At 31.7% G+C, this 72,089-nt stretch overlaps 2 protein-coding genes and 1 long non-coding RNA gene across 4 annotated transcripts; 1 reads left to right on the forward strand and 2 right to left on the reverse strand.

Moving 5' to 3' along the window:
• Positions 1-5,541: 5,541 nt before the first annotated feature.
• LOC114260846 (uncharacterized) lies at positions 5,542-9,100 on the reverse strand. The gene is made up of 2 exons (XR_014342765.1): positions 8,487-9,100; positions 5,542-8,309 (listed from the first exon to the last, which is right to left on the reverse strand). It is a non-coding gene; the product is annotated as an uncharacterized LOC114260846 (long non-coding RNA).
• Positions 9,101-24,666: 15,566 nt separating this feature from the next.
• Positions 24,667-33,816, forward strand: LOC114260847 (ACD11 homolog protein). Of its 2 annotated transcripts, XM_028201036.2 has the most exons (6): positions 24,667-24,909; positions 25,005-25,254; positions 30,860-31,032; positions 32,498-32,643; positions 33,315-33,342; positions 33,453-33,816. In XM_028201036.2, the coding sequence occupies exons 1-6, from the start codon at positions 24,860-24,862 to the stop codon at positions 33,508-33,510; spliced, it is 705 nt and encodes a 234-aa protein (XP_028056837.2). In that variant the 5' UTR covers positions 24,667-24,859; the 3' UTR covers positions 33,511-33,816. The 2 variants fall into 2 exon arrangements, with proteins under 2 accessions (XP_028056837.2, XP_082748743.1); XM_082892617.1 differs by having other exon boundaries at positions 33,315-33,564.
• A 628-nt stretch (positions 33,817-34,444) lies between these two features.
• On the reverse strand, positions 34,445-40,398 carry LTA2 (2-oxoacid dehydrogenases acyltransferase family protein). The gene is made up of 6 exons (XM_082892616.1): positions 39,150-40,398; positions 38,862-39,053; positions 38,659-38,746; positions 38,487-38,557; positions 38,312-38,395; positions 34,445-34,759 (listed from the first exon to the last, which is right to left on the reverse strand). The coding sequence occupies exons 1-6, from the start codon at positions 40,029-40,031 to the stop codon at positions 34,655-34,657; spliced, it is 1,422 nt and encodes a 473-aa protein (XP_082748742.1). The 5' UTR covers positions 40,032-40,398; the 3' UTR covers positions 34,445-34,654.
• Positions 40,399-72,089: the final 31,691 nt, after the last annotated feature.

Genomic DNA, 72,089 nt, shown 5'->3' on the forward strand with positions numbered 1-72,089 from the left:
ATTCAATAGAAGGTTAACCAAGATAACCAATTATAACTTGATACTGTCTCATGACACTAATGTCTATGACATGTTTAAATTCCCATTATTATCAATATGGCTCAAAACCTGGCCAAACTTACAACAGTGAACTATATATCACATTCGCATTTCTTCCAATATCAACAACACAGATGAGACTCAGGCTCATATCAAAACACTTCATACTTCCCGTTTGATACACATTTTAGTGCTGTATCAATAACATGCAAAAACACTTCAATATAATAAGCACACATAAAAGTGATGCTAATGGAGTCCATCCCCTATCTCCTTCCAAACAAAATCCGGTTTAGAGGTCCATCCCCTATCTTCCCCTAAACCGTGGAGTACATCCCCTATCTCCTCCCAAACAATATGCATATGCAATGCTCAATCAATACATGTAATTTCTGTATTAAATCAATAGTCTAAATTTATGACTTAAACAAATTGATTAGTTTCAATTTTCCCTAATCCACATGCAATGTCTACAACAAACATGACTATCCTCTACCGATAGCCTAAAACAGTTATTTCTAGACTGGAAATAAATATATCAACAATTCAATAGGCGAGTGATTTAAATTATCCAACTACACCATTTAATCAATGAATTCCTCAATTCCATGAATTTAACCAAATTCCCAAATTTACTTAAATTAATTATACAAATTAATTCATTATTACAACTAGGGTTTTTCCCAAAATTACCAAAGTATCCCCAACCTATCAAAATACCAAAACTTAGAACAAAACTTATAAGATGAAGTAGGAAATCCCTACCTTAAAGAGAAGAACTCGAATGGAGAAGATGACGAAAGTCCAAAGTGCTCCAAATCCTCTCTTTTTCAGATTAAAAGAAAGCTCTCGCAAAGCTCTACCTTTCTTCCAAAGGAACTAGAGTAGAAGACCACAAGGAATAGATCAAATCTTAGAGAGAAGGTGAGAGTAGAGAGAGAAACTCTCAAGTGGCGGTTTTTAAAGAGTTAGGGAAAAGAAGTAGGTCAAAAAGTGATCCAAAAAGTGAAATCACGGACTGATGTAGTCGACTCCCCGCTCGAGCGTCCAAACTCCCGCTCGAGCGTCGAATACGCACTCCCAGTACTTTTGCAGAACCAGGTCCCCGCTCGAGCGTCCAACTCCACGCTCGAGCGGCACTCACACATTTCCGCTCGAGCGTCCAATCCCACGCTCGAGCGTCCAATACTGCACAGGAAATACTGGATGGGTGATAATCCCGCTCGAGCACCAAAACCCCCGCTCGAGCGGACAAGCAACAAAAGAAATCCCCGCTCGAGCGTCAAACTCTTGCTCGAGCGGACAGGTCAAAATCTGGGCAACTAGTTTTGGCATCTAAACTCAACCGACCTGTAACAGACCTGCCCAACACATCCTATAACTCAGATACAAAGAGATTAAAGGACGACAACAACCAATATATAATGACAGGATCCACGGAACCTAAGTCCGGATACAATAATCTAAAGGGAAAAGACCGGGATCGCTATAAGAAGCTACTGTATTGGCTACTGTTGTTATATCTGAAGGTTCAATGGAAGACATAATAAATGTATTGTGACCATATATGCATAATTTAAATAAAATATAAAAATAATACCAACAATAATAAACTTGGCTCTGATACCAAATAAGGTGCTTGACACAGAGTTATAAGCTACGCACGTCTGTCAATGTTTTACTAGGGAATTGGCCTATACGCAATCACTGCAGCTATGGTCTTCTAACCTATACGCGACTTGGATGACATCTTACTCAACCTTACTCTATTCTACCCGTATTTAGCATAAACCCAGGAATATTATCATTTATATTATTATCATATTATATTTAAATTCCTACAAATTTTTAATTTGTTGGTTATGTTAACTGAAAAACAATAAATAAAAAATCGTATGACATGTATATTTTATGATGTGAATTTTAGGCTCATATTTTTATGAAAATTTATTTCATTTTTTTTTTTTTTACCATATAAAAGATCAATCTAAACTATAAATTTTCTTTTGAAAAATAACTAGAATTAATAGGTTTGTTTATGTTTTAAATATTCTCAATGATTGTTTATTATTTTTATTTTTTTGGTATAAATTCTTTTTTCTTTTTTTTTTTTTGGGAATAAATTTTGTAATTGTTTAAGAATTTTGAATTTGTTTTTTTTTATTTTTTATTTTCTTTGGTATAAACTTTGGCTGTTTAAGAGCCTTGAATTTATTTTATTCTTGATCATAGAAGCTTTTGTTTATTTAGTTATTTATTTTTACTATAAATTCTATAATTGTTAAGTAATATCACTCTTATTGGACAATCTTTTCAAAATTTAAACTTGAGAGCACATCTTAGGTGCCGTTTGGTAACACTTACGTTTTCAGTTTTTTGTTTATATTTACAAAAATTTTAAAAACTCAAATAAAAACTTGTTTGGTAAAATTTTTGATTTATAAATCGGTGGTCTCAGTTTATAAATTTGGCCAAAAAATGAAAGCACAAAAAATGTGTTTCCGTTTTGAGTTTTGAGTTTTTTTTTTTTTTATCACCCAACACTAGCCACCACCCGCTACCATTTTCCACCACCGTCTTCCGCCACCACCACCCACTACCCACTCCCCACCACCACCACCTGCCACCACCACTCACCACCCACCTATCACCACTAGCCACCACCCGCCACCACCAGCCACCACCCACCTGCCACCCACTCACCGCAACCACCCACCCCTCGCCGCCGCCGCCACCACCACCACCACCATCACCCACCACCCACCCGCCACCCACTTGCCACCACCACCCACCACTCACTTGCTACCACCTATCACCCGCCACCGTCACCCACCCACCCACCACCGCCACCACCCACCACCACCACCGCCACCCGCCACTCGCCATCCGTCACCCACTTGCCACCACCACCTACCACTTGCCACCACCACCACTACAACCACCCACTTGCTACCACCTGCCACCGTCACCCACCACCCACCCGCCACCACCTGCCACCACCACCACCACCCACACGTTACCACCTACCACCCACCACCCACCACCATCACCCACCTACCCACCACCACCACCCACCCGCCATCCGTCACCCGCTTGCCACCACTACCTGCCACCACTACCTGCCACCACCACCATCACCACCCACTCGCTACCAACCACCACCCGCCACCCGCCACCTGCCACCGTCACCCACCCACCCGCCACCACCACCCGCCACCACCACCCACCCGCCACCCACCATTCGCCACCCACTTGCCACCACCACCCACCACCTGCCACCACCACCGCCACAACCACCCACTTGCTACCACCTACCACCGTCACCCACTCACCTACCACCCACCCATCACCACCCGCCATCCGCCACCCACCTGCCACTACCACCACCAACCACCACCACCACCCGCTCGTTACCACCCACCACCCGCCACCGTCACCCACCCACCCACCACCACCACCCACCCGCCATCCGTCACCCACCTGCCACCACCACCCGCCACCACCACCATCACCACCCACTCGCTACCACCCACCACCCGCCACTGTCATCCACCCACCCACCACCACCACCCGCCACCTACCCATCACCCACTTGCCACCACTACCAACCACCCGTCACCACCACCACCACCACCACCCACTCGCTACTACCCACCACCCGTCACCGTCACCCACCCACCCACCACCACCACCACCACCCACCCGCTACCACCCCCCATCCGCCACCCACTTGCCACCACCACCACCAACCTCCCGCCGCCGCCACCATCACCACCACCCACTCGCTACCACCCACTTGCCACCACCACCAATCACCCGTCACCACCACCACCACCACCACCACCACCACCCACTCGCTACCACCCACCACCCGCCACCGTCACCCACCCACCCACCACCACCACCACCTACCCGCTACCACCCCCCACCACCCGCCATCTGCCACCCACCTGCCACCACCACCACCAACCTCCCGCCGCCACCACGACGACCACCACCCACTCGCTACCACCCGCCACCGTCACCCACTCACCCATCCACCCACCACCACCTACCGGCCACCACCCACCGTCACCACTTTCCACCACCGTCTTCCGCCACCACTTGCCATTTCTCACTCTTTTTTATATTTTAAATTTTTTTAAAACATTTTGTCAATTACCAAACGCGTTTGTAGTTTATGTTTTTCTAAAAATAAACAAAAAATAAACAAAAACCAGTTTATAAAATTTTTGTAAATATAAACTGAAAACGTAAACGTTACCAAACACATTAGTGATTGTTTATTTATTTATTTTTATAGTTTAATTTTGTTCACTATTATTCTAAACTATAAATTCTATTTTAAAAAAATAACTAGAATTAATAGGTTTGTTTATGTTTTAAATATTCTTAATGATTGTTTATTATTTTTATTTATTTTTGGGTATAAATTCTGTTTTGTTTTAAAATAAATTCTATAATTGTTTAAAAGTTTTGAATTTGTTTATTTTCTTTGGTATAAATTCGTTAGTTGTTTAAGAGTCTTGAATTTATTATATTTTCAATTATAGAAACTTTTGTTTATTTATTTATTTTTTTTACTATAAATTCTGTTAAGTAATATCACTTTTCTTGGCCAATCTTTCCAAAATTTGAACTTGAGAGCACATCTTAGTGATCATTTATTTATTTACATAAAACCACATCTCAGTGATTGTTTATTTTTATTTTTTTATAATTTAATTTTGCTCATTATTATTATAAAAAAAAAATTCAAGCTACTCTGCCACATCGTGCTATTGGGGACAAATTTTTTTCAACTTGCTTTACCACATAAAACCAAAATAACTACTATGTTCATCCAAAAAATGCATTCAGATTTCAAATTCAACTAAAGAAGCATAGTTCGGTAAAATTTTATATGAATGAAAAAAGAATAGCCACCCAACCTTCCTCTTTCGAGAGTCGCCCCTTACACATGGAAAAGGAAATAAAGAGAGTTTCCAACTGTCATTCAATTGTATAGAACCTTTTCAACAAAATGACTCGAATGGGAAAAGAATATAAATATTTAGGAAAGAGGAAGGCTTGAAAATGGAATTCAATTATGTGCTTTTTTAAAACTGCTATTCAATCACGCTACTTTTCCAAAAAATGGGATTCAATCATATGCACAAATGTACTAGTCAATTGGAAATACGCTAATCAAGTGTTAGAAGCTATATCGCTTCATGTGTGCATTATGTGCTAGTCAAGTCTCCAAAGTGTAGAGCACTAAAACGCAGTACAATTAAAGAAATTAGTAATGCATTCCCCATGCATGACTATTACATTTGGGGAATGACTGAATCCAATTTCTTGTGAAAGTAAGCAGGACTGACTTCTATGTAAAAAGAGACATTCCTCAACTCCATTTTCAAGTCCTCCCCCCTCTTTAACATCAATCCTCCCTAAGGAAAAAGTTAAATATTGGTATTTTAGCAACAACAACAACAAAAATTCCAATGTACTCGCACCATATGAGATTAAATATGATGGCTTTAGATTCCAAGTTCAAACTTACAAAATCCATGTTTAAAAATAATAATAATAAAAAAATAAAAAATAAAAACAGAGAGAAATATGAAAAGAAAAACAGTTTACATTTCAAATTCATTGAGGTTTTATACAGAAATATAAAGATGCCCATGAACACGTAGATGCTTGAGTGGCTTTGCTTTTCTCTCCACACGTGCATCCCCGTAACCTCCAATTGATGATGAGCTTGACTTCTTCATCTTCTTCGAATTTCCATTCCTGAACAAAGAGTTTAAAAAGCTCGCGAGCTTGCCCTCAGCCGAGATCGGCTGTTTCTCCTTCTCCGAAACACTAGTCATCTTCACTGGCTTTGGCTTCGTTGTGGTGAAACAAGCAGTCCTCGATTTCTCATGCTCGAGGAGACATGCTCGGCAGAGGCTCGCCATGTCTTCATCCATGACACTACGGCGCTGTCTCCGTGTCCATGGAATAGCAGATTTCGTCAACAGTACTGAAAGCGAATGATAGGGGTACATGTATGTATTTTTGATGACTCTATTGTTGTAAAAATTCTCGTTCCCATTATCCATGGAACGACAAATTTCGTTGAGAATACTGGTGGCAAATGATGGGTACATATATGTATTTTTGGTCATGTCCATTATATATATATATATATATATATCAGAGTTGGGGGATTGGTGTTTTTTAGAGAGAGAATACTGGTAGCAAAGACTTGGGGGATTGGTGTTTTTTACAGAGAGAGAAGAAGAAGAAGAAGAAGAAAAAAAAAAAAAAAAAAAAGAAGATTCGTGTGAGTAAGATGAAGAGAATTGGGGAGAGAGTCTAAGATAAAGGGAAAGAATTGTTGTTCAAAAAGAAAAAAAGGGCAAGGGAATGTTTCTTTTTTTCTTGATCATATAGAATCAAGAAGAAGCAGAGTAGCAGAGTCATGTGTGTGTGAGTGTACTTTGCTAACCACAAGAGGATCCAAAAAATGTTTCTTTTTTTTGTTACATACATTTCTTTCTTTTTCAAGTACTCGTAAATCAATTAAAAAACATTTAGGATAAATTATCAACTTAATTAATAATTTTTAATGACATTAAAAATGTATTTTAATTTCCATTTAGATGATTACTATATTACTATATTATTCCCTACTATATTACTACTATATTACTTTATTTTAAAATTTATTTCCTACTATATTATTCCCTTTAAAATTTATTATTATATTACTATATTACTATATTACTAAATTAAAATTTAAAATTTAATTTGGCTAATCCATTAAAGTAATAGTTTTCAAAATATTAATAATTCCATAATTTATAGTTTTCAAAAGGAAATAAAAAAAAAATCCATATCTTTCCAACTTAATCACCTCCCACTGATTTTTATTTCCTTTAAAAAAATTAAAATTTGTTTCTTACTATATTACTATATTATTCATACCATATATAATTACTTTCAAAATTTTAAAATTCATGATAAAAATTAGGAACCTTCCAAATATTTAAAGGAATTGTTGTTCAAAAGGAAAAAAAAAAAAAAAAAAAAAGGCAAGGGTCATTATTTCAGTTTGGCATTTTCAAAATCATCGGTTATTATAAAGGGAAGGAATTTTATAAAGGGAAGGATTGAAGAGCTAACGCCAGTTTGGCATTTTCCAAATTACTATATTGCTACTATATTACTATATTATTCCCTACTATATTACTACATTACTACTATATTACTACTATATTGCTATATTTAAAAATTTATTTCCTACTATATTACTATATTATTCCCTTTAAAATTTATTAATATATTATTAAATTAAAATTTAAAAATTAATTTGGCTAATCCATTAAAGTAATAGTTTTCAAAATATTAATAATTTCATAATTTATAGTTTACAGAAAGAAAGATAAAGAAAATATTCCATATCTTTCCAACCTAATCATCTCCCATTGATTTTTATTTCCTTTAAAAAAATTAAAATTTGTTTTTTTACTATATTACTATATTATTCATACCATATATAATTACTTTCAAATTTTTAAAATTCATGATAAAAATTAGGAACCTTCCAAATATTTAAAAGAGTTGTTGTTCAAAAAAAAGAAAAGAAAAGAAAAAGGCAAGGGTTATTATTTCAATTTGCCATTTTCAAAATCACCGGTTATTACAAAGGGAAGGAATTTTATAAAGGGAAAGATTGAAGAGCGAATGCCAATTTGGCATTTTCAAAATTACAATATTACTATATTACTATATTACTATGTTATTCCCTACTATATTACGACTATATTCTTCCCTACTATATTACTACTATATTACTATATTTTAAAATTTATTTCCTACTATATTACTACATTACTATATTATTCCCTTTGAAATTTATTTCTATATTACTATATTACTAAATTAAAATTTAAAATTTAATTTGGCTAATCCATTAAAGTAATAGTTTTCAAAATATTAATAATTCCATAATTTATAATTTTCAAAAGCAAAGATAAAAAAAATATTTCATATCTTTCCAACCTATACACAATCACTGCAACTATGATCTTCTAACCTATACGCGACTTGGATGACGTCCCACTCAACTTTACTCTATTCTACCCTTATTTAACACAAACCCAAGACTATTATCATTTATATTATTATTATATTAGATTTAAATTCCTACATATATGGTCCCATGGTTTTACTGTTGAGGTAGAGATCTGCCGGCAATCGTCCAGAAGCAGATCTGCTACTGGATCAGCTGTTGGATCCTGGTTATTTGTTGATTAAAAAATTCTAATTAGTTAGAAAGATACGGCTGTAAATACGGATCGTTAGCTTGAAGCTGTTGTAAATATATATTTCTACTATCAAGATAAAATTCTAAAACATTAATCAAATCAACAAGTAAATTTACAGGCATACATACTAAAGAAGAAAATACTTACAACCAGAATCTTCAAAACAACATAATTCTTCAACACTTAATTTATATATCATAAACTGGGAAATTTTACAAGGAAGAGAGAGAGAGAGAGAGAGAGAGAGAGCACTTAGATATTATACTTGAAAAGAAAACAAATTCTTGAAAGAAAACTCTAAAAACAGCACTGTCTCAACAAGGGTGAGGATATCCCTTTTATAGACAAAATAAAAGAAAAGATAAGATAAGGTGAGGATAAGTGACGTATTCTTGGTGGTTGGAGTCGATCATCCATATCCTCAAAGCTGAATGGGAATTTTCTTTTGACTCAGCATCCTTATCTTTTTGGACTAGAGTGAGACAATTATTGGTCTCTATGCTGGATGGTAGACAAGAATCTGTTTTTACAGAAAGTAGGTGTACTGTTAGTTGTTGTTTTGTGCAGACGCTCCAGATGAATTATTCTGGTGGCCGACGAGATAAAGACTCATGCTTTGCCTTTTCCTTTTTTATCTTTTTCCTTGTCAATCTTTTCAGTAATCATGTTGGTGAGTGAATCCCAAAAATCACTAAAGTTGGGTTCATCTTCTGCTGGATCCTGTGATTCGCCGACTAGAGCAGCAAATTCATTTTCATCCTGGTCTGGATCTTCCTGTTCTTGATTGCTAGTAACGGATTTCATGGAGGTGTCATCACTGGAAATAGTCTGGAGAAATTGTTCCTTCATGAAATCCATACTTTTAATGACTAATTATGTTTCTGACAAATTCAGGTATTTTTGGCGTAATTCTGTTTGAATATGTAAAAAAAGGATTTTGAATGACTGGTTGACTAGGAATTGTTTTAGGAATAGCATCCCAGCAGGCTTGGGTATGGGCCTTAATTTTCTGGACAGTTTCTGGTAAGGTGGGATTCATACCCTTATCCCACCATCTCATAAAAAAAAAAACTCTTTTGAGACGTGGAATCTTATTCTGATAATCACACTGGAAATCCCATTTCCATATCCATGGAGTACTGAAACGGATAGTAAAATGAGCCAAAGATTTGGTCATAAAAATATCCTTTTGTCCTAGTAAATGAGAATAAGCAATTTTCCATTCATTAAAAGCTTCACGGATAGATACTAGTAAAACTTCAAGTTGTAGTCCAAATTTATCCCACCAAGTGAGAAATATAAATATTAACCGTCTTATCAAAAACCTAAACAAACAATTAAAGGTAAGCAGAAATCTTACCCAAGGAAAGGATCGATCCCAAATTACTTGTTACAAGTGTGGTGCAACAGGACATTATGCTAATAAATGTGGAGCTAAATTAAAACAGAAATTAAATGAAATGCCTTTGGATGAACACCTTCAACAACAGATTTTACAAACTCTGTCTAGTGACAATAGTATAACCAGTTCAGATGATGATGATCTAACTGAAATTTATTCCTCATCTGTGTCTAATTCTGACTCAGATACTCCAGAACAATGTTTTTCTCAAACCAGTATTGCAAATTCTTTAACTGAGATTAATTATTGGATAACTATAGTTGAAATGAATGGTTTAGATTTAGGTGACCCAAGCCTTAATGTCTTAACTGATGACCAGAAATCTATGCTAGAATTAGCAGACCAGATCAAGGATCCTTAAATGAAATTAAAATTTTTAGAATTATGTTATCACAATCAGAAAACTGGAGAGGTTATTTTTTTAGAACACTACAATGTGAAAGAAGTTTTGAGTAGGATACAATCCTCCCCGATTCTTGAAAAACCAATAACTATTCAAGATCTTAAAATGGAAATTAATATTCTTAAAACAGAAGTAAAGCATGTCCAAACTGCTAACCAATCTATTTTTAATGACATCAAGCAAATCAACAGTCAACTTAAAAATAAAGAGCAAACTTCAGAACAGAAGGAAAATTAAGAAAAACCAAAAAATCAGTATTTAATGCTTATGAACCAGATTACCTTTCAGAAATGGTATATTAGAATCACTTTTATATATACGAAGACCTGCTTTTATTATCAAAGATGCCATCGCCTTAATTGGAAGCGGTGCTGATATTACCTGTATTTAAGAATGATTAATTCCTACTAAATATTTCCAGAAAACCACTCAATCATTAACCAGTGCAAGTGGTAATTCTATGAAAATTAAATACAAAGTACCAGAAGCTTTCATCTGTGATCAAGGCATATGTTTTCCCACTACTTTTGTCCTTATCAGAAATATGTCTCAAAGTATTATCTTAGGGACATCATTTTTGTGCTTGTTAATGCCTATTACAAAGATTGATTCCATAGGCATTCATACAACAATCAGTAAACAACCCCTTACTTTTGAGTTCATAACAAAACCTTATACTAAAAACTTAGATCAAATCAAAGATCTAGTTAATTTTAATGAAAAACATATCAATTTTCTTCAAACAGAAATCAATTTTCTTATTATTGAGCAGAAATTACAACAGTCATCTTTACAAAACAAAATTAAAATAATTGAAAAAGAATTCCAAATAGAAATTTGCAGTGATATTCCCAATGCTTTCTGGGAAAGAAAGAAACATATAGTTTCTCTTCCTTATGAATCGAGCTTTGATGAAAAATTCATCCTAACCAGAGCTCGTCCTAGTCAAATGGAAAAAGAATATTCAGAAATGTGCAAAACAGAAATTCAAAATCTTCTTCAAAAGAAGTTAATCAGAACTAGTCATTCTCCATGGAGTTGTACAGCATTTTATGTCAATAAAAATGCAAAAATAGAAAGAGGTGTGCCAAGATTAGTCATTAATTATAAATCTCTTAATGATGTTTTAAAGTGGATCAGATATCCAATTCCGAATAAAAAAGATTTGCTTGATCGATTACAGGATACAGTCATATTTTCTAAATTTGACTTGAAATCAAGATATTGGCAGGTATAAATAGTTGAACAGGATCGGTACAAAACTGCTTTAACAGTACCCTTTGGGCATTATGAATGGAATGCTATGCCATTTGGTTTAAAAAATGCTCCATCAGAGTTTCAGCATATAATGAATGATATATTTACTCCTCATACAGAATTTGTTATCTGTTATATTGATGATGTTCTTATTTTTTCATCATCTATTGATCAGTATATAAAGCATCTTAATATATTTAAGCATGTTATTATCAGAAACGGTTTAGTCATATCTGCACCAAAAATGAAACTTTTTCAAACCCGCTTTCTTGGTCATAATATTCATAATGGAACTATTATACCAATTGACAGAAGTATTGAGTTTGCCTTTAAATTTTCCGATGAGATAAAAAATAAAACTCAATTACAGCGGTTTCTTGGTAGTCTCAATTATATTCGAGATTACTATCATCAGTTAATCCAGGATGCTGCTATCTTTTACACTAGATTACAGAAAAATCCTTCTCCTTGGACAAAAGCTCACACTGGTACCGTACAAAAAATTAAGGCTAAAGTAAAACAACTTCCCTGTCTTGCATTACCAAATCTAGAATGACAAAAGATCGTAGAAACTGATGCCTCTAACTATGGTTATGGAGGTATTTTAAAACAGATTAATCCTACCAGTCAAAAATAAAAACTATTAAGATTTACATCAGGAAATTGGACTAAAGCTGCTCTTAATTATCCCACAATTTAAAAAGTTTAGCTATTGTTAAATGTGTTTTAAAATTTCAGGATGATTTGCTAAACTAAAAATTTCTAATTCGTGTGGATTACTCTGCAGCTAAACAGATATCTAAAAAAGATGTTCTTAATCTTGCTCATAAACAGATATTTGCAAACTGGCAAAGTGCTTTATCTGCATTTGACTTTGATATTGATTATATCAAAGGTGAACAAAATTCCTTACCCGACTTTCTAACTCGTGAATATTTGCAAGGATCATGACCAGTAGAAGTGGTCGTGGCCCGGGTCGTCAGGACCGGGGCAAGGGAAACCTTACCAAAATCCATATCTAACAAAATTTCCAGCACTACAAGCATCTAACAGTAATCCAGGGGAATCCTCTGGCCAGTCCGCCAAGGATGTTCTCCTCACTCCTGAACAATATTACTGAAGAAACAGTCCTTGACATTGAACCAGCAGATGAGAAATGGATGACAGATCCATGGGAAATTAAACATCGTTATCTTACGACCAAACAATTTACCCCATATTTTGACCAGTACTATTATATTTATGAACAGATACTCATTGAGACTGTCGCCATGGAGATCAAGCATACTTTGCATGATCCTTCCAAGACTGTCAATCCGATCCAATTCAATAACAACCATCCGTAATATTATGCCCATTGCTACATGGGGCATTCACCCGCATACTACTCGTCAACTTGACATTTGCAACAGAGAAACTCAATATAGTTATTGGAACTATATCGATGCCTTTACTTATGCATTTTATTAGCAGAATCATATCCGTAATCATTCTTGGTTTATCCGAATTTGTCCAAACGTCCTCAAAAATGATTTACCCAATTGGTTTCTCGTTTGGTGGGATAAATTTGGACTACAACTTGAAGTTTTACCAGTATCTATCCGTGAAGCTTTTAATGAATGACAAATTGATTATTCTCATTTACCAGGACAAAAAGATATTTCTATGACCAAATTTTTGGTTCATTTTACTATCCGTTTCAGTATTCCATGGATATGGGAATGGGATTTCCAGTGTGATTATCAAAATAAGATTCCATGTCTCAAGAGAGTTTTCTTTGTGTATGAATCCCACCTTACCAGAAACTGTCCAGAAAATTAAGGCCCATACTCAAGCCTGCTGGGATGTTATTCCTAAAACAATTCCCAGTCAACCAGTCATTCAAAATCCTTTTTTACAAATTCAAACAGAATTACGCCAAAAATACCTGAATTTGTCAGAAACATAATTAGTCATTAAAGCATGGATTTCATGAAGGAACAATTTCTCCAGACTATTTCCAGTGATAACACCTCCTTGAAATCCGTTACTAGCAGTCAAGACTAGGAAGATCCAGACCATGATGAAAATGAATTTGTTGCTCTAGCCGGCGAATCACAGGATCCAGCAGAAGATGAACCCAACTTTGGTGATTTTTGGGATTCACTCACCACCGTGATTGCCGAAAAGATTGACAAGGAAAAAAATAAAAAAGGAAAAGGCAAAGCATAAGTCTTTATCTTGTCTCCCACTAGAATAATTCATCTGGAGCGTCGGCATAAAACGACAACTAACAGTACACCTACTTTCTGTAAAAGCAGATTCCTTGTCTGCCATCCAGCATAGAGACCAACAATTGTCTTACTCCAGTCCAAAGAAGATAAGGATGTTGAGTCAAAAGAAAATTCCTATTCAGCTTTGAGGATATGGACGATCGACTCTAACCACTAAGGACACGCCACCTGTCCTCACCTTATCTTAACTTTTCTTTTATTTTGTCTATAAAAGGGATATCCTCACCATTGTTGAGGCAGAGTTGTTTTTAGAGTTTTCTTTCAAGAATTTGTTTTCTTTTCAAGTATAATATCTAAGTGTGCTCTCTCTCTCTCTCTCTCTCCCTCGTAAAATTTCTCAATTTATGATATATAAATTAAGTGCTGAAGAATTATGTTGTTTTGAAGATTCTGGTTGTAAGTATTTTCTTCTTTAGTATGCATGCCTGTAAATTTACTTGTTGATTTGATTAATGTTTTAGAATTTTATCTTAGTAGCAGAAATATATATTTACAACAGTTTCAAGTTAACGATCCGTATTTACAGTCGTATCTTTCAAACCAATTAGAATTTTGTAATCAACAAATAACCAGGATCCAACAGCAGATCTGCTTGTAGGCGGCTGCCGACCGGCCTCCACCTCAATAGTAAAACCATGAGACCATATATGTAGGAATTTAAATCTAATATAATAATAATAATATAAATGATAATATTCCTAGGTTTGTGCTAAATAAGGGTAGAATAGAGTAAGGTTGAGTAGGATGTCATCTAAGTCACGCATAGGTTAGAAGACCATAGTTGTAGTGATTGCGTATAGGTCAATTCCCTAGTAAAACATTGACAGACGTGCTTAGCTTTATAACCCTGTGTCAAGCACTTTATTTGGTATCAAAGCCAAGTTTATTATTGTTGGTATTATTGTCATATTCTATTTAAATTATGCATATATGGTCCCAGTACATTTATTATGTCTTCCACCGAACTTTCAGATATAACAATAGTAGCCAATACAATAACTTTTACATCAGAAGCAGCAGAACTAGTTGCATATCAGGATATCAAGAAAGCCCTAGACAAGTGGACTATCCCAAATGTAAAACCAAATACGATTTATAAAATTGGAACATTTGATTTTTCTAGTAAAAAGATAATCAAAACTTTTGAACATGCAGTACCACTACAAAATAATGATGAAAGAATTAAATTACTTCATATCCAGGATTTAGCACATTTGTTCAAAACAACATAAATAATGATGAAAACAGAGAGAAAGAAATATGAAAAGAAAAACAGTTTACATTTCAAATTCATTGAGGTTTTATACAGAAATATGAAGATGCCCAAGAACACATAGATGCTTGAGTGAACTTTGCTTTTCTCTCCACACGTGCATTCCCGTAACCTCCAATTGATGATAAGCTTGACTTCTTCATCTTCTTCGAATTTCCATTCCTGAACAAAGAGTTTAAAAAGCTCGCGAACTTGCCCCCAACCGAGATCGGCTATTTCTCCTTCTCCGAAACACTAGTCGTCTTCACTGGCTTTGGCTTCATTATGGTGAAACAAGTAGTACTTGATTTCTCGTGCTCGATGAGACATGCTCAGTGGAGGCTCGCCATGTCTTCATCCATGACACTACGGCGCTGCCTTTGTGTCCATGGAACAACAGAAGTCAACAGTACCGGAAGCAAATGATAGAGGGTACATGTATGTATTTTTGACGAATTTATTATTGTAAAAATTCTCATTCCCGCCATCCATGGAACGGCAAATTTCGTCGAGAATACTGGTGGCAAATGATGGGTACATATACGTATTTTTGGTCATGTCCATTATATATATATATATATATCAGAGTTGGGGGATTGGTGTTTTTTAGAGAGAGAATACTGGTAGCAAAGAGTTGGGGGATTGGTGTTTTTTACAAAGAGAGAAGAAGAAGAAGAAGAAGAAGAAGAAGAAGAAGAAGAAGATTCGCGTGAGTAAGATGAAGAGAATTGGGGAGAGAGTCTAAGTTTATAAAGGGAATGAATTGTTGTTCAAAAAAAAAGGGGCAAGGGAATGTTTCTTTTTTTCTTGATCATATAGAATCAAGAAGAAGCGAAGTAGCAGAGTCATGTGTGTGAGTGTACTTTGCTAACCACAAGAAGATCCAAAAAATGTTTCTTTTTTTTGTTACATACATTTCTTTCTTTTTCAAGTACCCGTAATTGAATTTAAAAAACATTTTGGATAAATTATCAACTCAATTAATAATTTTTAATGATATTAAAAATGTATTTTAATTTCAATTCAGATGATTACTATATTACTATATTATTCCCTACTATATTACTACTATATTACTATATTTTAAAATTATTTTCTACTATATTATTCCCTTTAAAATTTATTATTATATTACTATATTACTAAATTAAAATTTAAAATTTAATCTGGCTAATCCATTAAAGTAATAGTTTTCAAAATATTAATAATTCCATAATTTATAGTTTTCAAAAGGAAATAAAAAAAAATCCATATCTTTCCAACTTAATCATCTCCCACTGATTTTTATTTCCTTTAAAAAAAATTAAAATTTGTTTCTTACTATATTACTATATTATTCATACCATATATAATTACTTTCAAATTTTTAAAATTCATGATAAAAATTAGGAACCTTCCAGATATTTAAAGGAATTTTTGTTCAAAAGAAGAAAGAAAAAAAGAAAAAAAGGCGAGGGTCATTATTTCAGTTTGGCATTTTCAAAATCACCGGTTATTATAAAGGAAAGGAATTTTATAAAGGGAAGGATTGATGAGCCAATGCCAGTTTGGCATTTTCAGAATTACTATATTACTACTATATTACTGTATTATTCCTTACTATATTACTATATTACTACTATATAATTCCCTACTATATTACTACTATATTACTATATTTTAAAAATTATTTCCTGCTATATTACTATATTACGATATTATTCCCTTTAAAATTTATTAATATATTACTAAATTAAATTTTAAAATTTAATTTGCCTAATCCATTAAAGTAATAGTTTTCAAAATATTAATAATTCCATAATTTATAGTTTTCAAAAGGAACGATAAAAAAAATATTCCATATCTTTCTAACCTATATGCAATCACTGCAACTATGGTCTTTTAACCTATATGCGACTTGGATGACGTCCTACTCAACCTTACTCTATTCTACCCTTATTTAGCACAAACCCAAGAATATTATCATTTATATTATTATTATATTAGATTTAAATTCCTACATATATGGTCTCATGGTTTTACTGTTGAGGTGGAGGCCGGCCGGCCGGCAACCGCCCTTAAGCAGATCTGCTCCTGGATCTGCTGTTGGATCTTGGTTATTTGTTGATTACAAAATTCTAATTGGTAAGAAAGATACATCTGTAAATACAGATCGTTAGTTTGAAGCTGTTATAAATATATATTTCTACTACCAAGATAAAATTCTAAAACATTAATCAAATCAACAAGTAAATTTACAAGCATACATACTAAAAAAGAAAATACTTACAACCAAAATCTTCAAAACAACATAATTTTTCAACACTTAATTTATATATCATAAACTGGGAAATTTTACAAGGGAGGGAGAGAGAGAGAGAGAGAGAGAGAGAGAGAGAGAGAGAGCGAGCAGTTAGATATCATACTTGAAAAGACGACAAATTCTTGAAAGAAAACTTTAAAAACAACTATGCCTCAACAAGGGTGAGAATATCCCTTTTATAGACAAAAGAAAAAAAAGGAAAAGACAAGATAAGGTGAGAAGAGGTGGCGTGTCCTTGGTGGTTGGAGTCGATCGTCTATATCCTCAAAGCTAAATGGGAATTTTCTTTTGACTTAGTATCCTTATCTTCTTTGGACTGGAGTGAGACAATTGTTGGTCTCTGTGTTGGATGGCAGACAAGGAATCTGGTTTTACAGAAAATAAGTGCACTATTAGTTGTCATTTTGTACCGACACTCCAAATGAATGATTCTGGTAGGAGACAAGATAAAGACTTATGCTTTTTCTTTTCCTTTTTTATCTTTTTCCTTGTCAATCCTTTCGGCAATCATTCTGGTGAGTGAATCCCAAAAATCACCAAAGTGGGGTTCATCTTCTGCTGGATCCTGTGATTCGCCGGCTAGAGCAGCAAATTCATTTTCATCCTGGTCTAGATCTTTCTGGTCTTGACTGCTAGTAACGAATTTCATGAAGGTGTCATCACTAGAAATAGTCTGGAGAAATTGTTCCCTCATGAAATCCATGCTTTTAATGACTAATTTTGTTTCTGACAAATTCAGGTATTTTTGGCGTAATTCTGTTTGAATATGTAAAAAAAGGATTTTGAATGACTGGTTGACTAGGAATTGTTTTGGGAATAGCATCCCAGCAAGCTTGTGTATGGGCCTTAATTTTCTGGACAGTTTCTGGTAAGGTGGGATTCATACCCTTATCCCACCATCTCATAAAAAAAAATTCTTTTGAGACGTGGAATCTTATTCTAAAAATCACACTAGAAATCCCATTTTCATATCCATGGAGTACAGAAACGAATAGTAAAATGAGCGAAAGATTTGGTCATAAAAATATCCTTTTGTCCTGGTAAATGAGAATAAGCAATTTGTCATTCATTAAAAGCTTCACGGATAGATACTGGTAAAACTTCAAGTTGTAGTCCAAATTTATCCCACCAAGCGAGAAATATAAATCTCAACCGTCTTATCAAAAACCTAAACAAACAATTAAAGGTAAGCAGAAATCTTACCCAAAGAAAGATCAATCCCAAATTACTTGTTACAAGTGTGGTGCAACAGGACATTATGCTAATAAATGTGGAGCTAAATTAAAACAGAAATTAAATGAAATGTCTTTGGATGAACATCTTCAATAACAGATTTTATAAACTTTATCTAGTGATTGTAGTATAACCAGTTCAGATGATAACGATCTAGCTAAAATTTATTCCTCATCTGCGTCTAATTCTAACTCAGATACTCCAGAACAATGTTTTTGTCAAACCAATAATGCAAATTCTTTAACTGAGATTAATTATTGGAAAGCTATAGTTGAAATGAATGGTTTAGATTTAGGTGGCCCAAGCCTTAATGTCGTAACTGATGATCAGAAATCTATGCTAGAATTAGCAGACCAGATTAAGGATCCAGAAATGAAATTAAAATTTTTAGAATTATGTTATCACAATCAGAAAACTGAAGAGGTTATTCCTTTAGAACACTACAGTATGAAAGAAGTTTTGAGTAGGATACAATCCTCCCCGATTCTTGAAAAACCAGTAACTATTCAAGATCTTAAAATGGAAATTAATGTTCTTAAAACAGAAGTAAAGCATCTCTAAATTGCTAACCAGTCTATTTTTAATGACATCAAGGAAATCAACAGTCAACTTAAAAATAAAGATCAAACTTCAGAACAGAAGGAAAATCAAGAAAAACTAGAAAATCAGTATTTAATGCTTATGAACTAGATTACCTTTCAGAAATGGTATATTAGAATCACTTTTATATATAATAAGACCTGATTTTATTATCAAAGATGCCATCACCTTAATTGATAGCGGCGCTGATATGAACTATATTCAAGAATGATTAATTCTTACTAAATATTTCTAGAAAACCACGCAATCATTAACCAGTGCAAGTGGTAATTCTATGAAAATTAAATACAAAGTACCAGAAGCTTTCATCTGTAATCAAAGCATATGTTTTCCCACTGCTTTTGTTCTTATCAGAAATATGTCTCGAAGTATTATCTTAGGGACACCATTTTTGTGGTTGTTAATGCCTATTACAAAGATTGATTCCATAGGTATTCATACAACAATTAGTAATCAACCCATTATTTTTTAGTTCATAACAAAACCTTATACTAAAAACTTAGATCAAATCAAAGATCTAGTTAATTTTAAAGAAAAACAAATAAATGTTCTTACTATTGAGCAAAAATTACAACAGTCATCTTTACAAAACAAAATTAAATAATTGAAAAAGAATTTCAAATAGAAATTTGCAGTGATATTCCCAATGCTTTCTGGGAAAGAAAGAAATATATAGTTTCCCTTCCTTATGAATCAGACTTTGATGAAAGATTCATCCCAACCAGAGCTCGTCCTAGTCAAATGAAAAAAAAAATATTTAGAAGGGGTACTTACGTATAGGTCCTAATAAATGGACTTATTGTCTAATAGGTCCTATGAAAAATTTGTCATAAAAAAAGTCACTAATTGTAAGTTTTAGCGACAATTTATAAAAATCATAACAAAAAAAGAGTCACTAATTATCAATTTTTAGCGACATATATAAAAAATTGTCACAAAAAAAATTATTTTTAGCAATAATTTTACCAAAACTTATTTTTAATAGGACTTGATGGGAATTAAGTCCAACTATTAGGACCTATTAGTAGTTTTCCCTATTTTTAGAAATGTGCAAAACAGAAATTCAAAAATCTTCTTCAAAAGAAGTTAATCAGAACTAGTCATTCTCCATGGAGTTGTACAACAGTTTATGTCAATAAAAATGCAGAAATAGAAAGAGGTGTCCCAAGATTAGTCATTAATTATAAACCTCTTAATGAGGTTTTAAACTAGATCATATATCCAATTCCGAATAAAAAAGATTTGCTTGATCGATTACAAGATGCAGTCATATTTTCTAAATTTGACTTGAAATCAAGATATTAGCAAGTACAAATAGCTAAATAGGATCAGTACAAAACTGCTTTTACAGTACCCTTTGGGCATTATGAATGGAATGTTATGCTATTTGGTTTAAAAAATGCTCCATCAGAATTTCAACATATAATGAATGATATATTTACTCCTTATACATAATTTGTTATCTGTTATATTGATGATGTTCTTATTATCATCTATTGATCAGCATATAAAGCATCTTAATATATTTAAGCATGTTATTATCAGAAACGGTTTAGTCATATCTGCACCAAAAATGAAACTTTTTCAAACAACAATACACTTTCTTAGTCATAATATTCATAATGGAACTATTATACCAATTGACAGAAGTATTGAGTTTGTCTCTAAATTTCCCAATGAGATAATAGATAAAACTCAATTACAATGATTTCTTGGTAGTCTCAATTATATTCGAGATTACTATCATCAGTTATCCTAGGATGCTGCTATCCTTTACACCAGATTACAAAAAAATCTTTCTCCTTGGACAGAAGCTCACACTACTGCCGTACAAAAAACTAAGGCTAAAGTAAAACAACTTCCTTATCTTGCTTTACCAAATCCAGAATGGGAAAAGATTGTAGAAACTGATGCCTCCAACTATGGTTATGGAGGTATTTTAAAACAGATTAATCCTACCAGTCAAAAAGAAGAACTATTAAGATTTACATCAGGAAATTGGACTAAAGCTGCTCTCATTTATCCCACAATTAAAAAAGAGTGTTTTGCTATTGTTAAATGTGTTTTAAAATTTCAGGATGATTTGCTAAACCAAAAATTTCTAATTCGTGTGGATTGCTCTGCAGCTAAACAGATATTTAAAAAAGATGTTCTTAATCTTACTCATAAACAAAGATTTGCAAACTGGCAAAGTGTTTTATTTGCATTTGACTTTGATATTGATTATATCAAAGGTGAACAGAATTCCTTACCTGACTTTCTAACTCATGAATATTTGTAGGGATCATGACCAATAGAGGTAGCCATGGCTCAAGTCATCGAGGCTGGGGCAGGGGAAACCCTTACTAAAATCCATATCTAACAAAATTTCTAGCACCACAAGCCTCTAACAGTAATCCAGGGGAATTCTCTGGCCAGTCTACCAAGGATGTTCTCCTTACTCCTAAACAGTACACTCCTAAAAGTATTACTAAAGAAACAGTCCTTTACATTAAACCAGCAGATGAAAAATTGATGACAGATCCATTAGAAATTAAACGTCGTTATCTTATGACCCAACAATTTCCCCCACATTTTGACCAGTGCCGTCATATTTATGAACAAATACTCATTGAGACTGCCGCCACGGAGAACAAGCGTACTTTGCATGATCATTCCAAGACTGCCAGTCCGATCCAATTCAGTAAAACAATCATCCGTAATATTATGCCCATTGCTACATAGGGCATTCACCCGCATACTACTCGTCAACTTGACATTCATAATAGAGAAACTAGATAAAGTTATTGGGACTATATCGATGCCTTTACTTATGCATTTTATTACCAGAATCCTATCCGTAATCATTCCTGGTTTATCCGAATTTGTCCAGACATCCTCAAAAATGATTTACCCAATTGGTTTCTCGTTTGATGGGATAAATTTGGACTACAACTTGAAGTTTGACCAATATCTATCCATGAAACTTTTAATGAATGGCAAATTGCTTATTCTTATTTACCAAAACAAAAGGATATTTCTATAACCAAATCTTTGGTTCATTTTACTATCCGTTTCAGTATTCCATGGATACGGAAATGGGATTTCCAGTGTGATTATCATAATAAGATTTTACGTCTCAAAAGAGTTTTCTTTATGAGATATTAGGATAAGGGTATGAATTCCACTGTACCAGTAACTGTCCAGAAAATTAAGGCCTATACCCAAGGCTGCTGGGATGCTATTCCCAAAACAATTCCCAGTCAACCAGTCATTCAAAATCTTTTTTGACAAATTCAAACAGAATTACGCCAAAAATACCCAAATTTGTCAGAAACAGAATTAGTCAGTAAAAGCATGGATTTCATGAAGGAAAAATTTCTCCAAACTATTTCCAGTGATGACACCTCCATGAAATCCGTTACTAGCAATTAAGACCAGGAAGATCCAGACCAAGATGAAAATGAATTTGCTGCTCTAGTAGGCGAATCACAAGATCCAGCAAAAGATGAACCCAACTTTGGTATTTTTGGGATTCACTCACCAGCATGATTGCCGAAAAGATTGACGAGGAAAAGGCAAAGCATAAGTCTTTATCTTGTCTCCCACCAGAATCATTCATCTTGAGCGTTGGCACAAAACGACAACTAACAGTACACGTACTTTCTGTAAAAGCAGATTCCTTGTCTGCCATCCAGCACAGAGACCAACAATTGTCTCACTCCTGTCCAAAGAAGATAAGGATGCTGAGTTAAAAGAAAATTCCCATTCAGCTTTGAAGATATAGATGATCGACTCCAACAACCAAGGACACGCCACCTGTCCTCACCTTATCTTATCTTTTTTTTTTCTTTTGTCTATAAAAGGGATATCCTCACCCTTGTTGAGGCAGAGTTGTTTTTAAAGTTTTCTTTCAAGAATTTGTTTTCTTTTCAAGTATAATATCTAAGTGTGCTCTCTCTCTCTCTCTCTCGCCCTCCCTTGTAAAATTTCCCAGTTTATGATATATAAATTAAATGTTGAAGAATTATGTTGTTTTGAACATTCTGGTTGTAAGTATTTTTTTCTTTAGTATGTATGCCTGTAAATTTACTTGTTGATTTGATTAATGTTTCAGAATTTTATCTTGATAGTAGAAATATATATTTACAACAGCTTCAAGCTAACGATCCGTATTTACAGTCGTATCTTTCTAACCAGTTAGAATTTTGTAATCAACAAATAACCAGGATCCTACAGCAGATCCAGGAGCAGATCCGCTTGTGGGTGGTTGTCGACCGACCTCCACCTCAACAGTAAACCATGAGACCATATATGTAAGAATTTAAATCTAATATAATAATAATAATAATAATAATAATAATAATATAAATGATAATATTCCTGAGTTTGTGCTAAATACGGGTAGAACAGAGTAAGGTTAAGTGGGATGTCATCCAAGTCGCATATAGGTTAAAAGACCATAGTTGCAGTGATTGCGTATAGGTCAGTTCCCTAGTAAAACGTTGACAGACGTGTTTAGCTTTATAACCATGTGTCAAGCACCTTATTTGCTATCAGAGCCAAGTTTATTATTGTTGGTATTATTGTTATATTCTATTTAAATTATGCCCATATAGTCACAGTACATTTATTATGTCTTCCACTGAACCTTCAAACATAACAACAGTAGCCAATACAGTAGCTTCTATATCAGAAACAGCAGAACTAGTTGCATATCAGGATGTCAAGGAAGCCCTAAACAAATAGACTATCTCAAATGTAAAACCAGTTACAATTTATAAAATTGAAACATTTGATTTTTCTAGTAAAAAGATAATCAAAACTTTTGAACATGCAATATCACTACAAAATAATGATGAAATAATTAAATTACTTCGTATCCAGGATTTAGCACATTTCTTCTGAAAATATAAATTATGGAATTATTAATACTTTTCAAAAGGAAAGATAAAATAAATATTCCATATCCATAAAATACAATATATATATATATATATATATCATAATCTATGAGTAAATAAGTCCAATAAATAAAACATACACGTATTTATTCCTTATTTTTTTTATAAGCTATCATTAATTATACCCACACACTTTAATTATTATTGAACATTATTTTATTTTTAATTTAAAATTATATATATAGAATATTCAATTATAAAATGATATAATTTTATATCATTTTTTTTTTTGGGTGAATGAAAATAATGCAATTTCTAATTAAAAAATGTAATATACTCCTATACAGTAATTTTTTTCACACCAAAGAAAAAAAAAAATGGAAGAAAAAAAAAAGAGTAAACTTATATTGAATGAATTTGGAGTCTTTTGGAAAGTGGGTTATAATCTACTTCTCAGATTATAACCCATTATAACTCACTTTCCTCTCTTACAAAAAATTAATTATAATCATCTTTTAATAAAGAAACTGATTATAACCATCTTTTCAAAAAGAAAAGTTAGGGATCATAAAAAAATTTCATAAAAATGATCAGAAAAGATTTATAATCTTTAAATTATCTTGATTAATATATAATATTTTATTTTAAATGTAATTCAAATGTTATAAAATTTTTATAATTATTTTTATAAAAAAAAAATTTTATGATACTTGACATTGCGACTTCCCAAAATAGGCCAATAATTGAATGAGAGAATAAAAAAGCATCCTTCCACGACACAACAGTGTTTGACGGGTTGGCGCGAAAGTAGAAATGATAGACCTTTAACGACCCAAAACACAACCTCTCTCTTTCTCTCTCTCGCTCAATGGATTTTCATTAGACAAACCTTGACCTCAACAGAACCAGAAATCAATGGCCTTTCATTTCCTTTTCAACAGAAGAGATGGAGATTTCAATGACAAGTAAGTCCCAATCCCTCAAATTTTCCCCAATTTTTTTATACTAATAATTCTCAAATTCAAACATTTTGTTGTTGTTGTTGTTGATTATCATGAAGAGCAATAGCAGCCAACGAAGATCAAGGAGCTGCCTTCGAAGTCTCCAATAGATCGCAGCTCTCCGCCATGGCGGAGGCGTTTGAACAACTCTCAAGATCGGTCAACAAATCTACCAGTTCCGACAACGATGACAATGACGACGATCTCCTCCAATTGAAACCCTTCTGCGATGCCTGCTCTCTCGTCTCCGTCCTCTTCGGTTGCCTCGGCATCGCCTTCAAATTCGCCGAATTTGAATACTGCGGCAAGGTTAATTTTTTAATTCATTTAATTCCCTCCCTCCCTCTCAATCATGTATATACATAATTCATATAAAAGTAATTTGAATTTTCAAAATGTCAAGGTGTCTAGAAGATATGATTCAAGGTCTTAGGTTTGAATACTATTATGAAATGAATCTACAACTCTTCTATTGAAATGAGTTGGATAAGCATAAAGATAAATAGAGAAAAGCCCTAAGCCCCAAGTGAGAGGGTTAGGAGAAGGGAAAAAAAAAAAAAAAAAAAACTTCTAGTGGCTGTTGAACTAAAAAGTCTTAACAACCGTTTGATAATAATAATAATAATAATAATAAAATCATATTTTGAATGCACACAAAATTTTCCACAGTAGTACCAAGTTGCCCAAAATTTCAACATATAGATATGTATGCGTTACATAAATGTTTGTTTATAAATATACTAGCAGCCATGCACAAGCGATGCGCATGCATATTGCAAAAATCTCCTCTTGATTCCCGTCCTTCTTCACTCTCCTCCATCTCCTCTCTTTTATGGTCTGTGTTGGTCTTAGATTTGTGAGGGGAGTTATTATCACTACAATTGTGAAAGCATAGGAAATTGATTCCGTAATGGGAGTGGAGGAAATTACCAATGTATAAGATGTTGGTTTATTTTTTTCAGTTACAAATTACAAATGATTTTTTTAAAAACGTGATCTAGCTTCATCTACATCAAGTGTGTTGTTCCCTGTATAATATAGAATAGATATTTATGTGTATATATATGTATTTATGTATGCATGTAATTGATGAGTCTTCTCATTTTGTGCCCTATTTATGCACAAATTACCTTTTTGGAATAGTTATAAAAAGCAAGGAAAGGATAATAAAAAGTTCTGATGAATGTATGATGTATCGTAGGAGGTAGAAGACAATAATGAACATGCATGGATTTTTGGGATCAATGTTATATAGACTGAACATTCAACCACATCCTCCTTTGGAAAAATTGTGTTCATAAAATTTTCCGTCATATTGAAACAAAGGATAGTCATCGAGATGTCATTCTTGGGTGGGATTTCTGGTTGGAAATCCATCTTTTAAAGCATTCTCCTCAAAAATTAGTATATTATGTGGCTGTCATCCTTTATTTAACATCAATTGATGCAACCCAGGAGCACACTTGCATATTGTGGAAGATTATTGTGTGAGTAGCATAGTGTAGTCAATAATCAATGATACCAGTGCATAAGACTGCACACCCATCCAGATGAATGTATTTCCCATCTTATCCTCAACTGATGGGCAACAAGTAAAATTCTAGAAGACAACGTATTGGATCGTTAAGCGAAACTACACTGAATGACTTACTCAAACCCATTAAGGATAAAGAGAATAAAATTAAAGTTGGGTTTTAGTCAACCATGTAGCCTGCATGCTACTTGGCTAGTTTTGGAAAACCACAATAGGATATATTAAATTAGGAATGTTTAAGAATATTAAAATTGGGGATGTTTAAAGATATCATTTCCATAGTTTTGCAATTGAAATTTTAATTGCAATTTTTTATTTTGTGAAGTCATTTGAGATAAATATCTGTATATATAAGTTTGCAAATATTTTCAATTTTGAAAGACTTATAATAACTATCCTTGTGGTCTTAAGAAAGTAACTCAATCACCTTCTCCTTAGTTCCATTCTTACAAATAACTTCAATTCTTAAACAAGAAGAAAATAGAGAATCCAAGCAAAGAAACAAGAAGGGGGAGAAAGGAAGCGAAAGAAGAAATTTTGAAATATATCTTGAAAAGATGAAGAAGAAACCAAAACTGAAGATCAATTTGAAGAGAGAACCGAAACAACAAAAGGAAAAGGAAAAAATGGAAACAAAAGAACAAGAAGAAAGACGGGAGAACTGAAACAAGAGAGATAGAGAGAAAGAAACACACAGAGTTGGAGTGTGAAGATTACAACTTGAAAATTAGGACTGAGTTAAAGATCCAACTTGATGGAACATTTCACTAGCCTTTTGTTTTTCAAATGTTCGCTCTAAATGATTTTCTTACATAAGTAACTATGGATTTTCGGCTACAAATATGAGAATATCTTAGGGCAACGAGTATTAAATTTTTCAAAAAAATCTTGGGGTGGCGAACCTATGTAATTTAGGCATATTCTTAACTAATACTACCCCCCCGGGTCCATCCCTGGAAACATATCTTACTGCAATGTGGGGCAGCACACTTAGAAAAGCAATGTCATGTGGGTGAAGAAGGGAAATGCCACTTGTAAACCTCTTTAAACCATTTCAAAATTAGCCACACTCCACCTAGCAATGATTTTTTTTGTAATAGTGGGGTAAAGATTAAAAGTAAATAAGATGACATATTCTAAATAAGTGAAAGGTGATTATCTGTGTCCTCAAAAACTCTTTTCCTGGCTGTCAAAATGCCAAGTGAAATCACTGCTTTAGTAGATTTGATTGCCTTTGACCAATTTGAATTTCCTAATCAACTGCGCTAATGACCCTATTTGAAACTCATGGCTATCTTGTAGATCATGAATGCATGCTTGATTCTTACTTTACCATGCACATATTAGTGATAGAATCTCACTATCAACTCTATGGGGCTATTTGTTGCAACTTATATGAGTTGCTTATGATTTTTTTTTTTATTTTGGAAGTCTATGTTAAATTGTTTGGTGTAACTTCTACTTACAATTCATTTGGCAGAAATAGCTTAAATAAGTTGAAAAAAGTAAATTATGTTTGGTTGTGCTTTTTGTAAGCTAAAAACTGATAATCAAAAAGCGGAAGCCAAAAGAACCTCTCGCTAGTTTTCAGATAATCAACTTTTTTTAGCTTACTATTCCTACCTAATAAGTTATAAACAGAAGTTACACCAAACAGTCTGACATAGACTCCCAAATTCTATAAAGCATGTGTACATCGGCAAACATGCTGTACCCCGTGCTCAAATTTTTTCTTCTTAATTTTTGTTGTATCCTAGACATACCTAGTATATACCTATGTTGTACATCAACCAAAATAGTATTTTCTTCTATATAGAGGTGAAGTTAATTTCATTGAACTTATTTTTTCTTATGTTTAGCATAATTTTAAAATTAAGCTTTGGTTAATAGTTTTTTAATATAATGACATTTAATTTTGGTTTATACCATACTTTTGAAATTTAATGTAAATTGTAGGTTGGATCTGTGTTACCAAAAACTCTAATACCCTAGCGAATTACATATTGGTACGCAAGTTCCGAAACATGGTACACTTCCATTCCAAAACAATAAATTCAGTGATCCAAAGCATTCCCAAAAGTTTCCAATATATTTTCTTAAATGTTACTTTAGAAGGAAAAAAATCAAATATCATGAACTAAAATCTAAAATGAGTTAAGATTTTATAAGACAAAAACATTAAAAAGGAAAAGGAAAAAACAAAACATTTTATTGGAGCCTAATAGTTAAAAGAAAATTATTCTAGAAGTACCTTAAATTCTTAAGTATAGTACTACATTTTAGAGCATGTGGCGTATCACATTCTTATTTCTGTTCCACATACTTGAACCATTCATGTTCCAGGTAACATAGGGTTGGATCTTAACAAAATAAACTATTTAACTAATATTTGAATTACTTCAAATTAAAAATAGATATTTTTTTATGAATGTACCCAGCCATACCCATACCGTACGTTTTTTTTGTTAATTTTTTAGTATTGATGTACGCGTATTGTACCAATACCAGTATCCGCACCCGTACACATGCTTCATAGCCCAAATTAAATTAAGCTGTAAGCTCTTCATTTAAATTGCACCAAAAGGCCCGCCCTTGAAGCTGGGGAAGGGGTGTTTTTAGCTTCAACTTTCTTATTATCAGCTCTAAACTTATAATAAGTTGCACCAAACAGACCCTGTGAGTCAAATCAGTTATGATATTTTGGAACCAAATAAATTTAAACAGATCCTATTCAAATGAAATATGTCAAGATTGAGCATTTCAAAGACAAATATTAGAACCATCAAGCTGCTTAAATCAACCAAACAATCTAATAGTTTGAGATATAGATGGGGTTCAAGTGATCAAGGACAAATCTTTAAGTTCAAATGTTCAGATCAATTTACTTAAAGCTAAGATCTCAAGATGACAAAGTGAGAAAAGTCTGAGCCATCTGAGAGTGGTACACATAATATAAAAAGAAATATATAGTCTACCAGACAGGTTTAATATAGTTACACTCTGCTGCAATTTTCTCTCAGATAAGAAATTGCTGCAAATTTCCCAGATATAAGTTTCCTCTGTGAGCTACTTCATTTATCATATTATCATGCCTAAGTGCCAGTCCCAGAAATCGAGGGTGCTAGACGAGGCAGACTGGATATTGACCTAACCTTTGGCATAATGTACACCAAGTGGCTGCAGTCTGAAACCCACATTCTCGTGCTTAACGGCCTGAGCTTTTATACCTGCACCAAGCGATTACCCATTTACATCATATATTACATATTAGTAAATCTTTAAAGGCAACAATGATTGGTAAGTGCATATTTAATGCTTGAATTTAGATGAGACCATTGTCATTGTTGTACTACATGATTAAATCTCCTGTAATTTGCAATGAAGGTATGTTCCTCTTTGATTTGTTACTGATCATCCATCGTCTACATGTGGATGATGAATAACAGGATACTGCAATCTAATATGTGGCTTATTTGGTTAAAAAAACTGATAAAGTTAAAATGCGAATTTTTGTTCTTTTCAGTCACTTTTATCTATTGGCAACTTGGCATTGACTTCTTCTTTCTTGATATTATAGATTGTTGGCCTAAGAATTGTTCATATTTTATATTCCTCAGCAACTAAGAAGCATAGACACGACACTGACACACAAATTTTCAAAAACGTAGGACACAATTCATCGGGGACACGTGCAAAGCATATAATTTTATATAACTGTTATGTCATATATTTTAATATTATATGTTTATTCTATATCAAATATTTATTATCGTCAAATTTCATAAACCTTGGTATGCTATTCTAGTGAGAAAAAAAAATATTAAAAATGGGTCCCTAACGTGTCCTTAGTGTGTACCAACATGTCCCCAGCATGTTCCACTCCTTCTAGCATGTCCAACACGTTTGGAGAATGTCCGAGCGTGTCCTACACATGTCAGACACCTGGAGAGGTGTCGGTGCATCATATCTCAGCCACTTTCTTTTTAAGTGTCAGTGTGTTACCTTGAGCATTTTTGTCAATTTGTAGGGCAAATTGCAAATAAGTGGAAGAATGAGAAAGTAATTGCAATTTCATGGGAATCTTTTTGGTGCAAATGTTATATGTGAATTGCACAAATATGACTTGCACCAAAAACATTTGATTAAAAGTGCAAGTGTTTTACCTAAGTCCCATGTTTTTGCAATTCCCCCTTTTTTATTGTGTTGTATAGGGGTGGTTTGGGGTTGTTGGTCTTGCCTTCTAAAGTTGAAATGTTATATGTACGTAAAAGTGATTCAAATATGGATTCCTCTTGTATTTTGACCATAATTTCTTACTTCTCCCTATTTGACTGATCTGAAAATCATCATCGAATCTAATGCCTTGATTGACACTTTCAGGTGCGTGATCTTGTAGAAGCATCAAAGAGATATAGCTGTTTAAATAATTTACTCGATGTTGATGTCAAAAATGATACAGTGAGAACACCAGGAAGCCTTTCACGTAATCTGCGCAGAGTTAGGCAGGGTCTTGACCTCATTAGAGCTTTATTTGAAAATTTTTTGTCTTCAGAGTATGTTTCACTCCTTTCTAGAATCTTGCTTTTCTCACATCTAATAAAATGATTACTGGCACTAGTAAGTTTAAAATCTGTATGACCTGCTGTTCATGCTTCTTCACATACCACGTGCTTTGGTGATACATCTTATTTCTCCATCATATATTGTGAAGAATTTTTTTGTCTCGCTTAATATTCCTTTTTTCCTTTGTGTTGTGTTTCTTAGCCTTATGCCTTGGCTGCCATATTTGCAACAGTGTTTTAACTTAACTGTCTAAACAACAGTGATTTTGAATCTTTAGTAGGGCTCGAAAATTTGCAATATAAGTTCATTTTTTTCCCATCCAAAACCTTGGAACTTAATTGCTATCCCTTGATTACTTCTTTCTTTTTTGTTGCTTACAAACTATGTTGATCTTTATCCCCGTTGCCAATACTATTATGACAGACTAGTGTGCCCTACAGCCAACTAAAGGACGCATTATTTCCTTTTCTGGACATTATGATTAATAGCTGTAGATATACACTATTTTCTTGCATATTTTGTCAATTCTTGCTAATTAATTAAATTACCATCATTCCAGAGCTCAATAATTTTGCATTTAACATGAATTCAGATTCTCCTATTGTTGTTTAGATGCTTCTACAGAAATTTGATGAAGGAAAGCAAAGAACGTTCAATTTCTTTACTCAATACTCACTTCGGTCCTGTTCTTGCTTGCTTTGATCTTTTAATAATTTCATGGATAATGACTGTACACGCAAAAAATAGCATTATTTATCTAATGAAACAAGGGGATAAAACGAAAATAAAAAATTACTATCACTTTGGAGTAGGTCTTCATGTCTGGAGCGTATAAGTGCGGAGTAGGGGTGGGTACTTGACTCTCATATGAAATTACACATCCAGGAATCACATTTTTTCTCATGTTAGTGGCTGCGTCTGTCCAATGATGAATTACCTACCTCTTCAGTATGTGTGATTTTGTCTGTGTGTACATGATGGGGTGTCTGTCCAATCTCTTTTATTTGTTTGCATGTTCTGCTGTCATCGTGGGATCTACTTGTGCATTTGTTTAATTACATGGAACCCCTTGAAGGCAGGGCCACTTTGCACCCTATAGATTGACTTATACAATTCTCTAACATTGGTTAAACCAGGAGTTTTGTCTGTGTTTTTGGCATGATCATGCTAAAATTGCAGTATGTAATCTTCCAAAGAAAAGTTTTAAAATTCCAATAGAACACTACTACATTAGGTGAATCAAACATCCATTAACCAGGATTTTTTTTTAAAACAAATTGAACAATCTTATTGTTCCAAAGCATTGTATCTTACTTGGTTCTCATATCAAATCGAATGCTTTAACTAGATCTTGATCGTTTCTGACTTTGTCATCATTTTATCTGATTATTGTAATCTTTGCTGCTGCTTTTTTATCATAGGAAACTGAATCTCATATTTCTTTGTTTCTGTCAGCTATTGCACTTTGAAGGACGCAGCGTCTACAGCTTATGCACAAGTTTGTGCACCATACCATACATGGGCAGTTAGGACAGCAGTTTCAGCTGGAATGTATGCTCTTCCAACAAGGGAACAACTTCTGCTGAATCTAAATGAAACAGGTGAGTTTGTGATCACTTTTTAAGCAGTGGTATGGCTTTATTGGTTCTTTTAGCATGGAAATGTGACATTATTGGCAATTTGAACTATTGTTAAAGTTTGAGTTAAATTCTACAAATTAGGCTCTCTACTGGTACATTTTGAATCAGTAATCATCAATGAAGTGTGCCAAAGTAAATATGTGATTAATGTATGAGGAAATCATTAGTGGACTAATGGGTCAATAAGGGTGGTTTGGGAACATTACATTTTAGCCAAAAAACCAAAAACCAATACAAAAAGTCATTCTCTCTTATTTTTTGCATGTATTTCCATAAAAAATCAAAAAACCACTAAAAAAGTCAATTTCCAAACATCCCTGATCTGAGATTGTGTTTGTTACACTATTCCATAACATAAACATCCTCACCTGTGTGTGGTGTATTTGAATAATTTGTGTTCAATCACAACATCAAAAAGCATAGGTCATTATTTTCACCTAGTTTCTCTAGGTACGGTCATAAATATTTCAGAGAAATAAAATGAAAAAGAAAAAGGGAACCTCCAAACCATATTCCATCTCTCTCAAAAAAATACCTGAATGATACACATTTTATGCGTCATTGTGCCAAACATTATGTTTTCAGGAAAAATAAAAAATAAAATTTGAATTCTAATGATTCTATTATCGCAGATGAATCAGCAGAGAAGGAAATGAGAAGGTATATTAAAGCCTCGCTCCCGATTATAGAATACATAGATAAGCTGTACATTTCAAGAAATATCAGCTTGGATTGGTAACTTGTTATCTGTTCTTGGAGGGATTGGACAGGAAATATCAGCCAAGTTCATCCTGCGTTTCAATGTTAGTCAAGAATGTTGCTGAGTAAGGCATTCTGAATTTGCTGCCCTGAAGCAATCATTCAGACTTCGAAGCCATTGAATTTTGAGTTAGTTTGACATAATTCATTCTACCCAAATTGTAGCAGTTCCAAGGGTCAATGAACTTGAGCACCCCACACCGGTTGTTGCCGAGCATTCTTAGCATAGATGGCAGAGTCGGTAACAAAAATTTATTTGCATTGGAAATTTTCAGGAAATATGTACACTTGTTTTTTTTTCTTTTTTTTTATCCGAATTCGTTCGTTTGCTTGTACATGAAAATTTACTTCCAAAGAAAGTCATTTACACTACAATGGATTGTCAATTAAATTATGACAACTCTTTGCAAACGATCTTTGTTTGGTTGAATTTTTAAATTGTTTTATTTGATTTTTTTTTTTTTTTAACTGAAAATAAGTTTGGTTTTAAAAAAGAAAAAATACTCATATTTTTTTTACATGATTTTTTTTATGAAAATATATATTTTTTAATTTGAAATTATTTTTTGGCATTTATTTTAGAAAAAATTACAATCCAATGAAAAGTGGGGCCAATATTTACAAAAAGATTCTACTGTGTTCTTTTACGCAAAATTACACCCTCACGTCTTTGTAGCTATTTTTTTATCATGTTCACTGATTTGGAATTTTCCTTTTATTTTAGACAAATTCACTTTTAATTTTTGAAAGAAAAAATAGGGCATTTTAAAATCTCAACCAAATGGGATAGTTGACCCTTAATAGATTTCACCATATGTGAGAGTCATGCTTAATTTTGTGATCGGATTCTATACACTTAAAAGCAATATGATTGCATAGGCTACTTGTATTTAGCTAAACAATGTAGAGAGAACATTTAAGACGTGATATAAAATAAACAAAAACTAAAAACAGCACACTTCATAACAAGACAATCCCTCACCAAGTTAAATTACACTATAAATTTTCAACAAGTGCTTTTTATTGTCCTGTTTCAAAACTGTTGGATGGTACCCTTTGAGTTCCTTCTTGGCAAAAACAAAAGAAAAGAATGAAATGAAGAGTACAACATTTAGTACTGCTACTGCTGCAAACGAGGTTCCTTAACCGCACTCTGTTCTGTTCAATTGAGGCACGCTCTAATATAGTCTTTCACTACAAACCCAATCATTGTCTACATTGTCAGGCTGTCCGGGTTCTCAATGATCTTTGAGAAGGTCTGGAGGAAGGCAGCCAAGTCAGCACCATAGATGATTCGATGATCAGCGGTAACGTTCACCTGGAAAAAGCAAAATTCATCCAACAATTCAGTCCAGTGTCTATATAAGGAATTCTCAAAATATTGAGGTAGTTTTCATGTATACCCTTCCTAGTTCAATTGTTTTACAGGGAAAAGTAAATGCAGACAGTAAAACAAACATTTATAAACAGAATTAGTTTGTTCAGAATTAAAGCAAAAGTTTATTTTAAGAATATGTTCCAGATATGATTGCTTGCTTTACTGCAATCGAAAGCAGTTTGGTTGCTTATTGGACATCAGCATGTAAAAAAATGAAGGTGCAACCAAAACTACTGTGCAATAACTCTATCCATTTTTCTTTCTGAAATTCTCTTGGGGTACTTGGTGAGGAGGGTTGGATTATCACACAGAAAATTCTCCTTTCCATAATAGAAATTTGACATGGAACAAGTACTAGTGTTGAGGACTTGACTGCTCAAGTAAAAAAAATAATCACATCCAGTACATGCATGTCAATTGAAGTACAAATCATGGCCACTGAACTCTATTCTCACCTCCCAGTCTCATTAGTGCCATTAGTCACAATTTTTGAGATAAAGATATGTTTGTAATGCTCATAAGGACATTAACGCATGGAATTAATGCCCATGTCAATTGTGAAGTAATTAAAAGTGGCAAAGCCTGGGGAATCAAGGCTCTTGAACACTTCTTGCCTCTCTAAATAGGCATCCTACCATAGTTAAACTCTATCTGATCACAATTCCCTGGTAACTGGGATTGCCAATACGCAAATGCAGGGAAAATATTTCCACTTAGCAGAGCTCCTGGCTAAATAGCTGATCACCAAGGCTTTGGAAGTCTAAATCAGAAGTTCTACTACCAAGTCCACTTGCATATACTCAGCTCAGTAAAAAGGCTCTCAGTGAGGAGTTTCAACAAAATATAGAAGACCCAAGAGGGTCAAAACCTATTGGCTAATACATTCCAGGTTGCAGTTCTAAGAAAAAACCATCTATTAGACCAGTAAAGTGGAATATCTGCTACTATTGGTTTTATTGCCCATTTCACTCGTGCTGGAGTTAAACATTATCTATTGGAAAGCAGTTCAACTTCAGTAGTATATCAGACTAAGGTTCGGGTCCTGTGAATTCCCATCAAGAAAGGGACTACAGTGCTTTTTAAGGAGGTTAAAGCTTGGTGAAGTTTATGCATGTTTTGGAGAACTAGTGCTTAGTGCAAATGAACCTAACCAAGCTGCTTGGGAATAACCTGTTAAAATGCAGACTCAACCTCATATGAGAAGTGAGTGAGCCCAAGTTCTAACCACAATCTAAGGCTCATTTCTTCAAGGAGCTTGGCTTAGTATCCCTATTAACAAGAACTTCAGCGATCTGAAGAAAGGTGTAGAATTTAAATTAGAAAGAACCATATACTTTAGGCATTTGGTATCATTACAACTTACAAGTGTAAGATAAAAACAAACAACCAAAAATGAAGGGAATAAGAAAAACCACACTACATGCACAGCTAGAACAAGTCAAGCTGGCCCTGAGTAATCTATAAAGCTGTTCATCAATCGAGACCAAGAAAGTTTAAATTGCCACCTACAACTTGAATCATTTCATTCCAATTTCCACTAACCGAGTCCTTGGAAATTCTTAAGAACAGAGTGAGCATAACTACTTCACATGGTATTGTGATGACTAATGATAAAGAAGAGCTCAGTATAGACTATTTAAAAGCAATTACCCGAAATTCCCGACCTGTTAGAGGAGTGATCAAACTGAAACATGGTCATTTTACATTCTTGCAAACACATAATAAAGTATTATGTGTGCCATATTCTATATTCTATAGATAGAAAAAATTGATATCGAAACCCCTAAAGGCACCCATCAAATGGTGACAGGGTCCCAAGGGCGAAAAAGAAAAAAGAAAAATAAATTTGAGGGCCTTCAAAAGAAGATAACTGAAGGACCACCCGTAATTTATGGACTAAGGACAGTGCAAAAAAACCATTCATAAGAAGATAAGAAAAGAAACCCCACTTTGATTCAAGTAACTGCTTGAATCTCAAGGTCTAGTGCGGATCTTATTGCCATCTTCCTGACAGTAAAATTGCTTCTCATGTCCTCATAGGTAATTCTTCTCGTCATAATTTCAAACATTTTCTGAAGCATTTATATAACCATAATGTTATTGCTTCCTAACTCTAACCCTAACTCTAAAAGAGCAACGTATCCATATCGTATCCATATTGGATACCAATACTTCTTGGATACTCGTAGATACATATCGGATACTTCTTAATTAATCTTCAGTGTCAACAATCACACAAATGAGAACTCAAGGTTTACCTTCCTAGATGTCCTATCAATATCGTAGTGGCAACACAAATCTAATACCACATTATCATAAACCCTAGAACATTTACAAGAATACATTTAACATTCAGCTCATCTTAACAAAGCTATAAATTAACTAATAGGGATCAACTAATTGCATCCTCATATTGAACTCTATATCATTTGTCAATCTAATTCTCCAGGTTATCATAAGTTGCTCATTTGGCATGGGGCTAAAATGAGGTTGAGAGCTAAAATAGTCACAAAAAGACAAAATAGGCTAAAAAGCTAATAAGACAAAATGTCACATCCAAATCATAATCATCTCATTTTTTCTCTCACAAAAATTTAAAAAAAAAAAAACCAAAAAGCTCAACCCAAACAACGTTTTTAGCCCCAGGCTAAGATAGCCAAAAAGTCAATCCACTTCCCAAACAAAGCCTAAAAAATCCCAATCTCAAACCATCCATTTTTTAAAAAGTCATAGTTCCTTCCTAAGACCACTACCATATGTTGCATTCTAAATGTATACTTAACACTTGAATAAGAGTATAAGATATATGTCTGACATGAGTAGTTAGATACTCACCTAAAATATATATATATATATATATATTATAACAACTCGGGTTTTACCATGAAGCAATGCATAAAATGCTCCATGCATGAAATGCTCTATGCATCTTGTGAACACTATTTTACCCTAGAAAATAAAAAGTACCCTGAATTATAAGATTCATAAGGATCTAATCTGCCCATTAATCTATTTTAACCTCAATGGGCCAATTAGGTTTGTTGGACTTATTGCACCTTGTTAGTACTCTTCGGTACATTCACTGATAGTCAAATAAATTTTGAAGCGTAAGTTTTATCATTTGCAACTTGCGAATGGAAACTCACCTCTGATAGCACATTTCTACTTTCTAGGATCACAACTTCATGAAGGACAACTTAGTTGAACTATGGTTCCATGCAGAAATAATGGAGACACTCTACCCATAAACTATTGCTAGTTTAAGTCAAAAAAATCTTTCAAGCTATTACTAGTTTAAGGATATTCCTGTTGATTAATAAGTTCTATGCAAACAAATGGCAAATGATAAGTACTAATTGGAATGGTGAATGATAATACTAGTTGGAGCAACCATAATATCTACTGCAGCATATTTTCACATTGACAAGCTTGTCAACTAGAGAGAAGAAAATATATTAACTTGCATCAAAAGGAACTAGAAAGTAAACTCACCAGCATTTTACTTTTTACACTGAAGAATCCATCTGCATCAGCAACAACAGTAGGCTTTGATGCTCCAACAGCCATTATAGCCCCCTAGACATGATTAATGTTTAAAGCAAACAGCTAAATATATTTGTGAGTAGAGAACTTCATAAAGGTGAAAGGCCTTGCCCTCATTACTAACCTGGCCTGGAGGAAGAATAGCATCAAACCTATCCACTCCAAACATGCCCAAATTGGAAAGAGTAAAAGTCCCTATATGCACAACCAGCATAACTCAATTACATTTTCTATTGAAAGAAGTTTACAAAACCAGAACTCCGCATTCAAGCTTACAAATACAAAATATTAAAAACCTGAATTGTACTCATGGGGCTGAAGTTGCTTGGCCCGGGCTTTTTCTACCAACTCCTTCCATTTTTGAGACAACAGATAAAGATCCAACTACACCAGCATAGAGAGATTACCCATTAATAATAAATTCAGACTACTATGAACAAAATACCAATAGAAAATCAATCACACACCAAACTAAATAGTAAATTCACAAATCACTGACCTTATCAGCATCTGGAAGAACAGGGGTTATCAACCCACCATTAATTGCCACAGCAACTGCAATATTTATACTGCTATTATAAGTAAAACTCTTCCCATCTTTACATGTAGTATTCACAACTGGGTGCTGAGCAAGTGCCATGGCCGCAGCCTTAGCTAACAATGCAGTCATAGTCACACCCTTGGGCTTAACCTAACAATTCCAAAGCAAGCCCATTTCGATAACCAAAATTTCAATAGCAATCATATCCATTACAATTGAAATAAACATATAATCATTCAATAGTACCTTCTCATACAGAGCATCTAGGGCATCAGTAGTCACGGGATATCCAACCCGAAAAGTGGGCACCGAGAGACTCTCCAACATGTTCTTCGACACAGCTGCTTGCATCGCGGTGAAGGGAACAACAGTAGACCCTGGAATTTCAGTAAAAGCAGTAGCAGCAGCAGCTTTCGGAGTCGGAATCGGAGCAGAAGAAGCCACGGCTGCAACCACCGGAGTAGTCTTGGGCGGCGCAATTCCGGCAGCAGCTTCAATATCCGCCGGAGTAATCCGCCCGAAAGGCCCACTCCCAACCACCGAATTGATATCAATCTTGTGCTGCTTCGCAAGCTTCTTCGCGAACGGTGTCACCACAATCTTCCTCGGGGCGACGGAGGCAGCCGGAGCTGGTGGCGGTGGCGGTGGCGGTGGCGGTGGCGGAGGAGGAGGAGGAGCAGAAGGAGCGGAATGAGAAGAGGAAGTGGCGGCTTTGGCTTTAGCTTCGGCGATTTCGTCTTGGGACTCGGCTAACAAACCAATCGGAGCTCCAACCGGGGCGACCTCGCCTTCGCCAACAACGATGGCAGCGAGAATGCCGTCGTAGAAGGTCTCAACGTCCATGTCGGCCTTGTCGGACTCGACGACGACGACAGACTCACCTTTGGAGAGCACATCGCCTTCGGATTTGATCCAAGAAACGATCTTGCCCTCGGTCATGGTGGAGCTGAGAGCCGGCATGAAGATCTCCCTGATCTTGGCCTGGACGGTGGAGATTCTCCGGCGTGGAATAGGAACAAATGCAGATGAGGGACGCCATTGGAGTCTGGAAGATGAGGAGGAGAGAGAGGAAGAAAAGGAGATTGAAGGAACCCTAGATTGAAGAAGAAGAGAAGAAGAAGAAGCCATTGTAGAGAGATATAGAGAGAGTTAGGGTTGGGATTTGAGGGGTATAGTATACCTTATAAGAGAACAATTGGTTTGGTGAGTTGGTTCAGCTATATGTATGCATGCATGTATGTATGTTGGTTGATCCGATCAGAGAGAGAGAGAGAGAGAGAGAGGGAGAGTTGGGGGCGGAGAAGACGAGGGAGGTTGGTTGGGGAGATGCATTGAGTACTCCGCAGAGTGTTAACATCGCCCCCGAACCCAAACATTCAAAATTGTATTCAAGTTCGTTGGAACACCTTTTTCTTTTCAGGCTCAATCAACACCAGTAACAGTAAGGGTCGGCCCGGGCTGGACTGGCCCGCAAATACCAAATTTGTTGGACGTCAACCGAACTTAAGGGTTATTTTGAGTTGGGCAAATTACATATACCCCTTGAGGTATGGCTAAATTATAGATACCTCTTGAGATTTTGAAAATTACATCCCGCCCCTTGAGGTTTGTATTTTCATAACAATTTGCCCCCTGAGGTTTATATTTCATAACAAATTACCCCCTAATTTCTTATGCAAATATAGCATTCAGGGGGAATTCGTAATTTCTCAAACCTCAGGGGTATCTGTAATTTAGACAAACCTCGAGGGGTGTATATGTAATTTGCCCTTTTGAGTATGCTAATTTTTTTATTTATTATAAAAAAATGAATAAACTAAATAATAATGTGATTCAAATAAATTAATAATCAATTTATAAGTAAAGCCTCTAAAAAAGACCTAAGAAACTTGATTTATATTTAATTCATTCAAAATCAATTAGTTATGTAAATAAAATGAGTTTAAACATAATTTGAAATTTATTATGTTTTCATGTCAAGTTTAGTACTCAGCACTATATAAAAAAGTAAGTTATTCGAGCCATCCTCGTATTCAGTTTGTTAAAAACTCGTTTGATATCGACTTGTTAGGTAACAACACAAGCTTTAATATAATTTTAAATTCGTTAAATTATCAAATCAAATTTGAACAATTTATTACTTTACTCAACTCGACTTATTTTTAGTCTTAGAGCTAAACCTAACAGACTTTTTTTTAATAGGACAGATTATGTGTCAATTAAACTCAAATCCTGCCTAATACTTAGCCCAAACAAGCTAATGGATGGGGCGCCGGCTGACTAGCCGAATCTCACTAGTCAATGAACAGGCCACTAAGCCTTATGAGTTGAGATTGAAGTTTATTTTTTGACATTTTTATTTTGGGAGCAGCTTTCCTCTAGGGTGTTGTTGGGTCCATGGAGATTTATCATGGATCTCGTTTTGATAATTTGAACTGGTCAATATGTAAATCTCATTGAGTACTATATGTTTGTTAAAAATCACATTAATCAGATATCAATAACTATCTTATCGGATTAATTTTCTGTCAACTGTTAATTTATTCACGATCCATTTTTTTTATACAAAATTGTTTTGATTACATAGCTATCAATATCCGATCAACGTGATTTTTTTATAAACATATAGTACTCAAGAAATTTTACACATTAAACAGTTTAAATTATCAAAACGAGACCCATGATGAACCCTCACGGCCCAACAACACCCTCTCGTCTACTCCCTTTATATTTCATTTGTTTCCTTTGTTTTTCATGTTTGTTGTCAAGATTCAAACCTTGGGCTTAGGCCCAGTCCAAACCTCATTTGGGTTGGACTTGATTAAAATTTATTTTAATAATTTGAGAAATAAACAAATCAAATTTAAATAAATTACATTTTGCAGCATTTGCAAACAGACCAAGAGAAAAAATAAGAAAGGATACTTTGTGTGAGTCTAGGTGTGGAGACAAAGAATTGGAAAGGGTTGTCGTGGGTGTGGTAAGTTTTATGTAAGCATTGTTTTTGTTATTTTAGCAAGTGATCGTTAAGTGTCACATTGCTAATTAATTGTAATGCTAGGTGTTAATTGTTACAATTGAAAATAAAATGATAAAAATAGAATTTTGTGTAAAGTATAAGGGTACCAAGTGTAATTTGCCAAACACATTTTGAACTCAAACCAAGTTTAAATAATCAACTCTATTACAATTTGATCCAAAAAACAAAAAGAAAAAGAAAAAAACTCTATTACAATTTGTTTGGCATACTAATAGACAAAAATAAATTAAAGAAATGATTTGGTAGGAAAGAAAATAAAATAAAAGGCAACATCACCACTTTTCTTTTTTCTTTTTTAAATAATTTGTGGGGGGAAATGTCAAAAAAAGAGTGTGATATACTTTACTTTTATTAAATCAATACATTAATAACACATTAAATGGTTTCTTCACTCTATAAAAAAAATGTTCTATAAAATGTGATAAATTTGATCAATGGTATTCTAATACAAATTCATTAAAATAAAAAATAAATAAACAAAACAAAAGCACATGAAGTACACAAACAAGAGTAAAATAGGCCGAGTAGGCATGGGCCGATAGACCTGTTCGGCCCAACAATCGTAAGCCCAACCATGGTGGGAGCTTGGAAGGGTTTGATGGGCTGAAAACACCACATGGGCCACACCATTTTGAAAGCTAGTTTGGCCCACCCAAAGGGAAGGCCAGCTCTGATTCATCTGCTGATATTGTTATAATAGCAAGTAGGACAACAGACGAGCCGAATTGAGTTGAGCTTTGTTGAGTTTGAACTTGGCTCGTTTACTTATCGAGCTCGCTTGTTGAATTCGACCTCGACTTGACTCGTTAATATTAATGAAACTCGAGTTCAGCTCGACTCGATAATTTTTTTTTAATATTATTTAAATAAAAAATATTATTTATATTATTTAATATATAAATAATGTATTTATGCTATTATTTTTTATATATTTATATATTATTTAACATATAAATAAATATATTTATTGTATAATTTAAATAAAGATAAACGAGCCACGCTTGATGAGCCGAATTTATTCGAGCTCGAACTTGGCTTGTCTTTAGGGTTCGTTTGGCAAGAAGAGTTTGGGGCTTTTTTGGCTATTTTAGCCACAAAAGACAAAATAGGCTATTTTAGCCACAAAAAACAAAACATCACATCCAACCCATAATCATTACACTCTTCTCTCACAAAAAAAAGTCAAAAAAGCCAAAAAGCTAAAAAGTCCTTCCCAAACCAAGCTTTTTAGCCCAGGCTAAAATAGCCAAAAAAGCCAAAAAGCCAAAAAGCCAACCCACTTCCTAAACGGAGGCTAAATGAGCCTAATATTCGAACTCGAACTCGAACTCGAACTCGGCTCACTTACTAAACAAGCCGAATCAAACCTGTTTATGAATAGTTGAATTCATTTGCAACCCTAATAACAAGTTCTTTGAAAATGATCTTTCCTATCAATACCCACCCAAAAAACTTTCCTATCTATTGCAATTTTTATTATTCATTTATTTATTGCAAATTGAGAGTTTTGTATTTGCTATCCCACGTATTTTTTCAGGTCCTCAGCCGTTAAAGTTCAATCCATAAAATTTGTCCCTCAACCTTTACTTGTGTAATTTATCCTCACCAAAGTCAAGCACAGCCGCCTTCCGTCGGAGTGAGTTATCTCATAATTTGTAAGAAAATAATTTTCTTATATTTTTTTTAATAAATAATAATAATTTTTTAATATTTTTAATAATTTTTTAACTTATTTATAAGTTGCTAAACCAGCCCTAAAAGTAAAATAAATACTATATATTATCTATCTCTTGAATGAAACATTTTTTTTCCCAAATCCATTCCAGTAAAAAGCATACCATTATACTTTCCAATGTACCAAAAAAAAAAAAAAGCACACCATTATTAAATTGTTTTTGTACGAACTTTTTTCTTTCAAGTTTAACAATTAATGAAAAAGTAAATTGTTTTTATTTTCTTTTCTGTTCCTTTAATCTCCTTATCTTAATAAATTATTTTGTACAATATTATTGACTAAAACCACAAACTTTATTTTTTGAGTGACACTTGATTGACAAGGGGAGTGTTTGGGACGTTAATTTTTGACTAAAATAGTTAATAAAAATAAAATATTATATTTAAATTAAAATTATTTTATTTTTTTTACAATCATCAAATTAACTATGAAAAATATAAATAAAAAAAAAACTAATATCACAAAGACAAATTTTTTAGCCCAACTAAAATAATTAAAAAGTCAAAAAACCAACTAAAATAATTAAGTTTCCAAACGAACCCAGAGTAGATTTTATAATTCATTTGGATGCACCTTCTTTTTTAGGATTAGGCTTCTCTCCCGGTCGAAATCGAACTGGAGAATGCTTTAGGGCTTATGGGACATACCACGAGTTTCATTTCAATAATCTGAATCATTCAATATTTAGAGATCATCAAGTGTTTTATCCATACAAAAATTTACATTAATCAGATATCGACAGTCATTTGATTAGATAATATTTTTATCAATAATAAATATGATTTTAACATTAAATTGTTGACAAAAATAAGTTCTAATCAAATGGCTATTAATATCCGATCCATGTAATTTTTACAAAAAATGAAACACTTCGGTTTGACAAGTCGAGCTTATTTGAATTCAAACTCTGCTCGTTTATTAAAGGGCCTAATATTCGAGTTCGAACTCGGCTTACTTAGGGATTGTTTGGGATGATCTAAATAAGTGAACTTTTTGACTTTTTATGAAATATGGATTAGATTTGAAGTGATGTGTTAGAGAGGTGGTGTGACTTAAATAAAGTGATGTGACTTAAATAGGATAGTAACTTTTTGACTTTTTAATTTTTTTCAAACATGCCAAACTAACCCTTACTAAACAAGCCGAACCAAGCAGGTACATAAATGGTTCGATTAATTTGTAATCCTAATAGCAAGTTCTCTGAAAATAAACTTTCCTATCTACTGCAATTTTTATTATTTATTTATTTATTGCAAATTGAGAGTTTTGTATTTGTTATCCTTCATTTATTTTTTCAGGCCTTTAACCTTTGAGTCCAATCCATAAAATTTGCCCCCAACTTAACCTTTACCTGCTGTACGAAAAGCAAAATAAATACTATGCCTCCGTTTGGAAGTGAGTTGATTTTTTCGACTTTCTTAGTTATTTTAGTTTGGGTTAAAAAATTTAGTTTGGAAAGGATTTTATAATTTTTTTAACTTTTTTTTTTAGAGAAGAGTGTAATGATTATGGATTGGATGTGATGTTTTATTTATTATGACTAAAATAACCTATTTTATTTTTTATGGATAAAATAACCAAAAAAGCTTGGAAACCTTCTTCCCAAACGGTGTCATATATTACAGGAAAATATAAATGCCATCATATCTGTCTCTTGAATGAAACATTTTTTTCTCAAATCCATCCCAGTAAAAAGCATACAATTATAAATTGTCTTTGTACAAACTTTTTCTTTCAAGTTTAATAATTAATGGAAAAGTAAGTTGTTTTTATTTTCTTTTCCGTTCCTTTAATCTCTTTATCTTCATAAATATTATTGGGCTTAGCTTCTGTCCAGTCATTAACCAGATTGGACCGTGCTGTTGGGTCCATGGAGGCCCACTACGGGTCTCATTTTGATAATCTGAACCGTTCAATGTGTAGAACTCGTCAAGTACTATAAATTTAAACAAAATCACGTTAATCGGATATCGGTAGCTATGTGATCAAATCAGTTTTGTATAAAAAAATAGACGGTAAATAAATTAACGATTGACAAAAATCTGATTTGATCACATAGCTACCGATATCCGATTAACGTGATTTTTTACAGGCTTATAGTATTCGACGATTTCTACACATTGAACGATTCAGATTATCAAAACAGGACCCGTGGTTGGTTCCTATATACTTAACAGCACGATCTAATCCGATTAAGGACTGGACAGAAGGCAACGCCAATATTGTTTTGCACAATATTCTTGACCAAAATCACAAACTTTATTTGTTGAGTGACATTTGATTGACAATCTTAAAGGAGACTGTTCGGGAAATTAATTTTTGATTAAAATAGTTAATAAAATGAAATATTATATTTAAATTATAATTATTTTTTTTTCACAATCATTAAATTAACAACAAAAAATTAATTAATTAATATCCCAAACACAAATTTTTTAACCTGACTAGTCAAAAAGTTAACTAAAATAGTTAAGTTCTCAAATGAGCCCGGAGTAGATTTTATAATTCATTTGGATGCACATTTCTTTTTAGGATTAGGCTTCTCTCCGATTCGAAATCAGACTGGAGAGTAGTGTTAGGCTCTAAGACTTATTACGGGTCTCATTTCGATAATTCAAATCATTTAATGTTTAGGAGTCATCAAGTATTTTATCCTTACGAAAATTTACATTGATCGGATATTGATAACCACTTAATCCAATAATATTTTTATCAATGGTAAATATGATTTTAATAACAAATTATTGGAAGTTCTAATAAAATGACTATTGATATCTAATCCATATGATTTTTTGTAGAGATTAAATATTCAATAAGCCTTACACATTAAATAATTTGGATTATAAAAATGAGATTCCTAGTAAGTCTCATAAGCCCAAACAATATCATTTAGGCATAGTTTGGGAAGTTGGTTTTGGTGGGTTAGGGGTTAAAATAGCCACAAAAAATAAAATATATTATTTTTGTCACAAAAAACAAAGCATCAAATCTAACCCATAATTATTACATTCATCTCTCACAAAAAAAGTCAAAAAAATTAAAAAATCCTTCCTAAACTAGACTTTTAAACTCTAAACTAAAATAATTAAAAAACTAAAAAATAAAAAAACTAATCCACTTCTCAAACAAAGGCTTAATCCACCTTTGTGAACGGGAGAGAATCTAGACCCCTCTTTTTATGCACTTTTGAAGTTCTTTGCCAATTATTAATTTTGAATTTTGATAAACAAAAAAAGTCAAAGCTTGAACTAAAAATTGATAGGGAAGCAGAAAATTGAAGGACAATCGACATTTTGCCTTTGAAAACAATGGCTCATCCCAGTATTATTATCAAAATATATTTTAAAGTTAATTAATTTTATTTTATCAAAATATTTTTAATGACTATTATCAAAATATCCTAAGGCCTCATTTGAGAAATTGGCTATTTTAGTAAGTTATTGTAGTTTTTGACTATTTTAATAGGTCAAAATATTTGTGTTTGGGAAGATAGTTGATTTTTTTATTGTTGAATATGATGTTGGTGAGAGAGAAAGTAAAATGATTATGGATTTGTTGCTTATTGACTATTTTAACCTATTTTATCTTTTGTGAATTTTAGCCCAAAAGCCAAAAAAGCCTTTGCCAACTAATTTCATATTTTCAAACTTTAAAATTATATAATTTTTTATTTATGTGTCGATTTTCAATAAAATTGATACTTTTAGAATTCTTTTTGTTAATATTTATTGAACAAAATCTATATTGACCATGAAATTCTTTAAAATTATAATCAAAATTGTTAATGTTGAAACTAATGTCAATAGTGAAATTTAATTATGTTTCACAATAAAATTTTACTCTGATTCACAATAAATGTTGCTATGAAATTTTAGTATCTAAATAGTGAAATATCATCATCATCATCATCATCATCATTAAATACCATAGTCACTATAATTGTTATTGTCACAAGGATAAATATTGAATCAAAAAAATTATTAAAACAATGAAATGATAATGTTAACAAAATAAAATTTTATTGTTAATTTAAAACAGAATCAACAAACATAAGACAACTTACATATTGCCATAGCAAACCATAATTTAAAAAAAATAAAAATAAAAATTGTCACTAAAACAAAGTAAAGTTAATATAATAACAAACAAAAATATCGTTACTCAATCAGACTCAATAAAAAATAATCATAACAGATGAAATACACAGTGTTCAATCTTCAGTCTCACCAAAAAACCTTTCAACAATTATTCACTATTTCATCCAAAGAAACAAACAAAATATACAGCTCTTGTACGGCTCAATCGCAAGTTTCGAACCCAAACAATCATCGAAATACAATAAATAAGGTTCTTTATAGAAGTTCTATGACTCGATTGTAGAACCATCTTTTGCAATCTTATAAAAATTTTCAACTTAAAATATTGAAGATATATATAGATGAGATAGAGAGAGAGAGAGTGAGTTTATCACATTAATGGTTGAAAGTAATGCTACGTATCATGAAAAAAATATCATGAAATTGATCATGAAAGATTTTCTACCGTTAGATTACACATGAAAGAAAATACCACATTAATCAAGGGATGAAAAATCTTCATGAAGCACTTCATGATATTTTTTTTCATGATCCCTTGACAAAGTTATCTAAAATATAAAATAAAGGATAAATTACACTGACACTCCCTGAGGTTTATGTTTATTACAATTTTCCCCTCACCTTTTGGAAATTGCATCTCATTCCTAAGGTTTAAAGTTTCATTACAGATTCCCCCCCTTAGCAATTTAATTTTTTAAAATACCAATTTTGCCCTCACTAAGTAAATTATATTGACACCCCTCACATTTTAGAAATTACAATTACCAATTACCCCCTCGGTTAGTATTAGTTGGGAAAAAAAATTCATTGAAAAAAAATTAATTGGAAAAAAAATAATTGAAAAAAAAAATTTGTTAGTAAAATTTTTAAATTTCTGTTTAAAAACCAACGTAAGCTCATTTTTTGAATTTACGTTTTTTTCTCAAATTTACAAATTGAGACAACCATTTATAAACCAAAAAAATTATCAAACAAGTTTTATGGTAGTTTTTTAAATTTTTGTAAATATAAATTGAAAATTGAAAACAAAATGGTTAACAAACAGATTTCAAATGGTAAAAATGTCATAAAATTAACAAATAATTAAATAAGTTACCAACGTAAGAAATTACTTATCAAAATATTCTTAAGCTATGAATGGTTTGATTTTTAGAATTTTTTTTAAAAAATTAAAAATTAATTTGGTTAAGAAATAAAAAATAAAAAAATAATTATCATTTTTATATAATTTTTATTTTTCGAGTGGTTAGAAATAATTTTTTACAAATTAAATTGAAATAGCCATACGTATGTATATAATTTGCCCAGAAGTTAAAATGATATTATTTTTTACCCTTAAATGATAATTATTTTTTATTTTTTATTTCTTAACCAAATTAATTTTTAATTTTAAAAAAAAAATTCTAAAAATCAAACCATACATAGCCTAAGAATCTTTTGATAAGTCATTTCTTACATATGTAACTTATTTAATTATTTGTTAATTTTACGATATTTTTATCATCTGAGACCTGCTTGATAACCATTTTGTTTTCAGTTTTCAATTTATATTTACAAAAATTTTAAAAATTGTTATAAAAACTCTTTGATAATTTTTTTTGTTTATAAATGGTGGTCCCGATTTGTAAATTTGAGAAAAAAATATAAATTCAAAAAATGAGTTTACGTTGGTTTTTAAATAAAAATTTAAAAATTTTACTAAGAAAATCTTTTTTCAATTAATTTTTTTTCCAATTTTTTTTTTCCAATGAATTTTTTTTTCCAACTAATACTAACCGATGGAGAAATTGGTAATGCTATTTTAAACCTTAGGGAGGGAATTGTAATTTCTAAAATGTGAGGGGTGTCAATATAATTTACCCAATGAGAGCAAAATTGAAATTTTAAAAAATTAAATTATTGAGGGGGGAATCTGTAATGAAACTTTAAACCTCAGGGGGCGTCAGTGTAATTTACCCAAAATAAAATTAAAACACAAAAACATTTTTTTTTGTCCTTAACCCATGATAGATAAATTTCAAAAAAATTTATGCATTATAAAATATTTACTTGTCTTTTTAACACTACACAAAGAGACTTTTGATTAAATTTTCCAAAATTGAATGCTGATTGGGAAAAAATGTCAATAAAAATAGGGAAAATATTATTTTAGTGGAATGTAAAAAAATATTATCAGTTCAGTGGAAAAGTTTATGAACTTCTCTTTTAATGTTGCAAAGATTTTCATTAATGTGTACGGGGTGATTTCCTCACATAGATTATGAATCACTGGAATTCTTATTTCCAAACTTTCTGAATGGCAGTTTTTTTTTTTTTTTGTGTAATTTCATTCATATATTATCCATATAATATAAAGGTGCCGAATGAAACCAAAGTTTTACGTTTGGTTTTCAATTAGAGAATAAAAATGTTGAATTCTATGTCGACTATAAAGTAACTTGCAAGACCAAGTGCGCAATGCTTAAGTCAAATCAAAAATCTAAAAAGCGATAGAGAGGAAAAATGTTTAAGGGTTAAATGCTAATCTGTTTGATCAAGAATCCAAGCTATGCTTCACCTAGGATCTTCCTTTGAGTTAATTCCCATTATGTTATGAAGGTGATTAATACTTGTCCAAATCTTACTAGAGTCATGCACTTATCCACAACTTTCATTAGACAAGCGTTACTAGCCAAGTGTCTTCCTAACTCCACTTTGACTTGATATATTCATGAATGCACAACCATGTCTGGTAATGGTAATTTGCAATCCTATACCGAGCTAAACACTCTTCAATCATCTAGGTTACTTCTTCTGAGAAAGATGCATCCATTCTGGCCTATCTAAGGACCTAGTCATTGCTGGGCCAAAATATGATCCATACTAAGATCCACATTTATGCCTTGTCCACGATATTCCTTGGGTTAAAGTGTCGTTCTCTCATTATCTATCACCTTTTAAACCATCTCAAATTAGCTCGATTAATCTTACCTTTTTCAATATGATATTATTTTTCCTACTTTTCATTGAAAAATAATGCTACAAGATCATAAAAAATCTCACATCAATCATAAGTTCCATATTGGATTTCTTGAGAGTACGTTTGGGAAGCCGGTTGTGGGCTAATTTAGCCAAAAGACGACAAAATTGGCTAAATTAGCCACAAGGCGACAAAATATGAATCAGCCTCCATTTGAATGGTAGCTCACATACAACAAGGGGTTAAATTACCAAAATGCCCCATGTTGGAAATGTTGAACCAATTAGCCACTACCATCCACGTGTCCTACTCAGCTGCACTAAAGTATAACCTCAACCAGCCAAGTCATGTCAATAGCAAAAAGGAAAACATTTTTTAATATTTTTAAATATTTTAATTTCAAAATATTACAATTTGAATTTTTTAAATTTTAAAATTTTTTATAAAAAAAATTCAAACTCTATTTTATAAAAATATTTTTAAATATTTTAATTTTTTTGTTAGGTATTTGGTTATGATTTGAGTGTAGAGTTATGAAAGTAGTATGGAGTTTCAAATTATGTGTTTGGTTATGAGTTTTAAAAATAATTTTTTAATTAAGTTTTGTTTTATGTGTTTAGTTACGATTTGAGTGTAGAGTTGTTTTTAAATTTAAAATATTAACATTTTAAATTATTTAAATTTTTTGAATATTTAAATTATTTAAATTTTTTTGTTAAAATAATTTTTTGAATATTTAAATTATTTAAATTTTTACGCTTTAAATTTTTTGAATATTTATTTCAAATTTTTACTTATTAAATTTTTTAGATCATTTACATTATTTAAATATTTACAATAAAAATAAAATTAAAATAAAAATTAAAATTAAAATTAAATATTTAAAATTAAATTATTTAAATTACACAGGACAATAAAATAAAACCTCACTTTTTATCATTTCACAGAAAATGAAAAAAAATAAAACAAAATTAAACAAAATATTACAAAAAACGTAAATTAAAGAACAAGAACTTATTTCAATGTATAAAAAAATAAAAATGACAAAAACATAAATTTAAAAAAAATTACAAAAATTAAGCAAAATACGTCAAATCAAAATCCAAAATAAACAACTAAACAAATAAATATTTTACCAAAATACCCCAAAATAAAACCCAAAAATAAAAAATAAAAAATAAAAAAATTTAAACAAAATATGCCAAATGCAAACCTAAAATAAAAAAAAAGGTTAGCAAAAAACGGCAACTCCAAACCGAAAATATATTAAAAAAAAATTAAAAAAGAACAACAACTATTTCGGACAGTTGGCTTGCTGACGTGGACGACGTGGCCCTTGCAATTAAGGTAGATGTGTTTTGGGAAGGGCACTTTGGTAAATTAACAGGAACACACATCACCAAAAAGTCAAAAAGCCAAAAAAGTCAAAAAGTCCTTCCCAAACCAGGCTTTTTAGCCCCAGGCTAAAATAGCTAAAAAATTCAAAAAACCAAAAAGCCAACCCACTTCCCAAACGGAGGCTGAAGAATACTTGAAGAAATTTAAATGTGCAAAATAAATTTTTTAAGTAAAATACATAAATGTTCTCCATGTTATTAGAATCTCACTCTTCAATTTATTTATACTGGTGTGAGAAAATTTACTTATACTGATGTGACCACATCCATGTAAGTAAATTTTAAAATAATATTTAAGAATTTATAATAATAGCATATAAAAAATATCTTAAATTCAATAACAATATAATATCCACAAAATAAATAAATAAATATACAACTAAAATAAATCAAACATTGGGGTTCAAATCCACAACTAAAATAAATAAATATACAAAATTTGTTATAAAATATATATATATATATATATATATACATATATTTTAAACAAACAAAATAATAAAATGTAAAGTAAATAAAATAATAAAGTGAACACGAGATATATAAAAAATTAAGGTTGCGTTTGGTAAATTTTGTAAATATGATTTGAGAGTATGAGTTGTATTTTCAGTTTGTGAATTGTGGAATTATGATTTGAGTGTATAAAATTTGTTTGGTTATGATTTTTGAATTGAGTTTTGAATTGAGTGTGGAATAAAGTTTTGAAAGTTGATCTGACATGTGAAGTAAGAAAATTTGTTTGGTTATGAGTTTTGGAAAGAGTTTTCAAAACTTAATTCAAATTGTTATAACTCATAACAAAATACACTATTTTCACACTATTGAAAATTCTGATCAACACTCATAACCAAAATCTTTTTAAAATTCAATTAAAAAAATTTATTATTAATAGAAAATAACATTAATCAATTTTTTAATTGAAAATACTACAGAGGAAATAATTTTTTTTCAAAATAAATATTCAAAAAATTTAAATCATAAATATTTAAATAATTTAAATAATCTAAAAAATTTAATAAGTAAAAAATTAAAATAAATATTCAAAAAATTTAAATCGAAAAAATTTAAATATTCAAAAAATTTAAATAATTTAAAATGTTAATATTTTAAATTTAAAAACAACTCTACACTCAAATCGTAACCAAACACATAAAACAAAACTCAATTAAGAAATTATTTTTAAAACTCATAACCAAACACATAACTCGAAACTCCATACTACTTTCACAACTCTACACTCAAATCGTAACCAAATACATAACAACAAAATTAAAATATTTAAAAATAGTTTTATAAAATAGAGTTTGAATTTATTTTTATAAAATATTTTAAATTTTAAAAAATTAAAATCTTAATATTTTGAAATTAAAATATTTAAAAAAATTAAAAAATTAAAAAAATTGTAACATATTTAAATATTAAAATATTTAAAATCTTAACAAAATTAAAATATTTAAATATTTAAAAAATTAAAATATTGATTTGAATTGAGTTTTGAATTATATGTTTGGTTATGAGTTTTGAAAAGTAATGATTATATTTTGAATTGAGTTTTGAGAAATTGGTGTAGAATTATGATTTGAAAGCTAAAAACAAACAACACACTCAAATCAATGGGTAGAACTATAATTCGAAACTCTTACCAAACGGAGCTTAAGTTCTTTATGAACCTTTAAGTATAGATCTTGAAGATCTAATTACGTTGTTATTGACTTTTTTGACTTTCGAAGGTTAATAATGTAATTTTGAGCTTGCCAGTAAGGATCAATAAGTCCTTACAATAATTTTAATTGTCAACCAATTACCAGACAATTGTGTTAAAGTTCTTTTCAGTCTCAATGAAGAGGACTTTTACTAGTAGCTTTGCTTAGGATAAAATTAAAGATATTGATAATGACAATAGATAAAAACAGTTTCATGAACTGAATTTGATTAACTAATAAGAACTTATAATGATACCTTCGCACTTTCACAGCCTCAAAGGGTTTTACCGTAACAGACTACTTGGAACTACTCCTAAAAATTGAAGTATAGTACATGAATTGAAGAACAGGAAATGTAAAAACTGCAAAGAAAAATATAAAGTAAATAACTGGTTTCTAGATCTGAGTTTGGGTCCTTTCTGTTGACCTTCTCTTCTATTTATACCCTCTAATGGTAACCGTCGAAATACCCTTCCACGATCACTGGTTATGGCCTTGAACAGTTTACTTCCACTACGTCATTCTTGTAGTTAGACTTCTCTTTTGAATTTGAATTTGAATTTGAATTTGAATTGCGAGTAACCGTTAAGCCACGTCACCTGATGCCTTCTAACTGTTTCAATGCTGCGCAGATCCATTGTTACCAATATAAACTGTCACGTATCTGTCGTTGACTGGATGCTTGCATTAACTCTCTAAATTACCCTTTACGAGCCACGTGTTAAGCTGCGATTAATTTATTCAAAATATGTAACCAACAATTATTTATTCAGTAATTTAACTATATATTTCAGTATAATTCTCACAATTTCTCTCTTTTTCTTCTAAATCTCTACTCACTATTTGTTTCATTTATCCTTATCCATCTAACAAATGGATTGCATCTCTATTTATAAAGCAAATCCCATGATATGAAATAATAGAGGAAATTATTTAAACTACTAAATAAATAAATACATTTATTTCATTATCCTATTAACCTAAAATTTAATGACTATTTTAATACATAAATATGATCATTCATGTCATGTTGGTAACAAAGTTGGCATATCCCATTGGCATGGTCCACCCTTGAAGAATTGACAAAGTTGGACTACCTTGCTTCCCTCTGCACCATGCCACACCACATGTCTTGTTTGTTTGTAATTAATATTTGGATAAATAAAATATTAGTTGTGTTATATACACTAATTAATATACACATTAATATATTAATTAGTGTTTTATCATTATTTTTGACTCTATATATTATACAAATTATAAATATTTAAAAATTTAAAAATTATACCACATCATTTATTAATATATACTAATTAATACATATAATATTATTTATAAAATCAGCAGTGATTTAGACCCCCTCAAGCTTCAACTCTCACCACCCCACACACACGTGCCGGGTGGTGATTGGAAGATAAGAAAAAAAAAAAGTGACCAATCAAAAAAGAAAGGGGGTCAAAGGGGGTGGGGGAAAAGGGGGTTCCAATCTTTATTCTTATAAAATATTATAAGTAGATTGACTTTTTTGGTCTGTCAGATTAGCCTAAGGTCAAGTTTGGCAACTCAAAAATAATCTATCTTTTCATCTTTTCATCTTTTTTTCATCACATAACCTCTCTATTTTTCTGCATATCTTTTCATAAAAAGACAAAAAGTACACTTATTTAGGTCATCCCAAACAACCCCTAAGTGTTGTCAAGTCCACGTAAGCGTCTCGTGGATAATCCTATGAGTGTTTTGAAAAGTTAGTAAAAAGTTGATTTTTTAAATATTTAACTTATTTTATCTTTTTATAAGTAAATTATGTGAGAAGTGATATGACCTAAAATTAATAAAAAATTTAAAATTAACTTTTTATCAACTTAAAATTTAAAATGCACCTAGTCAATGCCTACCATTTAAACTTGTAGTCACGTCCACTTGAAATTACCAAATGGTCCGCATTTGATTTTGCATTTTTAAAAATATTTTAAATTTTTAATTCATATTTGTTAATTAAAAAATAACAATTTTTTTGTTTTGTTTTGTTGATACATTTATTTAATCTAAATGTACTTAAAAAACAGAAACTATTTGTGAATTTTTTTAAAAAAATCAATAAATACAAAAAAATAAAAATTAATATATATAAGTACACATTTTTTTTAATTAGTATTTAATGAAGTTTTAAAAAATCACAAATTTTATACTTTTTAAGTGTGTCTAAATTTAGTGAATTGAAAGAGAAATTTTTTTATTAAAATATTTTAAAATCTCACAAAAAGAAAAAATACAAATTAAAAATTTAAAACTATTTTTTAAAATTCCAAAATTAAATAGACTAAAATTTCATAATTTAAGTGTTATAATTATATTCATAAGGATATGACATATTATGGGTCAACTTTTGACTCATTACAAATTTAACTATATAAAACATAACTTTCTTACTATATCATTGTAGATAAATTGTGAAATTTAAATTATTAATATCTAACATTTTTTATAGAGAATTTTTCGTAGAATTATAGCTTGCGTTATATTATCATTGCTTTGTTTTATTTGATCATATTTCTAAATCAAATTTCATTACCATCTCATTTCATTTGTTATTATTGTGTTAGTTTAATAGTTTTCATCTCTTATCTCAGTTATAAATATAGTGTTCACTTTAGATAAAAAAATAAAATATAATAAGAGAAAGTGATTATTAAAATATTATTATTGTTAATCTCCAAGGATTGGTCTAGTGGTGTAGGTTTGGGATTTAGAAATTTGCTCTTGTTTAGGTCTCAGGTTCAAAACCTTTTAGGTGTGTTGGGCCAGGTGCTATCAATCCTTATGTTAGGCTAGTTCATAGGTTGCGCAATAGGCCCCCCGCTAGTGTACGGTTGCGCGCAAACTGGTCCGGACACCCTGAATTATAAAAAAAAAATATTATTATTGTTGAAAAAATGTGATCAAATATAGCTATTAGAAAACATGACCATTAAAAAAAATAGGATCATTACAAAAAATATGATTACTACACATTATAATGATATATATATATATATATTTATTTAAATTTTAATTATTATTTTACTCATTCTTACATGAGATGTGAAGCTCATATAATTTGATAATTTTCATGATTGAATAAAATAATAGGTAAAATTTTACTACTTATAACATTATCTTAAAATGATTTTAAAAAATTATACATTAATTATTGAATATATTTTTATACTTAGTATATAATTTTTTAAAAAAATATGTGAACAAAAAATACATATATTAACAAAATCTAATTTAAAATCAATAATCTATAATTATTCTGTTATTTTGATATTTAAAAAATATTTATTTATTTTTAAATTAAAAAAAAGAAAGATATTGACGTCACCTTCTGTATGGACTTCTTGACATAGGTGATAGGACGCGTAATTACCGGATAATTGACTCCCCGTTAAACTATGGGTCGCTGTCTACCGGCAAAATCCGGTATTTGGAAACGAGGCGGCAAGTCATTTTAGGAGAAAATTATTCGGTGGTTTGAGGGCAAATAAATGTACTATCCTAACTTTTTACGATAAATTATAGATATCCTTATTCAGATTTACTTAAAATATGAATTACCCCATATAGTTTGAAAACTACAAATAGTTTCTTATCAAAAAAATATAGTTAACAGAATTAATTAAAAAAATTAAAATTTTTAATTGCTTCTATATATAATAATAAAATTATCTAAATTATTAATTAAAGTGAAATCATTAAAAATTATTAATTGAATTGATAATTTATTAACAGAATGAGTTATTATTTGTTATGAAATTAAAAATTTAAAAGGACAATATATAATTTTCATAATTATAAGAGATAATTCGTATTTTAATCAAATCTCATTGATAATTTATTTTACTTTTTATTAGTTAAAATAATAAAATTGAGTAATTTATATTATTTTAAAATAAATGTAAATTACACTTGTATTTGTTCATTTTGACTTTTGTAGTCTTTTTTTTTTTCTTTGACTTTTCATATTGCAGGTTTTTTTCCTGCTTTACTCGTAAGGGTCAAAAAAATAAAATAAAATAAAACAAAACAAAACAAGCCCAGCCAAAATATAATTTACCATTAAAATAATTATATGACAAATGTAAGTGTTTGGGAGCTTGGTTTAGTGTTTTTTCAACGTCCTAAAATTGTTAATAAATAACCACCGAAGGTGGTGGCCCAGTGGTGAAGGCATTGCCTTCCCACAGTCATGAGTCAAGTTTGACTCTTGGGGGCGCGAAAAATCCTAGATTTTCTAGGAGTTCTTTTCGGAGATCTCGTGCTGTACTCCGATCGAAACTTGACCGTGACTTGAACGGTTGATGAGCTCCACTAGTGTCTTAGTGGTGGGTCCCTTCTTATGAGTTGGGTTAAATCAGGTTGGCAACTGGCTATCCCAGGGCTTGGGCCTACGAAACTTGACCGTGACTTGAACGATTGATGAGCTCCACTAGTGTCTTAGTGGTGGGTCCCTTCTTATGGGTTGGGTTAAATCAGGTTGGCAACTGGCTATCCCAGGGCTTGGGCCTACGGATATCATGATGACACCTCAAAACATCCTTTTTCTGGTTCCAAAAAAAAATAATAAATATAAAATAAGTTAAAATAAATATGAAAAATACATGGACCCTATTTTGGGAGACCCCATGACTCTAAAAAATTGTGACTAGTCATGTGTGTTTTTTTTTTTTTTTTATATCACTGACACGTGTGTGTGGGGTCGTGGGAGTGGGATATTTATGGAGGTCTGTATCATTTTTGAATAATTATTAAGACAAAATATTACATTTAAATTATAACTATTTTATTTTTTTTCTTACAATCATCAAATTAATTATAAACGAAAAAATCAACTATCATTCTAAACATAACTTTCTTAATTAAGTTAAAATAGTAAAAAAAGAAATTTAAAAATAACTAAAATAATTTTTTTTCGGTACATCATAACCAAAATAATCAAATTGTCAAGCGAGGTTAAAAATGGTAGGGAAAATGTTTCAAAACCACCGAATAAAAGCTGTCCAAGATTTGAAGCGGAAGGATACAGGGGGGAAGATTCCAAAATTTCTTTTTGAGTAAAGTTTTCCCGCGAACTGTGTGGGGCCCGCCTATTAGCTGTCATTTGGACACTTTTGTATCCATTTCCTATGGCTTACGTCATCTCTTTTGACTTTGTCTCGAACCTTCCAAATCCAAACCTCTTAAATTATTCCTATTATTTTAATATTTTTACTACAATACATTATTGTATTTTAAGAAGTGAAGGTCATGTTTGTTATCCTCTTATAGATGATGGAATTGGATCAAGAACAAGGTGTTTGATTGTAGTAATAATTATAAGAGTGTTTAGTTTGAATTTTTTAGATTAAGGGCTGGTTTGGTTTATCCTAAATAAGTTAAAAAGTCAAAAAATTACTCCAAAATCTAAAAAGATATCACTACTCACAAAAAAAAAAAAAAAATCAATTTTCTCAAAAAAAAAGGACACATCGAATTGATGTGTGTGCAGCTGCTGTGTGCGGCAGTGGAGAAAAAAGAAATGATTGGGTGTGGTTTTTACACACACCGTTGTTCGTTCTATGGGGGTCATCACGGGTCCCGTTTTGATAATCTGAACTGTTCAATGTGTAGAAATCGTCGAGTACTATATGCATGCAAAAAATCACATTGATCGGATATCGATAACTATATGATCAAATCAGTTATGTACAACAAATGGATGGTGTTATAATTAATGATTGAAAAATAAATAGATCTGATCAGATAACTATCGATATCCGATTAACGTGATTTTTTATAGATACATAGTGTTCGACGAGTTACACACATTGAACGGTTCAGATTATTAAAATGGGATCCGTGATGACCCCCACAGGCCAAACAAAACCGTCCAATGCTTTGTACAAAAATTAGCCAATAATTTCCAACTCCAATTGAGTCTGCCGGTTGTACAGCCGGTTGTATGGCTGGGGTCCACTCCTCTCTTATCATCTCTTACACACTTTTTTTATACAATTTTTTAATACACATTTTTTCATAAAAAGTCAAAAAGTTAACTCAAATCTCCATATTTTTTTTTGTCTTTTTTAGTCAAAAAAGACAAAAAATACACTTTTTTAGGACACCCCAAACCAACCCTAAATTTTTTAAAAGTTAAATTTTTGTATTTTTTTATTTTTAGTGAATATTTTTAAAATTTTAAATATTTTTTTACTTTTTTAGATTCATCTTACTTAGATATATCTAAAAAATAAAAAAAATTATGAAAAAATATTTTAAAAAATTAATAAAAATATAAAAATATAAAAAAATGTATTGAATTCTTATATTTTTTTTTATATTTTTGGTATTTAGTGAATTTTTAAAAAATATATATAATTTTTTTACTTTTTAGATATATTTATATTAGGTATCTCTAAAAAATAAACAAAGAAATTGCTTACAAGTAAGAACAAAAAAAACATGAAAAATAAAAAAATAAAATTTTTTTAAAAGTATTTTTGAAAAAATAAAACAAAACAAAGTGAATAATATTATGGGATTGTTAATAACTCAAAGGTGGGATTAGTTATTCCAAGGAAGAGGTGCGATTCACAATCCATGCTATTGGGAGCGAAAAGACAAAATTATCCTCATTTTACAAAAATAAATAAATTTGGGTCTGTTTGGGAATATGATTTGTGGCTATTTTAGGCACAAAAGACAAAATAGATTATTTTAGCCATAACAAACAAAAAATCACATCCAACCTATAATCATTACACTCTTCTCTCACAAAAAAAACTAAAAAACTAAAAAGTCTTTCCCAAACTAAACTTTTTAGCCTAGGCTAACATAGTAAAAAAAGTCAAAAAATCAAAAAGCCAACTCACTTCCCAAACCAACCCAGTAATCTTTTATACAATGAGGACTTTTAGGTAATTTTACGGATTTAATCCTAACCAACTAATACCACCACACTAGTATACAAATAACTACACTTTATATTACATTTCCAATCTAATATTACCACATTAATAATCTATTCACTCAATCTCACCATACTCATAATTCTATCTAAAAAATCTCCAAAGTTTTACGTGTTTTTCATTTTAAACTCTAGTGTTTCAATCTCGACAAAATAAACCCTAGAGTCCTTTCGTGTTTCAATTTGCTTCCTCCGTCCATCTCCGTCTGTGTAAAGTAACAGAAGGGGTTTAAAGTGAAAAACATTAAGATTTAAAGTGAAAAATACATAAAACCCTGGGGTTTATTTTGGCTCTATTTGGAAGAATTTTCAAATCCTAATTCTACCCACATATTGTAACATCATGTTTGGATAGAGTTTTGTAATTAGTTTTCCACAATAAACACAAAACTCTGCAGAAAACTTTGTAAAGCGCAATTTTTGAAATTTTTTTTATTTGAAATTTGGCCTAACTGGTCAACCGACCGAACGTCCCACCGGTCGTCCCACCAGTTGACCGGAACAGGGGAATTTTTTTTTTTTTTTTTGACATATGTTAATTTTTATATATTCGAATGAAATATGTTCTGAATTTTTTTAAAAAAAATTATGTGCTTTAATAGAATTTTGAGTTGTATGTTTGGTTATAAGTTGTAAATTTTTGTATCAAATATCATATGTCACATCAAAAATTTCCCGCTCAATTCAAAACTCTTTCACCAAACAAATTTTCAACACTCAAATCATAATTTCAAAACTCACAAACTCAAAATACAACTCATACTCTCAAATCATATTTACAAAACTCTATCAAACGCAACCTCTGTAATTAACCTTTTTTTTAGTGATTTTAATTTTAAAAAAATGGTTAATTACACAAAAAAAAACCCAAGGTTTCACATAATCTTCACTTTAAATCCTAGTGTTTTTCCTTTTAAACCCCTTTCGTTACCTTACACAGACGGAGATGGACGGATGGAGCAAATTGAAACATAGATGGAACTCCAGGGTTTAATTTGTCAAAATTAAAATATTGGGGTTTAAAGTGAAAAATGTATAAAATTGTAGAGATTTTTTTTTAATCAATCCTAAATTAATTAATTATAATACAAAAAAAAAAAAAATTTTTTTGTTAGGATCTATATTTTATATATGTTGATTTTATTCAAGCTCACATTTGTGGTAATATGTGATTGAATTTATTTAAGAAATCTTTTAACCTATACACAAAATTATTCAATTTATAATGATATTAATATATTTAATTAAGAAAATATAATGTGTGACTGAATTTAATTATAAAATATTAATTTTTTTTTTTTAAACATATAGCCAGATGGGTAGGGGTGAGCATGGTCCGGATTGGGGTAAAACCAGGACCAATCCGTTATCTACGGTTCTTGAAAAATTGGAACCAATCCAATCCATTTAAATCATGGAACCAATCCGAACCAATCCATTTAAATACGGATTTGATCGGTTTAGGACCACAGATTCACATAATTAAATAACAAAAATATATATATATATATATAACACTTTAATTTCATAAAAATATAAACATAGCGTTATATTAGTTCTACAATAGCAACATCTATTTCTATAATAGCGACATATTGTTTTAGAATTTAAACAACCATAAGAAAACTGGTTTCACCATAAGTATTTAAACCATTACAAATTAAAACTAAAAACTAACAAACAAAAGTAATAAAATAAGATATTATACGATTTTAGATTTGAGTTTATATTTTATATAAAATAAGAGAAGATACTATGGGGGAGGATGTATAATAAAAATATATACTATTTGTATACAGTTCGGATCGGTTCCAATCCGGAACCGTGGGGTTCAATCCAAAACCAATCCGTGTACTACGGATTTTTAATTCTTCAATCCGAAACCGAACCGCGGATTTAAAAAACCAATCCAAACCTATCGGATTGGACTGGACTGGATCGGATTACGAATTTTACGGATTCCTTGCTCAGCCCTGCCGATGGGTGGCTTGGGATTTATAAGTATCTTGTGGATCGTACTTGGACAGATATAAAGGCCTCATGTTAGAGCCCAACCAGGCTTGGGCAGACACAAAATACCTTATTATGTAGTGTCGGCCCGGCCTAGCCCAACGTATGCCCATCCCTAGCTGGCGCTACAATCTATGCAATGTTGGTATTGTACACATGACCTATAAATTTGGAAAAATAATTGCTTAGTCTTGGATCACCACGTGATTATGCCGCAGGCCAATCACAAACTCCCATGTCTCCTCATATTTCTCAATCATTCAACACAAAATCATAGGTTCTACTTTTCACCAATCACAATACATGTGGAGTGTCACGTGGCACTGCCCTTAGACTAACCAATAATTTCTCATAAATTTGGCACTCAAAAATAAAAACAAAAATTTAGACACATGAGGTTTTGTTGGCCATTACCAAAACGACCTCTAACAAAAGACAATCACCCAATCAAAAAGATCCAACGACCGACAATGATATCTCAATTGACTATAAAATAAATCAAACAAACAGAGAGCGAGGGAGAACAAAAAAATAATATATATATATATATATATATAGGAGCTATCCTACAACCACATTTGCATAACAGCAATGCTAGGTAACATGAAAAGTCTTTCATGAAAATAGTCATGAAAGATTTGTGACCTTTGGATTACACTTACAATAAAGCACCAGACATTAATCAAGGTAATCTAAGGGTCACAAATTTTTCATGATCATTTTCATGACAAAATTTTCATGATCTCTAACATTTCTCTTTGCCTAATACCACTTTCTCTACGTAGTATATTCAATTTAAGTGCTGACTTAATTGTCGAAAGGTTCCCTCTACCTATTCAGGTTGGGAGTGATATATGACCTTGGGTTTCTCTCGCAAGTGCATGATAAGGTACGTCATCTCGCAAATATCCTGTGAGGGCAAATTCACCATCCATACACATAAATACATTCATTTTAGATATTTGAAAGGGTAAAACTGATATAATTTTATAGTTAAAAAGGTTAAAATGTATAAATTCAAATATGAGTGTAAATAAATATTCGTTAATAATTGAGAAATCTCAGTATAATTAACTTATTTTTAAATTGATTGTTATTATTATTGATGTAAACCAAAGATTTTTTTTTATTTGTATTTTATGCAACAATGCTAGGTAGCTCAAAATTGTGTGGCTCAAATGGCTCAAATCACTCAAAACGACGTCGTTTTGATTGTAAATGCATGTAAAACGACGTCGTTTTGACAGATTTGAGCCATTTGAGCTCAAAAATTTGAGCTACCAAACAGTGACAATTAACAATTGAAAGTGTATTGATTGAACAACACTGGCTTGTTTTGGAAACATCAAATTATAACAAAAAAAAGAGTTAACTACATTTAAAAAAAAAATTGTATGTATTTTTGTAAAAATAAAAAAATCACTGAAAGTCAATTTCAAAATAGTGAATTTCCAAAGTAAAAAATCCAGTGAAAATAAAAAATTTCAGAAAAGATGAATGAACCAAACAAGGTAATAATGTGTTTTTTCATAATTTATCACCAAAATTTTAAACTAATCACCAAGTCATTGAATCCAACCGGGACATACGCCCCTTTGGTTTATGTTTATGATTTTGTTTGTTATGTTTACAAAAATTTGAGGAGAATGAAACTAAATAAAAAAGCGTATGATATCGATTTTCAATTTAAAAAATTTCCAATTGATTTGCTAAATTCATGTAATTTTATTTTTTTTTTGGGGCGAATTACGCTAACAGTTCTTACAATTTAGGACTCGTGTCACTTTGATCCATAACTTTTCAATTGTAACACATTTAATCATAAATTTTGAATCTTTTGTTTTAAATAAGGACAATTGAAGATATCATGATCAATTTCAAGACAAAGTTGTCAATTTAATAAAATACAAACTAATTTGACAAAAATAAATGTCAAAAAAATATTTTTGAATTTTTAAAAATTATTTTTACCCACCAAAAATAAAATTATATAAAATTGATAAATCTTTTACACATATATTTATTTATTTTTCCAAATTAATTTTTATTATGTGTTTGGATAATGGTCATGTAATTGGTGAGTGTTAAGTTTTTAATGTGTAATCGATATATTTAATAAATGAAATATTTTTAGTTTTGAATTTTTTAATTTAATAGATTGGTTTAATAATGATATCAAAATTATCGTCGTATTTGAGTTTTGAAAAAATAAAAACTAATTTGATGAAAATAAAAACAACCACCCATTGCATGATCATCATTCAAATACATAATAAAATTAATTTGGTAAAAAAATAAAAATAAAAATGTAAAAGATTTATCAATTTTACATAATTTTATCTTTGGTGGGTAAAAAAGATTTTTAAAAATTTTAAAATATTTTTGTGACATTTAATTTTGTTAAATTAGTTTATATTTTATCAAATTGATGACTTTGCCCTTGAAATTGAGTAATGGTATATTCAATTGTCCTTATTTGAAACAAGATTCAAAATTCATGATCAAATGTGTCACAATTGAAAAGTTAAAAACTAAAATGATAATCCCCAAACTATAGAAACCTTAGGGTAATTCGCCATTTTCTTGTTTAAAAAAATAAAATTTATTTAATCTTTTCTCTCTCACCACGTTTCGTCGCCATCCACCATCACAACACCACCACCTATAATATTCAGCCACCTAAACCCTTAGTCACCATCATTGTTGATTTCTTTTCATTACCACTTTTAACAATCACACAATAATCCATTATTTTTTACTATTGACAATTACGAGTTGTTTGAAATGTTCTAAATAAGTGTACTTTTTGATTTTTTATAAAATATAAGTTGGATTTAAAGTGATACAGTAGAGTTGTGATATGACGTAAATAAAATAATGTGACTTAAATAAGATAGTAACTTTTTAACTTTTTTAAAAGATGACGGACAAAACCTTAATTTCATCGGAAGTCACTTCTCGCCTAAAAGCTCAAAATTAAAAATTATAGAGAAAGTTGAGGGACTAATCAATACAAGATTCTCAAAATAGTGATTCTCAAAATAGTGGTAAAGAGCTTTTATTTTTTATTTGAAAAATGGCTGGTAGTTCGAAATTTGTGGCCCGATTTTGGGTCGAATGGCAAAACGACGTCGTTTTGCCATTCTTTTTTTTCTTTTTTCTTTTTCTTTTTCTTTCTTCCTTTTCTTCTTCTTCTTCGTTGAAACCAGAAGAAGAACAGAGGGAATAGGAGAGAGGGAGCCTTCGCCCGCCGTCCTCGTCGCGAGGAGCTCGTCGCCTCCGCCCGCCGTCCTCGTCGCAGCTCGCAGTTCACAGCTCGTTCGTCGTCTCCGTCCGCCGTCGCAGCTCGCAGCTCGTCGGCTCCGCCCAATCGTGCCTCCGCCCCCCTCCTCCGCCTCCAACCCTAATAATTGGGCCCCCTCTAGTCCTTCTCTTCCTTCCTCCTCCTCTTTCTTCTTCCCCCTAATTTTGAGCCAACTTCGAGCCCCTATATTCGAGCTACCAACCGGGGTTGTTTTTATTTTTCTATTTCTTGGGTTAAAAAATTGATTAAGATATTTTTTGGATCCGTATAGATAAAAGAGATTGGAGCGCTACTGTAAGGTCCGTGTTCCTAAAAGGACTGCAATTAATACATATACACATTTAAAATTAAAAAAAAAAAAAAAACCTTTCAACTTGGTCATTTAACTTGAATTAATAGAGTATTTGGGGTTGATAGGTCTATTTTAGAGTTAATTTCGGTGATTTGAATTATTTATTTTTTAAGATTTGTTAACTAAAATATGATACAAAAATTAATGTGATCAGATAACGGCATTATATGTTTGAATTACATATATTTTTAAAAAATAGACAATTATTATAATTTTAAGAGTAGCCATTCATTTTTTGTAATGCAAATGTAATTCAACTATATAGATACCGATATCCAATTATATTTAATTTTCTACATGAATATTTTACTTAATGAAAGCTAAAAAGTGAATGATTCATATCATCGAGGTCAACCCCATATACTCTCTTCAGTTGAGACGGCAAATTTGAGAGAATCCATTCCCTAAGGGTGTATTTGTTTGGACGGACTAAATAATGAGAGATTGTAATCCATCGGACTATTAATCCTGGGATACATTGTCCCCAGACTATTTGGTTGGACTGGATATGTATCCTATGGGTCCGTTTGTTTTCAAAAGTAGAATAGAGGGGATTGATAGTGAATGGATTAATAGTGAGGGGACTGTTAGTAAGAGGATTAAGAAAAATGTGTTTGTTTGATAACCAGTGGATTAGTAATAGTTCATGTTTGTTTTGAAAGATAGGAATATGATTAATCATCTAAAATTACACAAATACCCTTGTTGTATTAGTATTAAATTTAAGTTTATACCAACTAATAAATGCATTACCTAATTAAACTATTCAAAAATTATAATTAAAATCATATAATTAAAAATAATAAAAAATTCAACTATAAATATAAATCTATTTATTATTATTATTATTATTATTATTATTATTATTATTATTATTATTATTATTATTATTATTATTATTGTTATTATTAAAGAAACCATTTTTATTGTTATAATTAAAATCATATAATTAATCTATTTCTATTTTTTAGTATTATTATTATTATTATTATTAAAGAAACCAACCAATGGTTTTAACCATCCAAAACATTATCAAAACGTGTTGCCTCACTCTGTGAGTTTACCCATGTAAGGCCGCCATAGAGAGAGAGAGAGGGAGAGAGAGTCAATGGCGATCGAAGCATCACTCTGCTGTCTGATAGGAGTTAATGGCGATCGGAGCATCACTCATCTGTCTAATCGGAGCATCACTGCTCTGTCTAATCGGAGTCAATAGCGATTGGAGCATCACTCCTCTGTGAGTTCACATATGTTGTCTTTGATTTGTATCTCTTTTTTCTGATTTAGTTGAAGAAAGAGCATCACTCTTCAATTTTACTGATCTAATTTGCAATTTGTCTACACTTCTGTTTGATTGGTGAGAAAACCGAATGAAATATACATATGTATGTATATTTATACATATAATAAAAGAACATAGAGAGAGAGAGAGAGAGAGAGAGAGGAGAGAAGAGAAGAGGGTAGACAAGTAAATCACTACTCTTATACCAATGAACTAATTTTCAATACCAAGCGTTGAAGCAGACTATGAAACTTGTTGGCAAGGCCTATCCTAAGCCGTTCGGCTTATCAATCTGCTGTTCAAATCTACAAACAAACGGGGCATTAAGTGGATCCCACGTCCTTCCTAATCTCATTCCTACTTCTACACCCCAAAACAAACGGAGCCTATATTTGTTTAGTCATGTGATTAGATATTTGAATTAAACTATTCTATTAAATCTTATATTTATTTAGGATATTATGAAGAAGGATAAATGTTCAAAAAACTATTTTACACCTTTGAATTGTTTACTAAATAATAGAAATATTAAATCTGAGTTATAAATTTTATCTAATTTTTTTATTAGAACTTTTAAAAAATTAAATAAGTAGAATATTAATAAAAATTGGATAAATTTATTTTAATTTATAGTTGAGATTTTTAAATTTTATTTTACTTTACTAAGTATAATTAATACCATATGATTATTAAAATAAATAATTATTTATACTTTACTAAGTATAAATAATTTAATAAATAAATTTACTTTTAAAAAATATTTAATAGTAGAGGGTCAAAATGTAATTTCATTATCTAATCTCATGGGATGAGTTGTCCTAGGATGAGTTGTCCTAGGATTTGTGTTCCACTCCTCCATGGGATAGAATAATCCGATATATTTGAGATTCATAATCCGGTGCAAAATTTTTAAACCAAATAACGGACTATTCCATTGTAATAATCCCGACCCATGATTAACGTTAATCCATGATTTAATATGTCTAACAAGTTATTGAGATCAAATCCTGAATTAATTGCATGTGTGATGCATTAATTGTACTTTTATCTGTCTCTCATACGAAAACCTGTTTATGTTTCTGTTTCGGTTTGCAAATTGAAAGCCTTATCGGCATCCGATTCAGAAATTTACTTGATTTATGTGTTTTTTAGGATTAATAGAATTTTGTGGTAAGTTTAATTGAAATTCGATTCAGAACGATTTAATTAGAATAAATTAATGTCCAATTAATTAATTAATCAACAATTTTTTTTTTCTCCATCTTCTAAATCTTGAGGTAGAGATTTTTTCAACCTTTTGTATGATTTTTACCCTAGTTATTTGTTGATTGAAAGAATCCAACGATTTTGGAATTTTGGATTAAACTTAGGGTTTGATTTTGAAATGTAAAAGAGAGATTTTTAAATGGGTTCTCAAGAAAAGTTGTGAGGATATGTTTATGATTGAGATAAGTTCAAATGGTGGATTTTTATATTTAAAATTTGATTTTGAAAGTAAAAAGGGGTTTTTGTTTTAAAATCATGGATATTTGGTTTGTGGAAAGAAAAGGGAAAAGATGTTTGGTTTTGAAATGATAAAACTAACGTATGTGCTGATGATGATGGTGGAGTTAGATACGTAATATCACTCCCATCTTAAAAATGATGAGATTATATCTTTTGTTAGAAATTATCTGTTGAATAGAAATATCTGTTTTGGGCTATCGATTGAAGATAGCTTTGATTATTGTAGAAATTGCATAAGGATTAGGTCAATTGAAGCTAATTACTCATACATCTTGCATTGTACATTGTTTCATACTTAAAAATTGAAAATGTATTGTTTTGAGAAAAATGGGTGAATACCTTGGTGAATCTAATTATAAGGTGTGTGTCACGACCCAAACTCGCCCTTATAGGTTTAGTATCGTAACTGGCCAGTAATCCTAGGATTACTAAAGGCCTCTGAACAAATTAAACAAAATTAAGGGGTTAACAGAAGCAAATATCCGAATATAATGTCTATAGAATTGTGTAGACATGCATGAGATAGAAAATTCCAAACTTAATTTACATTATTGTGACGCCATATCATATACAGATAAACCAAAATGGGTCTTAGCCCAATACATAGACAAAATAGAATCTGATTTAGACTTAACAAAAGAAATGCAAAAGGTTTTAAACCTTGTTCACAAAAATTTGACCACTTCAAAACGAGAACCTCCTCGGGAGGCATAGTGATTGGCTGACCGAATGGATCTCCATGCAATCATCACTGAGCTTGGTAACGCACTTGATCACCTACATACATAAATAATATGGTGAGCTGGAGCCCAATGAATAATAACAAAATAAAGGTTTTAATGAATGATGTCCATAAGAAATTCATGAATCAGAATTCAGATTAAAAAACAAGGTCATATTCATAATCGTTATCATATTCATTTTCATATTCAAAATTCACATATGATCAGACGTGATACATCCCTTAGCATTAACAAATCTGATGACCCATAATTATATAGGACGTGGTTCCGATGACTTATGTGCACAGAGACATTCATAGCTGATGACCCATAAAAAAGACTTGATGACCTGTAAAAGGACCTGATGACCCATAAAGAGACCTGATGACCCAAGAAGGGACGTAAGATATCACATGATGCTAAGGATGCTACGAATACATTTTAGAAATTCAGACGATCATTCATTGAATCATAAGATAGCATTTCAAAAACAGATCATATCATATCATTCAGAAAATACTTAAAGTTAAACATAGCTTTACAGAGTTATTACTCATAGATAGCTCCCATAGCAGAACAAATAGAGCAGACAGATCAGACAGTCTACAGCTTTTGACCTACACAAACACCTAATAGATGCACATTGAAACACATGTTCGGAAAACTTTAACTTATTTCTTTTCTATCTTGGTGTGTTTCTCATCCTTATCCTTATTATTATGTCTTAATTAGGGCTTATGAATGCCTAAGATGCAATGAGGATGCCAAAATGTAATTTGAAACACTTAGTCAAATTTGCTGAAAACAGGGCCTTTGCTCAAGCGCAACTTTGGTCGCTCGAGCGGTCTGCAAAACTCTACAAAAGTGCTGGTTGCTTGATTTTTACACTCAACAGTCGCTCAACAATTGCTCAAGCCAAAGACTGAGGAAAAGTGGATTTGTTCGAGCACACACTTTGTTGCTCGAGCCACCATGTCATTGTCTGCAAAATTTCTGGGAGCTTGAATTTTTACGCTTGAGCTCAACTTCCTTCGCTTAAGCTAAGGTTCAAAAATAAGAGTAGTCGCTCGAGCACAACTTGTTCCGCACGAGCCAACCCCCAAACTCTGCAAAAGTACTGGGAGCTCGTATTATTCGCACTAGCGCAAACTCCACCGCTCGAGCGAAGCCTGCGAATTTTGAAATTTCCAGATTGCACTCCTAGTTGCAAAACTTGATTTCAAAGCACCAAAACACATTCTTTTGGGCCAAAACTTGAGAAGACACTTGTAAACTTGTAAAACATTATGAATTAATGATCATTTCGCAAAATCAAGCCCAAAAGTATACCAACTCTTTTAGAATCAACTTGGAACTCACATAAATCAACATGCATGAATTAACATGATCTCATTTCTTCTAAAACATGATCAATTGAGATAAAATGTCATGAAATGTGATGAACTTTCAAAACCCAGCTAGAACTAGTACATGCATGTGAGAATTGGTTGAAATTCAAACTCAAAGTGAGATGAAAATGCATGCATGCATGATGTGGTCTTCTTTCCTACTTCATTAACTCAGTTCTTGCATTGATCAACTTAATTATTTCAGAATTCATGTGTTTAGTGACTCAATGACTCAACTAAAAGGTTGAATCCTTGCCTAGACTCTTCGATTAGGCTCCAGATTGCTATGTCTTTGCGTTAGCAAGCCAATTCTCCAACTATATTTCCAAATTCTTCTTTTCTTCCTTAGATTTCACTCTTTTATTCTATCTCTCTCTCTCTCTCTCTCTCTCTCTCTCTCTCTCACACACACACAGTTGTGTGCTCAAAGATGATGAAGAAGATGCGTAGAATGTTGTAGGTTGGGTTAAGAGTAGCCTTATATAGGCTTAATTAGGTTGTCTTAATTAACTTGAGTTAAAGGTAGTCAATTAGGATTATTTTATTCTAATTAATTAGGTCCGAATCGAATTTCAATTAAACCTACTATAAAATTCTAAATAACACATAAATAGAGTCAATTTCATGTTCGGAAGCCAATAAGGCTTTCAATTCACGTAAGGAAACATAATCACAAATAGATATTCCTAGGACTAACAGATATAAA

The sequence above is a fragment of the Camellia sinensis genome, chromosome 10, assembly GCF_055761805.1.
Source record: "Camellia sinensis isolate YWXY chromosome 10, ASM5576180v1, whole genome shotgun sequence".
NCBI lineage: Eukaryota > Viridiplantae > Streptophyta > Magnoliopsida > Ericales > Theaceae > Camellia > Camellia sinensis.

Excerpts from the sequence above, each read along its gene's own strand:
- LOC114260847 (XM_082892617.1), top strand. The coding sequence starts at position 24,860 with ATGGCCTTTCATTTCCTTTTCAACAGAAGAGATGGAGATTTCAATGAC. Across the intron at positions 25,255-30,859 it reads AATTTGAATACTGCGGCAAG|GTGCGTGATCTTGTAGAAGC; the intron begins GTTAATTTTTTA and ends TGACACTTTCAG. Across the intron at positions 31,033-32,497 it reads GAAAATTTTTTGTCTTCAGA|CTATTGCACTTTGAAGGACG; the intron begins GTATGTTTCACT and ends TGTTTCTGTCAG.
- LTA2 (XM_082892616.1), bottom strand. The coding sequence starts at position 40,031 with ATGGCTTCTTCTTCTTCTCTTCTTCTTCAATCTAGGGTTCCTTCAATC. Across the intron at positions 39,054-39,149 it reads TAGATGCTCTGTATGAGAAG|GTTAAGCCCAAGGGTGTGAC; the intron begins GTACTATTGAAT and ends TGGAATTGTTAG. Across the intron at positions 38,396-38,486 it reads CTATTCTTCCTCCAGGCCAG|GGGGCTATAATGGCTGTTGG; the intron begins GTTAGTAATGAG and ends AATCATGTCTAG.